This window comes from Cheilinus undulatus, linkage group 18 (genome assembly GCF_018320785.1).
Source record: "Cheilinus undulatus linkage group 18, ASM1832078v1, whole genome shotgun sequence".
NCBI classification, from domain to species: Eukaryota; Metazoa; Chordata; class Actinopteri; order Labriformes; family Labridae; genus Cheilinus; species Cheilinus undulatus.
This window is the reverse complement of record NC_054882.1, coordinates 25075096-25147184: the sequence shown is the minus strand read 5'-3', so window position 1 is coordinate 25147184 and position 72089 is coordinate 25075096. Positions and strand designations below refer to the sequence as shown.

Below are 72089 nucleotides of genomic sequence, written 5' to 3'. Positions count from 1 at the left end.
TTTTCTTCACATCAGCAGCAACATCTGGACTTTATAGAAACAGCGGTCGGAGTTATAAGCTGGAGAGCCTATTTGCAGCTTTTATCTTCTTCTTGGTAACATTCCTTCAAAGTGCTTGTAAATACACCTCACCTATCTCTTCCTCTAACAGGAGTCACTGAAATCTCTCCAGAAAACACATATTTCAAATAGTTTCATGAGAGTTTAATCCCAGAGTGGTGCAAAATACCAAGTTTCTGTGTCAATCAAAACGACACCGATCAAATCCAGAAAATGTGGCTGATAAACTCGGCATAGCTGTATGAATGTTAATGAGCAAGGAATGATAATAAGTGAAGCAGAAGGCACGTCTGACGGTAAAGCCTGAGTCATGGTGAAAGGTTACAGAGGAAGATTACCAAGTCTGGCAGTGTTAATAAGGCTATGTTTACGTTCTGAGGCTCCGTGTTTAAGCAGACCTGAGTGACCCAGGATTAAAAAGGAGTCTAGCTTGGTGGTGAGACACACACACACCCACACACAGACACGGGGAAATTAAAGAGTGGTGCCAATGAGGGTTTGAGTTCATATCAGCAGGATAACTCCTACGGTATGCATGTTCACATCAAAGAAATACCGCCTCATTAGTTCGATTCATACTGTAAACTATAGTAACTGTAGAGCTTTAAAAAATGAAGGAAACCCCTCTTAGAGATGATATGGATGGATGATTTCATTATCTGTTAGACATTAGGCCAAGAGTTTGACTCTCATTAGCTGCCTTTGTTCCCATGATCAAAGGAGAGATCAGACTCTTTTGTTTACACCTGATCCTCTCTTCTCCCAACACACAAAAGCAAGCACTTAGCCCCGACCCATCCATCATCTTGACATATTTTGGAGCCGAACAATCACCACTCTGCTCTTATGTTTCCCTGTCTCACCTCCGCTCACACTCCACTACACCTGTGTGTAAAGAGGCACAGGCCCACAGGCACCTGTGCAGCCTGCACGCCGCAGATGGAGAGATTAATCACACAGATGAATGCTGGTGATCTGTGGGAAACCGTGACAGTGTGGTCATAACAGGCAGAAATGTATATGCGGGATGGCCTGAAGACTAAATGCTACGACAGGAGACTAAACGGGCCATTATCTAGAATTCAACACCAAGCTGAAGGGGGCTCTCCTGCTTTAAAAGGAGAAGTGCCATATGCCGCCTTTGATGGTGCAGGTACAACTAATTCCCTCTCTTCTCACTTGCCTCTTCCTCCTTATTTTCCATCTTATTACTCACAACATTTACAGTACATTAACTATTAAACATTAGGTTAATAGACTGTTTTCATGTTAGTACACAGTCATGATGGATTTTGTGGTCAGAGCCTAACTGGTGGCAGAAAGTTTGTTGGCAGTTCAGCTTTAGCTTTAGCAATAAGAGGCATCTGGCTGCAGGCTGCAGCAGTGTTTATTTTGTTGAATAATACTATGAATAAAATGTTGGTCTACACAACTGTTTTCTGTGGAAAAGACTAGACTAAGACTAGCCAAAAATACATCTTTGATGACTAAAATCGACCAAAAGTAAGTTAAGTTTTCACCAAGACGCCAGACATTCAAAATCCATGATACTGCTTCGCTGTGGGTAAATCTGCCGAAATACAATGCATCTGTTTCTATTCTGCCTCTCAGCTGTAGAAAGCAGGGTCCTCAGGATTGGCAGTGTAGAGAGCACACTACCATGATTTAGGATGAGTTTTAGGCAAGAAAAAAATGCTTGGACCAAAAGTTAAGACTAACGTGTAGACTTTTTTTTGTTAATTTTTCTATAATGTTATGTTTGAGTTTTTGTTGACTAGAATGTAACTAAAACTAAAAGTCATTTGATCTCAGGACTATGACTGAGACTGAAATTAAAAATTGCTGTCAAAATTAACTCTGGACAGCAGCTCTCAGACGCCGCCTCTTGCAGACCACTACTGTGAGATGCATCCTTTGAAGAACAGAAGTGACATAATTTGTTGCACATGTTTTTTTGATAATTCAACTTTATTCATTAACAAAGTCTGGCAGTTACATTCATAAAATAGCCACATTAAAAAAATGCAGAAGTGGCAACATTGCACTAATAAAACTGAAAAAAAAAGGTTGGAGGTGAAACCTGGGATTAAACAATGTATAGACCTGTTTAAGAAGTAGTTACACAAGTTAGCTAAGTTACTTAAACTAAAGCTAACATAGCAATGCTAGCTACATAGTTAATGTTACTATGCATAATTAAAGCTAACTCAGCCAGCTACATTGGCAGCGTACCTGCGTATTTATGTGAGCCTTAGCGAATGCGGCATAAGCTAAAGAAGCCACATTAGCTACATATTCAACGTTACTACGTAAGCCAATATAGCTACATTAGCTTTAGCTTTGACAAGGTGCGCTTTAAAAAACGTAAAAAAAAAAGCTTACTATGCTGGCTACATTGACAATGTCCCTGTATAGTTATGTGAGCCTTAGCGAACTAGCATAAGCTAAAGAAGCCCAGTTAGCTACACAGTGTCACTATGTAAGGCAATTTAGCTACATTAACTTACCTGAGCTTTTGCAAAAGTAAAATACGTAAGTTAACAAAGCTACATTTGCTAAATGGTTAAGCTACTATGTAAGCCAATGTAGCTATGTTAGCTTTTGCAACATTAGCCTCAGCAAACGTAATGCATAAAACATTATTATAGCTAACTTAGCCAGCTACATTGGTGTTGTAGCTGTGTAGTTATGTGAGCATTAGCAAATGTAGCATAACATAACTTAGCTTTGTTAGCTTCAGCTATGTGAGTTACATTACCCATATAGCTTAAGTAGCTTTCTTAGCTTTGGCTTCAACTACATATTCGTTTTTGAGTGTTGTCAGCAAGGGGCAAGCTTTCACGATTTTAATCTGATTTTATTTTGAAAGTTATAGCATTTCCTTTCATTCTGAGAGAATGGAAGTACGGTAATGTTCTGTGAGGGGAGTGTCTGAGTTCTGCAGTCTTTAGTCAGACTGTCTGTGTTAGCTTTAGCTAGTGTGGTTGCCCTAGCGATACTCACTGTTGGCCCAGTGGCTCAACCAACAATATTCTAATATATTGAACTTTTGCAAGTTTTCCAAGTGTTTTGTGAACATTCCATTACTTCCCCAGTCTTTCCTTGTTCCTGTCCTAACTTAAAAGGAGCTGTTACAGTTCAATATGTACATTGTACAACAATTTGGTATATGCTCAAAGGGATTTGCAAATCACTGTATTCTGTTTTTATTCATTTTTTACATGATATAAAGATTTTTTGAGTCAGATTTCGAGATATCTGACATGGCAGTTTAAATGTATTTTAAAAATCCAGATTCAAATTAACAATATAAATGACTGTTTTTTTTAATATCATGTAAATGTACTGAATGAGAGGACAAATTCCCACACTGCCACCATGATAAATCTGTGTCCTCTCTGTCGTGACTCTGTCCACTTTCACTGCAGACATACTCAGCAGCTTTATAGCTTTGCTGGGGGAGGGGGCAGAGGGTTAAGGGGCTAGCCGTCCCAAGGGAAGCCTTCCAGCTCCCTACGGTCCTCCACATAACAGATAAACTCAGACAAATGGGATCTGGCAAGACTTTTTTTTTTTTTTACACACTCATGATATCAGCGATTACACCCCTCCTCCTTGCACTCTTCTCTCCCTGTGTCTCCCTGGGGGGCTCTTATCAATGCGAAGAAGCCACTGAAGGAAATGCCAACTTAACTGGAGGAGTCTGCACACTGCAGTGACAAGGGATTTGAGGGGGACTGGGATGTCTCGTAATCATTAGTGAAGCAGGCCTGGTGGCACACTCGGGATGTGGTGCGACAGGATCTGATGCAGGATCAGATTACAGGCCACGCACTCAGGGCACAGGAGCAGCAGTATCAGCACGCAAGTATGGGAACTGTGCCTGTGAATCTGCAGATCGTTTGTATTCTGGGCAGGAAACACGAGTTTGCAGATGTTTAACAGCTGGGAGACATCAGAAACTAGTCCATGGGAAACAAGTGCAGATGAAATATATGATAGAGTACACAAGCTGATGTGCTTTATATCACAAAGAGGGCTACTGTATGCTTTTCTACTCTAAAACAGAAGAAATGGAAATGTTAAAGGAAAGCCACTTAATTTCTGAGAGAAGGGTTTATTTTTTCTAAATCTGACAGTTAAAACATGTCTATTATCGTGTTTTTTTTTTCCTGTTGAAATGAGCTGGAAGAAAGTGGAGCAGAGGAAGAGATGAGATCAACTCTGTAATGTCAAAGATGCAGCCTCATAAGGGATAAAATACTACACTTGTTGTCTTGTCCGGAGCAGATGGTATCGGAGATGTTGTGATGTGTTCAAGCCAAGAGGCGTTCTCCAGAGAAACTAGAGAAAAAACACACAGAGCTTAATGAGAAATGGTCATTCCCATGAACAGGCTCACAGAGGGCGTGATGTTATGCAATCTGGCACTTTTAGTTGTCAGCTGTCACTTTTGCATCTGATTTAATTTTGATGATAAGTTGAAACAATTTGCTTGAGTGAGTCTGTGTTTGATGCCAGAATCAGAAACATCTGTAACTCTGTAAATGTGAAGATTTTCCTCAGGTCTTAGACTATTTTATTCAGAAGATGTTCTTGATTTCATCTTTTTAGTCGGAACAAACTCCCCACAGATGCTTCAAAGATGTTTCTTTAATTCTAACATCACAAGCAAGAAACAACTGCACGACCTCAATAGAGCAAAAGCTTTAAAGACTTCTAGTGAGAGCAGCTGCCATGGCACTTTTAGATTTGTGGAGTATTGCTTTCAACATGTTTTCCAACTTTTCATTAAAATAGGACAAACATTTTTCATTTCTGTCGACTTCATCAGGAAATTCAAAGGTAGCCAGCAGGGACAGGTGCATTTTTAGGCCCAGCAGTTTCATGTTGTGTTATTTCAGTAAAGAGAAGAAAGAAGGCTGCAAGTCTATCAAGAAAAAAAGCCTTAAAGTTCATGTGAAGATCCTTTGAGCTGGTTATGAAGCAAATTTATGATCCTTTAAGGACAAAAAAAAAAACAGTGACAGGAATTTTTGTTTCTATTTTGATATTTCTAATGCCTGTCACAGCCACAGGGTAGGTGTCAGACATGGTATTTACAGTTCCCTGTAGTTAAAGCATGTTTCACATTCTCTGGAGTAAATGAGTCTCAGTGATTGATTCATTTAAATGTTAAAAGACAGCAAGATTTTGCTAGGGCTAGGGCTGCAAGCAGCACTGAAGAGCCCTCGCACAACTAAAATTTAGAAGCAGTCGAATGTCAACACCTGTATTTCTGCAGTCATGTCTGCAGAAGGTGAATAGAGAAACCAAGCCAATCAAGAATTTATAATTGGATTAGAAAAGGGCTGTAATAGTCGGCCAGTCTGTACTCTCATGTGCACTTGAACCAATGCATCACATGAATTAACTACAAGATTTGGTACATTTTTGTCAAGGATAGTTTTAGTCTTTTATTCTGAAAGGAAAGAGTCTAAGAGCAAATGATCATTTCTGGGTAAGTTGCACAGCTCTGAAGTAATGCTGATCATTCAGAGCTGATCAGGTTGTCTAGTATGTGTTAAAGAAAAATTAAATCTCACTGTCTGACTGTAAAAGCTGAGTTGGACTAAGACTGACTCCAGGAGACCTGCCAATCTCTGCAGCATCTGAAATTACTCCTAATCTTGCTTCCCAGAAAGCTGTTGAGAAACTCAGCCTTTCTTTGCAGTTGGAGTTCACTGACTCCTTCAGCCAGTAAGCTGTGTTTTCCATGAGGGTGATTACTATTGGCATGTTTGAGAAATCAAGTGAATTCAGAAGAAGGAGTCAGAAGACTTCTGGGTCAGCCAGTTTAAGAAATGTGTGCCTGCCCTTGAAGACTGGGTCACAGAGTTGGTCTAATTTAACAGACAGCTGGGAGAAAAAAGGAATACAGACGACTTTGAGCGCTGGGATTTTACCTAAAATCTTTAATACCGTGTTTAATGCTTCATTCACTTCTTCTTTGAAGAGGTTATAAGAGTTCTCATTCCAGCTCATAAGATGAAAAATGAAAGCTTTAAATCTAAACCCCACAAGGGAGGTATAAATAGAGAAACACTTCAGTCAGACAGTTGCTCTCTCTCACATAGTGTAACTATTCTTTTAAAACAATGGACACCTTCTCCACGGGACTCATCAGTCATTTCTTATTCATCCGCCATAAAAGTTGCACTCTGTTAAATAATACTGGCTGTTACAGATGTCATAATAAAACATCTCTCATACCCACTAATTGGACTTATTAAAAGTCTGCACAGTGAGTTCTCAGCAGGATCCTGAATCTTCCTCTTTGCACACTAACATGTCTGATTTTTAGATATCAGCATAAATTAAGAGCGACAGATGGCTGCTGGTGTCCAGCCTCTCAATAAACAAACCACACACCTGGACAGGTTGCTCTCGTTTGTTAAGTGTGGTAGATTCATGTTGACAATTTTCCATTGGACATTTGGTCCCTGATTCTGGACTGTCAGGCAGCAATGTTTAGTTAAAGGGACGTTTGGCATTTCTGAAGTTGGGTTGTATAAGACAGTGGTTTTCAAACCTTTTTTACCCCAGGCACACCTAAGGTTAATTCTGTATCGCAACATAGGCACACCATATTCATATTGATACAAAACAGACTTTTAAAAATAATGTTACAGTCAAGATGGCCCATAAGGGGGGATAAAAGGGAGCGCTTTCTGGGGCCCAGCCAACTGGGGGATCATTGAGTTCGCAAAATGTGGCTGAAAGGTGGCAAAAAATAGTAAAAGTGATGAAGAAAACATGGCAAAGTTGGGCAATAAGTGGCAAAACAAAATAAAAATGAGTGACAATTGGCAAAAAGTGGGCAAAAAGTAGGTTAAAAGTGACAAAAACATGTTGAAAGTGTCAAAACAGTGGCAAAAAGTGGCCTAAAAGGATTGCATCTTGTAAAAAGGTGGTAAAAATGGGTTAATAGTGATTTAAAAAAACAGTCAAAACTGGAGAAATAAGTGGCCAAAAAAAAAGACAAAACTTGGTGAATATTGGCAAACAGGTGGCTAATGAAAGTGTCAAAAAGGTAGAAAAACAGGTTACAAGTGGCAGAAAAGTGGCAAAAATAGGTTAAAGTTGCAATAAGGTGGTTAAAAAGGTTTTAAAAGTAATTTTAAAAAGGCATAAAATGGCCAAATAATAGTAAAAATGGTCAAAAGGGTCAAAAAGGTAGCAAAATTGGGTTACATTATGGCCAAATGTTCCAAAAAAGTGGCAAAAATGGGTCAAAAGTAGTAATAAGAAGTGGGAAAAATGCTAAAAAGCAGCAGAAGGATTTAAGGTGCCAAACAAGTGGCAACAATGGGTAGAAAAAATTGTCAACTTGGCTAAAAGTTGCAGGAATTAATAATCTTAACCCTAATTTCAACTCAATAATAGCTTGCTTTGCTTTTCAGCTCTGAATGAGGTAACTGTTAGCCAGGATGCTAGCATCAGTGCTACCAATCCAACACTTACATCACTGACATCATCAATAAATCACAACTGGGGAAGACCCATTGTCAGTGCCTTGCCACACCATATGAGAACCACTGGTATAAGAAACTTGGCAATAGTATTGTTTTCATCTCCAATAATCACATACATTATTCAACATACTGCATTCTTATTGTTTTCTAAATGCTGATTGGTGAATCGTGAGTATGCTGTTACATCTGGGTGTACAGTTAAGTTCGCTGTCTGTATGTTTGCGGTTCCCATTCTTCTTTCAGAAATGTGTTATTTAAGTCAGTTTATCCCTTTTATTTGGAACAAGGCAGAGAATGTCAGCCCTGTTACTGTTGGGATCTGACGGTCTTTTCAGATTTCTGATCTCCACTAACTTACAGAAAACATACAGCAAAATACTTTGATTTCAAAACACTGGGTCTTCCTTTCTCTGTGTTTAGTCACCATGCAGCTGAGATAAACTGGCAGAGTTTTGTTTTGTTTTCATTGTCCCTCTGTTGCTCCCCGTTGAGATGATTTCTTCATCATTAAGAACATGTTTTTATCCAAAATATGTGCAAAACAGATCAAATCCTTCCAAGATATGACTCACTCTGCTTCCCCTCGTGTTTTAATAAGCCCCGTCTTCAGGATAGTTCATGTTATTTCTAGCCAGCAGGTGGCACTGTGGTCACAGCTGTAAAATGATGTCAAACGACATAATATCTTGTAATATGCAGAGGGATTGCCTATATTTAGCACCATGTTATACTCACACTGTGGAAGCAGAAGTCTATAAGAAACTGCTCTCCAGAGGAATAAATACACACCAGTCTGATCAGTGCAGGGCCTCAGACCCAAATGTTTCATGAAAGTCATAAATCTTTGTTGAAAACTATGATGCAGCTTACTGTTATCACTGATAAATGAAAAAACATTGATTATAAATAATTGAGCCCTGCTGATCTTGTAGCCAAACTGGCACAATCAAACGTTTTTTTTTTTACTTCAATGACTTAAAACACAGAAATACAAACCAAATATCTAGAAAAAGAATGAATATCTAGAAGCAATCATTTTGAGTTTTTATCATTCCTTCATAACTAGTACCCATTATAAATGCTACATTTCAACCCTTTGTACATTATGTAACTTAGAGGGAAAAAGTCACAAATTCTCTGCCCTGTTTTATGAGGCAGAAGTGTAATGATTGATCTTCAGCATGTATTAGTTTAAGGATGATGAGGACTCCTTGAGAAAAGTTCAATATTAAAAAAAATGTGTTGACTTTAAATGATGTTTTTAAAAGAGTAGCTGTGTTATTTTTGTCCAGATTGAAATATTTTGGTAATTTTTTAATCTAGAAAAAAAAAAAAAAATCAAAAATTCAAATCTAAATTTGTCTTCAAAATGTATTGAAAATATTGCATATATTTTGCTGATGTGCAAAAAAACGGTAGCATTTGTTGCACATTTTTCACACTTAAATGTTTAATTTCATCAAACAAATTTAGAAAAGGTTAAATGCAGTTATAAAATGATGATTTTATTTATTGAGGGAAAACACCGTCCAAACCTACCTGGCCCTATGTGAAAAATATTTGCCCTCTAAACCTAATAACTGGTTGAGCCACCCTTTGCGGCAACAACTACAAGGAGGCATTTGCAATATTTGGCAATGAGTCTCTCACATCACTGTGGTTGAATTTTGGCCCACTCACATATTCTTTGCAGAATTGTTTTTATTCAGCCACACTAGACAGTTTAAGGTCATGCCCCAGCATCTCTATCAGATTTCAGTCAAGACTTTGACTAGGCCACTTAAAACCTTCTTTTTGTTTTTCAAGCCACTCAGAGGTGGACTTGCTGGAGAGTTTTAGAGTTTTATTGACCTACAGCACAACCCAAGAGGTCACAAACTAATGGCTGAACTTTCTCCTTCAGGATTTTCTGGTAGCAAGCAAAATTCACGGTTCCATTAATTATGAAACAAAATCAGGAATGGGGGGCACATTATTTTTCCCAGCACTGCATATAACACCACTGGCTAGACTCCTGTATATGTTTGGTTAAAACAGTAAGAGTAAGTAACTGAAAGAACACAAAAGCCTTAAAAGAATGATCATTTAAAAAATACATTTCAAAACATTGCATAAAATCACTTACTGATTTAGCTGTAGTACATTTTTTATCATCTCATTCAATAGAGCATGAATGTAACATGAGATATTCTGCTGACACACAAGTTGTTGCATCATTTTACATTTACAAGATGATATGAATATAACATGAACTGAAGCACCAGTTCCTTAGCACTTATAAAGATGTGTTATGACACTAGAGATTCAGTAAAGCTCTTAGTGGCCTTTAATCTTAATAGGGTGAAATATGCAGCATATAAGGATTAATACAGAGGGAATCTGGGTTTTGCGGTAATCCTGTATATCAAAATCAGTAGAAATCATAGCAACATGCCTGTTAATGAGATTTGGTTGTCCATCCCTCCCAATGTATACTGCTCTTACCATTCAAGGCTGCAAGCTGGAGCCAGTCCCAGCCAATCACAGGGCTGACATGACTCATTCACATCTACAGGCAATATAGAGGTACCAAGTATGATAGTATGGTCGCAAAAAATACAAATGGTGCAAGAATGCTGCTGATATGATCAGAAGTATAAAACATGCAAGGATGTGGGTACATTTACATGAGGTAGATAAGGTCATTTAAGATAGTTGATTAGTGCCAATATGCATATGATGTAAGGCTTTTTCTGCAATGATTTCAGTTACAATTAATAGATAAAATAGTGCAAATATACACATGAGGTGAGGCACTTACCACAGTGAGGTATTTACAGTATTTGAGTTACAGTAAAACAGTGAGAGACAGTGTAGGATAATTTAGATAAAGCAGGGCTAAGGTGCTTGTTAATCAAAGTTCTATTTTGTGATACTAAGTGACTGTTGAGTGGTCATAAGAGTGACTCAGTGACTGTTGAGTGGTCATCAGAGTGACTCAGTGACTGTTGAGTGGTCATTAGAGTGACTCAGTGACTGTTGAGTGGTCATCAGAATGACTCAGTGACTGTTAAATGGTCATCAGAGTGACTCTGTGACTGTTAAATGTCATCAGAGTGACTCAGTGGCTGTTGAGTGGTCATCAGAGTGACTCTGTGACTGTTGAGTGGTCATAAGAGTGACTCAGTGACTGTTAAGTGGTCATCAGAATGACTCAGTGACTGTTAAATGGTCATCAGAGTGACTCAGTGACTGTTAAATGTCATCAAAGTGACTCAGTGACTGTTGAGTGGTCATCAGAATGACTCAGTGACTGTTAAATGTCATCAAAGTGACTCAGTGACTGTTAAGTGGTCATCACAATGACTCAGTGACTGTTAAATGGTCATCAGAGTGACTCAGTGACTGTTGAGTGGTCATCAGAGTGACTCAGTGACTGTTGAGTGGTCATCAGAATGACTCAGTGACTGTTAAATGTCATCAGAGTGACTCAGTGACTGTTAAATGGTCATCAGAATGAGTCAGTCTCTGTTGAGTGGTCATCAGAGTGAGTCAGTGACTTCTGAGTGGTCATTAGAGTGAGTCAGTGACTGTTGAGTGGTCATCAGGGTGAGTCAGTGACTGTTAAATGGTCATCAGAGTGACTCAGTGACTGTTGAGTGGTCATCATTTTGAGTCCACTGAAGTCCGCTCTCATCTCCACAGTTTTGAGCAGGTTCAGCTCCAGAGGACCAGCTGTTCCATGTCCCATCTGTATGTAGACACATCATTTTCACAGATCTGGCCGATCACCGTGGTGTTGTCTTCAAACTTCAGGAGTCTCAAAGAGGGGTCCCCTGAGGTGCAATCATTGCTGTAGAGGAGCAGTGGGCAGAGGACGCACCCCTAAGGGGCACCAGAGCTGGTTGTCTGGGTGCTGGATGAGATGCTCGCCTGACTTGCTCCCTCCTGTCAGTCAGTTTCCAATGTTTAATTGAAAGACAAAGCTTGAAAAGCATTTAAAAATAGCTCACACTGTAGATTTAACAGTGTTATGGCTCACAAAACACTGACATTTGGTGTCTGAATGTTAGGTGGGAAAGTTATGCACATCCTAATGTATATTTAGCTGATTTATTGTAAATTTAAGAATAACCTTTAGCAGTTAAATGTCAGCATTTCCTCAAAGCCAAAAGTCATGCTACAAAATTCTCTGTTAAACTGAGAAAAAAAGAAAGCTATAAATGTCAGTGAGTTTCTCTTTTCCTCTTATGAGTTTGCGGGATCCAGTAGAGGCAAGAACCCAAGCGGCAGATTACCCATGAACCCTCTGGATGAGTAGGATAGTTAAGTGTTGATCAGGCCTCACACACAGCCACAGCAATTGATCTATCAATAATACTAATCAGGTAGGAATGGTTAATGGTTGATTGCATATCAGCTGAATAGAACCATTTACTGTGTCAGCTGACTCTGTAGAGACCAAGCAATCAGCGAGCATTGATCCTAAGACAATGGCCATGAAAGCAAGAGAGAGACTTCTTCCCATAACTATCCTAATGAATGAAGTGGTTCAATTGAACCAGCACTGATAGAAAAAGGACAGTTCTGCTGGGGATCAATGGTGATCCGGGTCAAAGAGGTACAGGATCAATATTGTCTTTTGCCTGGAAACCAAGACCTCTCAATTAGATGTTTGGGAATAAGTACAATAATGTGCAACCTTAGCAGCCCTACAAAAACATGTCCATGTAAAGTTTGATTTTGTTCCCAGGACAGTTAGGGAATGCTTTATGACTTTAATTATGCTTAGGGTAATAATCAGAAGATTTGTACATATCTAGATGCTATAAGTGCTAAACAAAGCAAGCAAACATCTCCCTTTTTCTTTGTAATTAATTCCTGGCCCACAGGTAAAGATTTTTAGTCACACATTTTGAAAATGCTAGCAACCACACATATGACCACAGATAATAACAGAGAACAGTTATGTTCCTACAGTATGTGGAGAGCAACAATACGGCGAAAAACAAACACCACTTTCCATTCTCTCACAACCAGAGGCCAAAGCCCATAAACTGGAAATCTTCCAAAATCTTTCGAGCGAAATGTTACCCCGGAGTTAACAAACGTGTCGGACAGTGGGCAAGAAGAACTGGTCATAGTTTTGGACTGCTATTTACTGATAATCCACAAAGAAAATCAACGAGAACCTGTGGATAGAGTCATGAAGAAGGCATGAATGTGTCATGTTCATGTTACAGCACAAGTTGGGGTGAGTAAAAGTTGATCTGATGTGGTTTGGGGCCTTGTTTTCAGTCATCTACAGAATTTACAGAATGCATACTTGGCTGCTTTTGGAGTTCATTTCACAGAACAACAGGATATCCATCCATGATACCACTTGTCTTATTCAGGGCCACGTGGGGCTGGAGCTGATCCCAGCTGCCACTGGGCAAAAGGCAGGGGTACACCGTCATATGGTCTAACATACAGAGACAAACAACCACATTCTAGTCACCAATTAACCTTTAGCCTGGCACACACTCCAAGATAATGGTGCTGATATTTGGCCTGATTCCTCCTTTCTGATTTAACAAAGGCCCAATTATCGGATTGTTCTAAAGATTACCTTGACAGATTTTCCTGTGGTGTGGGGTGTGATCTGCTCAGTAAACCATCTGAGCTGCTTTTATATGTTCAGCACTTTCAGATATCCTGTTGTGTGGGGGGAACACCAAGGATAGCTGAGCAGGCATGAGCAGGATTGTGACGTGGAATGGAGCTATAGCCAATCAGGTAGCAAGATGACTGAAAAAGGAAGCACAACAAACACAGCCATGGTAAAGATAGTAAACATGGGGTGTAAAGTTAGATAGACATCAGAAATGGAGAGCCAACTTGTGGATATGAGGCAAAAAACTCATGTTTATACAACACATTCTGTAAAAACACCAAAACTAAAGTGAGAAGGAGAAGACCAATTGCTATCATAATGGATGTAGCAGCTTTCCACATTTAGGTTGCTTATTTGAACACATTTGATGAAAATTTTATTGTGTGGTGTGTTGTGTTGATCATGTCAATCCACAACACACACTATAAGTAAAAAGAGTTAAATCTGCAACTGCATGTCGGCATGCAATCTTTCAGTGAGTGCCAGGCTTTACAAGCATGTTTTTGATTGTGGTAGGAAGCTGGAGTAACCGGACTGCCTGTACCTGGAGAACCCGCTCAGTCCAACCAGGATTCCTACCAGCAACCCTCTTTTGTGAGACACCAGTGCTAACCACTGCACCACTCAACAAAAGGCTATATGATTGCAACCAGGACCTGAATCTCAATCAAAACATAGCAGTGTTTGAACCCCAGCTGACCTCACTGTGATTTTTTTTTCATTTTATGAGTTAACATCATCTGGGACTCTATCAGCTCTATTTCATCTGACTTGTTTTTACCTTGGAAATCCCTGTTCTGTCCCATTGGTCCCATTGAACCCTCAGCCTACAGCTTTCCACCCATGGCTTATTAAATACGATCTAACACTTGGGAAAATCAGCCAGGAGGTTAGGGTTAAACTCTAACGCAGGATATCTTGATGACACCAGTAATTCAAGGTCAAGATGGGTATCGACTTGAAGATCTTTCAAGGGATTTGGAGATTCTCCACAGAGCCTTTAGCACCAGTCGCTGTAATTTGTCCTTTAGTGAGGAAAGGTGCCGGAGGCTGCCATTGTTCTGGTAGATTTGTTTCCTGTTGCTAATGCACAGGGTGAGGCATGGAGATGTGTCCCTGAACACATGACCTTGTGGGTTGAACAAATGTTGGTCTTAATCATCCTCTTCTTACAGCATCAGCCGTTACATCATGTCTCTGGGTCTTTATGACTCTTTAAACACACAAAGCCACTGAACAAAAAATACTGTTACATTGTGCTGTTCAGAAAATACAAGACGCACTGAATCAGAGAGTAAAACCTCATGCAAGCAGAGTAAAACCGACATTAAAAGTAAAGGAAGAGTTTTTACATCTTTTCTCCATGTACATCCTGAGCACAAATAAAGGTTTTTTGGTTCGAAAGTTCACTAACCTTTTGTGGTTTCACACACTGACTGCTCTCTGTCATTAAACAGTTGGTTAAAGAGTCAAATATACTCTCATCAGCTGGAGTACAGCCATGTGTTTGATCTTTTAAAGAAAATATGATGAGAGTTTGACTCATGCTAAGCTGGTATATGCTACAAAATAATGAAGAGGGGTCAGGCTCCCACATTGCTCAAGCTGAAGCTAATGTAGCTACATTTGCTTACATTGTAATGTTAACTACATAGCTTGCAGAGTGAATAGTAGCTTACAGGAACAAACTTGTCCCCCATGAAAACACTACTGCGGCTAACATAGCTAAGGCCAAATCTAAGAAAGCTACATTAGCTATGTAAGCCATGTTAGCTAGGTAACCTATCATTATTCATGTTTAGCTATGTTGCTTATGTAGCTAACACTAACGAAGCAATCGAGGCAAGCATACCTACAATGGCTTATTTTGTAATGCTGACTACATTATGCTAACATAGCCAGATAGGCCAAAGCCAAGAAAGCTACATTAGCTATGGAAGCTACGTTAGCTACATAGGTAACCTAGCTAAAGACAGTACACCTTTTACAGTTTTGCATCTCATAACCCATAAAGTGGCTATGTAAATAGCTATTGTTATTCATATAAAATAGCTACGTAACAAAGCTAGTTTAGCTTAAAAAAAACTATGTTAGTGATTTTTGCCGATTCTACATTTTCTAAGGCTAACCTAGCTATGTTAGCTATGTAGCCACATTAGCTATGTAGCTATGTTGCCTACATTACTAATATAACAGTTATCATGGCTAAGTTTGCAAAAGTTAATGTAACTACATTGGCTTACTAAGTTATGTTAACTGTGCAGCTGGCAAAGCTACGTTAGCTTCAGCTTAAACTAATGAAGCTAAAGCAAGACACTGTTTGTGTAACTACTTCTAAAACGAGTCTATACATAATTAAATCCAGAATTAGACCACTGACTTTTTCTGTTCTACAAAATGTCGCTTATTCTGTCATGTTTGCAAAGCGGTTATTTTATGAATGGAACTGCCAGACTTTCTTTCCGAATAAAGAAAAAAAAAAAATTCTAAAACAGAATGGCAACTGTCCTCACTTCTATTCTGACAGAGGCAGCGCTTCACTATAGTAATCTGCTAGTGGGGTGGTCTTAGCTCTGCAGTCTGCACCCAGATCCTTCTCCACCCAAACTGACCCTTAACTTATCTGTCAAATCCAAAGTGCTGCAAGTAAAATAAAATATCTGTAGATGTAATCAGTTTTACAGAATCTATTGCAATAAACATCCTGATATCATTTAAATGCAGAGCAGGTGAGGGAGAGACAGACCCCCAGCTATTATCGACGAGACCATTACCAAAAATCCAGCCCAGTCAATCAGACTAAATGTCCTGTCCTTGCTGTTGCCGTTCTGCCTTGCGCTCCTCAGCCCTCTCACACTCAAGGCGCAATCCATCATCCTGACTGCAGGGAGGAGGGATGGAGCATGCAGAAAAGCTACGCCGTAGGATTTAATTTTGTTATCTCTAGAGGCCATAAATCTCCAGCCATGGCCTCCCAGATTCAGCAGGTAGGAAAAGTTAAATATCACCCAGAGGAACGCAGCTTTTGTCTAGTTTCATCAGTGGGAGCAGAAATCATGCACTAAGATAAAACACATGCAATGAAGCGTTAGAAGATATCAAAGAAAGCTTCAAGTGGCCTCAGGTTATATAACAACCTCCACTTTGATATAACAGGACCTCATGTTCAACCCTTTATTATGAATGTGAATTTTAGCTGCATCCAAACTAATCACTTCACTGGCAGCCAGTGTTTACAGGCCTAGCTAAACCCTGCTTGGTGACGGACATGGAACCAGGCCCATCTAAGATCTGAAATTAAATACACAGGTGTATTAAATTAGACAGGCAGTTGAAGTCATTTTGCAAAATTATTATTGTGATTGAGTTTTTTCTTTTTAGAAACGGAAGCAGTAGTTAGAACTGTGTCGTTTGAATGTAGAATGAAATGTTTTTTTCAATATACTGGGCCTGACTTAGCTGGATTAGCTGGATGCATGTAAACAAAAGCCCAGTTATGGGCTTTCCCAAGCTATGACTTTAGAAATAAAACTGGATTAAACTTCAGTTAAGGGTAATGGTTAGGGTAAAGGTTAGCATACCAAAAGTTTAAAGTTGAGAACCTGAGCTGCAAACCCTGATTACAAAACATTTAATAAAGCCAAGTACACAGCCTGCTTACAGGAAAAATGTTGTCCTACATGAAAACTATCTAAAGCAGCAGACATAGCTTATGTAGCTCCATTAGCTGTGTAAGCTCCGTAGATAACAAAGCTATGTAGCTAACAGTAAGCTAACAAAGCAGCTATGAATCTAAGTTATCTGCTTAGCTAAGTTAGTGTTAGCTATATTTGCTTATGGCTTACATGGCCACAGCTAGCATAGCTATCTAGCTAAAGGGCCTTGAGATAACTTCCAGTATAAGGTACCATACAAACAATGATTAATTGATTGAATGTAGCTATGCTTGCTAAAGCTCATGTTGCTAACTTAGGTATACTGGCTTATGTAGTGACAAAAATTGCATGCTAAGGTAGCTTCAGTAGCCAAAACTAATGAAGCTATCAGAGCCACCGCTAATGTAACTACTTCATACTTCACATAATTTAATCCTGGATTAGACCTCTGATTTTTTTTCTCAGTTTATGTTGCCCTGTCTGTATTGTTAGCAATGAGTTTTTTTTTTTGACGAATATAACTGTCAGATTTTTTTCATTAATTTTTTTAAAACAATCTAAAATAGCACTTCCTTTCTGAGATATAGTCAGATGAACGTCTGTGAGAGTGGCCGACAGAGATGTACGGTCTGCAGCGAGACCCCTTTCAAACCATTCCCCTTCCTACAGGTACGATGACCTCACTGTGTGGTCAGTCATCTGGATGAGTACATTGATTTTCTTTAACTATACAGTATTAGGTCAGAGGCTAATTGTCTTGGTCATGCAGTGGCCACGTTTGTGACATGATGTGATTTACTGATAAAGTAGTTCCACTGACGTGTCTCCAGCGTCCTCTGGCAGGCAAACGATAAATCGTGTTTATGTGCTTGGTGACATGTGGAGATGCTGACCTTCAGAAAAGTGGATACCCAGACTGTTGCTTATGAAAATTGCACGTGCGCATACACTTCTGTGGCTAATTGCCCGCTAGCCTTAACAGCACAGTGACAGTTTGTAACAGTTTGTAGTGTTTACTTAACATGCAGTATTTAACCATCCTCTATTTAAATCATGCTCAAACAGGCATGAAACATGGTAGGAAGTGAATTGTCATGACAGAGAGGCTAAGCTCTGTGGGTCGTCTATTTTTAAAAATGCTGCCTGGCCATTGTATGTTTTATTTATATGCGGCCTGGCATCCTGAAAAGGGAGCAAGCAGGCTTATTTGCCAATTTGCTCCTTCAGGCAAATCAACTTTTGATGCTCAAGAGAGACGAGGAAGAGGAAATCCTATAGGCTTCCTGGTGACTCTTTATCTTTGCATGGTGACAACAAAGAAAGGTTATGTGAGGATTCAAAGGACAGTATGATATTTTATCTCACACAGGCACAATGGATAAAAAGGGTAAGTAAAATCAACACATGCTGTCATGCACAATAGAGCCTACATTGTAGGCAGAGATTTGCCACTTTTATTTTGCACGATCACACATTTTTTTAAATAAAAATGTGGTTATTTACCCTGCTCCATGATTCTTTTACTCACTTTCATGTCTGTTTCCCTGATTAAAACCATACATTACCACAGAGACCTGGTGATCAAAGTTATTAAATATTTACTTCGCTTTCAAACGTGACCTTTGCAGACCAACGCTGCATGCAGCCACATTCGAGCTCACTATATTCAAATGACAAACCCGTCTTCTGCAGAAGAGCCTTCTTTCTTTCTCTCTCTCTCTCCCAGCTGCACGAGCCAGGTTATCTTTAGTGCACATTGAATATTTATACAGCAGGTGGCTGGGGAGTCGGTCACTGATCTCTAAGGTGACTTGCTGAGCCTCTGAGGGGGGTTTTGCTGCGCCAATGGGATGGACTGGGATGAAGTCACATGGGACATATTGTCTCCTCGCTGTGTCCTTTTATTGCAATTAGGCAAAGGATTATGTTTATGGTTGGATGCCCACAGTCTGATGAAGAGCAACTCTGCTCGAAACGTCACGTTGGTGCAATAAATAATCATATTTTTGGAGCCCTGCAGTGTGCGAGACGTCTTTCTGTTTGTGGTTGGACGCCCATGCCACAACATGAGCTTGCAGGAGAGGAGTCAATGAGCTATTAGAGCGAGGCCATTATGGTCAAACTATCTTTTGATTAATCTCCAAAAACTCTTAACTCTCAGCATTAAATTAAGAGGCAGAGGCTAAAAATAGATGCAACACTCAGCGAGCAAGATGCACGGAATAAACATTGCTTCAGAAGCCCATAGAGGGCCTGCATCTATTTATTTAATTTACTCTATTTTCCAGCAGTGACAAGTGAGTATAGTTTTTTTTTTTAAGACTGTAATGTATTTACCTCAATATCTTAGGATAGCAAAGCCCTAGTGCTTGTTTTCCCATGGGTACACATTGATTTCCCAAGAAAACAACTGGAATTAACTTGTTATGGGTTAACAGAGCAAGAAAAATAGTATGATTGAATCTCTGCTTTGGGTATTCTGGACTGTACAACATAAGTGAAGAGAAAAATTGAGGATCCAAAGCATTTGTTTTTACCTGGTGGGTCAGGACCCAAAGTAGTTCAAAGAGCTGTTTTTAGTGAGTTGCAAAAGTGTGCCTGGCAAAACAGAAGCTATTGCAAAAGTCTACAATGTATTGAAGCCCTTAAGGCCAGGTCAGACTACCCACAACATCAGGCCCAAAAATGAACTTGGGTTATGATAAACATTCTTGTAGAGAGACATCATCAACAATGCATCCGAGACACCCCACAACCATGATTCAACTGGACTGGCATGTCAGAACTTTTCTCGCATCTTTCGTCTAGTTTGACGCCCTGAACTGATGACAGTGAATAGGATGGCATATCTCCCTTTCATTTCATCTTCATTTACCAGAGTGACATTAAAATACTCTAGGACATCCACAGAGTTGTCCCTAAGCCATTCCTCTGTTGTCTTGACCCTGTGAACCCTTGGCCCAGTCTGTGGTCCTGAGCGCTGTGGAACAGGTTTTCATTAAGCATTTCTCTGTGCTTTACTCCATTCAGCTTCCAGACCCTGCTGCTGAAAAATGCCCCTACAGCATGATGCTGCCACCACCATGCTCTACTGGTGGGATGGTAGAGGGCAGGTGATGAGTGGTACCTGGGTTCTCCAGACGTAATATTTAAAATTAGGTCAAACAGTTCAATCTTGGTTTCATCAGACCAGAGAATCTTGTTTCTCACAGTCAGAGAGTCCTTCAGGTGCTTTTATGCAAACTCCAAGCAGGCTTTCATGAGTTTTGTACTGAGGAGAGGCTTCATCTACCTACTCTGCCATGAAACCCAGACTGGTGGAGGGCTGCAGTTGGTCACATCTCTTATTCAGGTCCTTCTGCCCCGATTGCTAAGTTTGACCAGTCGACCAGCTCTTAGAAGAGTCCTGGTCGTGCTAAACTTCTTCATGAATTATGGAGGCCCCTGCACCCTTGGTAACATCATTTTAGTTAATGTTTTTACGTAAGGCAAAGTAGCTGCACTAGCTCTTGCTTTAGCTATGTGAGCTTTAGCAAATATAGCTAAAACTAATGTAGCTACATTAGCTAGGTAGTTAAAATTTCTTCATAAGCCAGTGCAGCACTTCAGCAACTTAAGCTTTAGCAAATGTGGACAAAGCTAACATAGCTATATTAGCTACATGGTTAAAATTTCTACATAAGCCAATGTAGCCATGGAAGCCTTCAATTCAGCAAGCTGTGCTTTAGCAAAGGTGGATAAAGCTAACGTTGCTATAATAGCTAAACTGTTAAAATTTCACTTAAGCCAACGTAGCCATGTAAGATTTCACTTCAGTAACCTGCGCTTTAGCAAACATGGATAAATAAGCTACATTAGTTACGTAGGTAACATAACTATATAGCTAATGTAGCTTTGTTTGCTTTAGCCTAAGCTACATTAGCTGCTGTGCAGGCTGTTTATTCAAGTTCACTGAACATTTTATCAGTAGGTTTTGCAGGTCAGGTTTTTTAGTTTTTAACTTTAAGTATCCTTACCCCTACCTTACCCTTTACCCTAACTGGCAGTTCAATCTGTTTTGAAAGTTTAAGTGTGTTTTTTCATTCTGACAGATGCAGCCTCTAACAGTAGTGGTCTTCAAGTGGGGGCATCTGAGAGTGGCAGTCTGCAGCCATACTGTCTAGATAAAATTTCCCCAATAAGGTGCATTTACTTTTTACCTTTTAACAGCTTTTCTCCCTCATGGTGTGAAATTTATCCATGAACTAAAAATGATGGTGTAATGTTTAGTAGAGACAGATTATAGATTTCATTTTTTGTTGAACAGAATCCTCAATTAAGGAGCGTAAATGGGAAGAGCTGAAAAGCTAATCTCTCCTTAACTTGTAAATGAGAAATGAGGTCACATAATTATTAGGACTGGGAGAGATGAGGGGCAGGATCTTGGGTGACAGATTACTCCGCTAATAGCAGAGAATAATCCAAAGTAACAAGAAAAAAGTGGCGGAGATGCAGCGACAGAACGGTAGCTTCTAGTTATAGAAATGTCTAATTCAGTTATGATGGCCAATGGCCATTGTGAGAAGACACATCCAATTCAACTATAAAAATTACAAACTTCTCTTGACTGGAAACTGTTAGAGTGATATGAGGTGATGTAAGCACTCAGATAACTTGTCTGCATTTGATTAATTCAATTTTCATTGAGGACCTAAGGACTGTTTCAAGTAGTTGGGTGTAGGGTAGTGTGGTGTATGTTTGTGCGAAAATACCGTTGTAAGTCATCATGTTATTATAATAAAACTGATAAAACTGTAATGGGAAAAAGGAATAACAAGTCTAGAGGAGAGGAAGGTCGCACAGTGTTTAATATGCACAGGATTAATGCTAAGCAAAGCTTTGACTGCTAATCAGGATGTCTGAGATAAAAGTTGGCCTCTTTCAGCCCAGCAAAGGTTGACCTGACCGCAGTGGAGGTAAGTCAGAAACCTTATAAAGAAGATACAGGAGCCTTTCTTTCCTGACAGCTTTTAAGATGTCCTTCAAAGTTTTTATGAAGATCACTTGACAATAATGGCCCTTTCAGGCCTTACAGAGACTAAATGTGCATTTCAGATTTTAAAAGTCACCCCTTGTATAGTCAGAGCTCATGCACGAACAGACGTTTATAATGTCAGTTATTGCAGCAAAGATTTTAATGAGCCTTCTGCTGTCACACAGTAATTTTCCCTTGAGCTAAATTCATCTTGAATGCATTAGCAGCTGCTGGAAAATAATAAGTCAGGCGAGTACCTGAAAGAAAACAGCCAATGGAGAGTCTCCTTATGTTGCTGTGTATGTTTTGTGTTGCATGAACTATTCAGAATCGCACCGCGGCAGAAGTAGGCGACTGAAGAAAACTTTTTTGGACCGGAGCTGCACAGACTTGTAAGAAAGTGTCCAATAATAAATTAGCATTTCTCAAGAGGCGTGGAGAAACTTTTCTGGGCACTGGCATTTCATTGTTGTAGCCACAAAGCTGTCCCCGAACTGAGTGTGTGAGATAAGTGCTTTGGAGCACAAACAAACTGAAACAAAAGAACATGAGGTGGAGATTGGTTCAGTAAGTAAAAGAGGGGGAGGAAGCACTTCTGGCGTCCAAGGGCATCATAAACCCCGGCATGTGTCTGCACAACAATGCCAACAGGGGCGCAAATTCTCCACACACAGGAAATCGATTTCACACGCAGAGTGGAGGACTTGGAAAGAGGCGTATCGGAGAGACACTGAAATACTGCTTCTTGTGTTATTGGATTTGGAGCCTGGTTTTTCTGTTTGTCTTTTTTTGTTTAGTTCAATGCTTCTGCAAGCTGGGGGATCCAGTCAAGTAAGGCTTCCAAGAGGCAGACTGAGAACCTGTGGCAGAGGAAAAGAGAAGAGAGAGGAAAAGAGATTGTTCTGGGGTTTACTTTAGAATCAAATTCATAAGTGCTGGAAAATGATAACACAAAACTTCATTTGGTATGGCATAAAATAATGTGCACAAACTTTATAATCTTTAAGCCTTTATATTACACTGACAATAAATGCCAAAAATAAAAATAACACATGGTCATAATGGAAGTGTAGTGATGATTTCAGAGCTGTGAACTAGTGTGAGATGTGCCACATTTGTTTAAATAAAGAATATATTTAATTTATGTGAATACAGTGGAAACACTGGGGGTCAAGAATGAGCAGCATTTGTCCAAAAATAAAGGAGACCAATAATAAAAAGCTGTGAAAACAGCCTGGATAGAGTTATGTACAGTGCTTGAAAAACCTTTAGCCCATTGGATGTTTTACTATTTTATTGATTTTTTTTTTAAATTAGTTATGGTGAATAAAATTTGGCTTTTTTTGTCAAAAAATCCGTCTTAATGTCAAAGTGAAAACAGATTTCTCCAAAGTAATGTCTATTAAATAAAAATATGTAAGGTACAATAAATATACGCCCCCTTTTAAGTGATGAACCTAATTCAACAGAGGTCCAGAGTGCTGGTAGTCTCACAGTTAGAGAAATGGGGATCACCTGAGTGCAGTGAATGTGTACCAAGGGATTGTAGTATAAAGACACCTGTTTCTTGAAGATCCAGTCACTTGTCAATCAGTATTCCTGGCTACCATTACACCACAAAGACAACAGAGCAATTTCAGCAACTTAGGGAAGAGGTTGTTGAAAAATTTAAGTCAGGCATGAATACAGAAAATTTTCAAGCCACTGAACATCCCTTGGAGTTCAGTTAAATCCACCATCAAGAAATGGAAGGAATATGGCACATGTGTAAATCTGAGCCTGTTTAAGGTCATGCCACAGCATTTCTATAAGAGTTAAGTCCAGACTTTGACTAAGTCACCCCAGAACCTTCGTTTTCCATTTTCTAAGCCATTCTGAAAAAGACCTGCTGTGTGTGTTTCAGATCATTGTCCTGCTGCATAACCCAAGTGTGCTTTAGCTTAAGGTCACAAAATGATGGCCGGACCTTCTCCTTAAGGATTTTCTGCTAGAGATAAGAATTCACGAATTCAACCAGGTCCTGGAGCAGCAAAGCAGCCTTAGACCACCAACCTACCACCACCATGTTTGACTGCTGGTGTGCTGGTTGTTTTCTAAAATGCTGTGTTATGGGTTACACCAGATATATAAAAATTTCAACTGTTGTCTTGTCAGTCCACAGAATGTTTTCTTGGGGATCAAGATGTTTTTAGTCGATTGCGAGAAGAGCCTTTGTGTTCTTTTTTTGTAAGCAGTGGTTTTGATCTTGGAATACCCCTATGGATGCTGTTTTTCCCAGTCTCTTTCTTGTTGTTGAAACATGAACACTGACCTTAACTGAGACAAGTGAGGCCTGCAGGTCTTTAGATGTTGTTCTGGGTTCTTTTGTGACCTCCTGGATAAATCGTCCATGTGTTCTTGCAGTCATTTTTGTAGGCCAGCCACTCCTGGGAAGGTTCCTTAATGTTCCAAGTTTTCTCTATTTGTGGATAATGGCATTCACCATGGGTCGCTAGAGTCCCAAAGCCTTAGAAATGGCTTTGTAACCCTTTCCAGACTCAGTGACTTTGTTTCTAATTGGTTCTTGAATTTCTTATGATGGTGCCATTTCTGGTTGGTTTCTCATGATTTGACTTATTCATGTTGGTATGGATATAACAATGGCTTTCCTGTGATAGCTAATTTCTCAGTATTTTGGGAAAAAGACTAGAGTTGACTTGTTATTGCAGGGGAAAACAAGGTCATTTTTCTGAGATAATGAGATATAAAATATAATATCACAATACAATGATGGAAATGAACTAATTGTTGCAGAAAGCTCAACTGTATAAATGTGTGGGTCAGATCACAACAAACAATATCCTCCTACATAGGATTTTTATTACACACATTAACATGAAGTAATATGTGTTTTACACTGCAAAACAATGTTAATTTAGTTAGTTTAGTGATATTTCTCCACTGTGGGTAGATCTGTCAAAAAACAATACACCTGACGGATTTACCTGTAGTGAAGAAATACCATGGATTTTGAATGTCTGACGAAAACTAAATTAAAATTTATTCTCATTTTAGTCATCTTGACAAAAACTAAACTTACTTTTGGTCAGTTAAGTCATCAAAGATCTCATTTTTGCTAGTCTTAGTCTAGTCTTTCCCATGGCAAAATTTGTGTAGAGAAGAATTTTTAGTCACTGTTTTTAGTTGATGAAATTAACACTGGCTAGTTGAATAATTGTTAGACACCAAGCTGTCATGTGATCCATGCAGCTCTGAGCTCTTCTTGTTAAGTTTGAACAAGATGGCTTTGCCATAACAAGTCATAAATAGCACTGCTTAACAAGCTAGGAGGCTTATTATAGGAAGGCTAATATAAATTGCCTGTGCAAGTATAACTCAGCCTGTATTTTGGAGACATGTAGGAGACTCCATGGTCAAGTAGAATGGTCTGATGAGACACTGCACATCACCACAAACACACCATCCCCACTGTGAAGCACAGTGGTGGCAGCATCATGCTGTGGGGATGCTTCTCAGCAGCCAACCCTGGAATGATTGCAAAGGTAGAGGGTAAAATTAATGTGGCAAAATAGAGGCAAATCCTGGAGGACAATCTCATTCAGCCTGAGGGAGAATTACAACTTGCTGGGATTGCAGCAAAAGACACATCTACTAAATACTGACTTCAAGGGGATGAAAAATTATAGTCACTTATTTAATCTTACATATTTGACACAGACATTACTTAGTATAAATCTGTTTTCATTTTGACATGTTTTGGTCAAAGTCAATTATATTGGCCATAATTGGTTTATAAAACCAATGCCAGAGTAAAACATCCAAGGGGATGAATACTTTTCTTGTAGGAGCATGTGACTTGAAACGATAAATTTACAAAATGTCTTTTTAATGTAAAAAAAAAAATAACTGAAAGGGAGAGCTGAAATGAAATTTAGGGGTGCTTCTGCACACTTGAAAAAGGTCTGAAATCGCCTATGGATCATCAGATGCATGTCATTGTAGGGCTTCCGTACAACAGACATCATTTTGCTGCCAACGTAAAGACGCTGAGCTTATTCGAGAGCCACCTGCCTTCGTGTTTTCAGGAACTTGTTGTCACGCAGGCTGTAATGTCTGTTGGCTCCTGTGCTCCACACTGCTGATACAGCCAAGTCCTCTCCTTCATCTAATTGAATTCAAAACATGTGGTAGTAGTGACACGCCCCCTAGTGTCTGATGCCCGCCAGCCTTCTGGAGTTTGATAACCTTGCTCCGCGTCCGGTAGCATCACTGAAGGAATGTGAATGTGGATTTGGATGTCCTCCCTCTCCTCCTCCTCCCCCTCCTCTCCCTCCTCATCTTCTTCCTCATCTTGTTGCTAATTGTTGCTGCAGCCTCCGGAGGGTCTCTCGCATGTTGATCAGGGCTCACCTCCGCTCTCTAAGCATCTCTGTCCGCTCGGACCCGCAATGATTAGCACGGAGAGTGTCCAGGAGAGTGGAGAGCAGCCCTGCGTCAGGCTGGAGCCCGCGAAGAGCACGCACTTACCGGGCAAGGCGACGCCGACCGGAGGAAGCAGCGCGGTGTTCACGGGCAGCAGCCCCAAAGTGACGGCCAACGGGGTGCACGACATCGAGGACCGAATCTTGAGGATCACCGGCTACTACGGCTACAACCCGGGCTACTCCAGTCACAGAAGTGAGTAAAAGTGATTGGATTGTGCGTGCATGCGACATTTTTTAGCAGCGTGACCCTTCAGTAAAAGAGACAACAAATGTATATAAATGTAATGAAGGTGAAAAATGTCCATATGGATCACTGCATCCACCCACACCCACATAATAAGGAAACAATGCATGTATCTTCTTCCTTTGCAAATAAGTTTTTACTTTAATTAGGCTGTTGCTAAATCAGCTAATGCAAACTACACAAAATTGGTTTTTAATTCAGGCTGTTGTGATGCAGCATGATGTCAGTCAATGCTAATTGAGCTGGAGGCTGGGGGATGCTGGCCCATCCATTCATGTGTGGGACACTAGAGAGAGAGGGAGTAGCACTATTAGGCTGTGTAATTAGACAGCAAAGTGTCTCACTCAGCTGCCATATTCCAACTCCATTCCAAAGTAAACTGTTTAAACTGTCGTCTAATGTATGCTGCCCATGTTGGTGAACTCTGCAAACAATCACTTACACGGCGGCCCTCATATTGAACTCCAAATGTTTGATTACAACAATCAATTCCCCCGCAAATGGCAAACACAGCAGCTCTCCGTGTGATGCATGTGAATATTGCCTGCAATCTCCAAAAATATAGCAGCTCTTCTTCAATAGCCCCTCCATAATTTCCATTTGTCACTGTGGTTGTGATTGGTAGAGCAATATGGAGTTCTGCTGACACAGAGACAATGGCAAGGGTTGGGAGAGGAGAGCTGATAACGCACTTTGTTCCTGAGGTTGATCTTTAAAATCTGGCCCCCACAGCACGGTTTTGTAAAAGTATTGTCGGAGGGATTATAACAGCGAGAAAAGAACAACTATGCTCTGCACACAGCCAATTAGAGTGTTTTTACAAACTGCTGTATGGTAATGAAGTAAGGTGAGTGGAGCAGGATTTCAAAAGGTTTGTAGCGTAAAGGTTCTCTATTAAAGATAGGGGAGAACTTTGTTTTTCCTGCATAAATCTGTAGCGTAGTAATTCGTTATCTCCATCTGAGAGTCTCTTGTGTTTCAGATGCTGATGCACTTCAACTCAAATGAATCAGACTCATCATGTAAGCTCCCATGTATTCCCCTCTGGCTCTTACGTAAAAGCTCAGCTTCAAATTCATGACGTCTGTAGGGGAGATGCGCTTCAAGTGTTACGACGTTCCACAAAAAAATAAATAAAAAACCACTACTCAGGTCTTGTACTCTGTGACATTATGCATCACTGTGACAAACTTGTTTTATGTCTCAGAGGAAATGTGTGTTCACAGATTCACACACTCTGTTTGGATGAACTGAGAGCTCCTCAAAGGTTTTTTAGGTTGAGGCTGAGGAAAAGGAAATGAGTGTGTCTCTCATTAAGGGCCTCTTGTTTATCAGGGCTGTCAGTTGCAGGAGATTAAGCATGAATGCAATCACGCAATTTTCACTGGAGAATATATCTACATGTCAACGTTCATCTATGGAGAGAAAACCCAATTAACAAAGAAAACTTTGAACATTCAATTGAAAACACAGTGAGAAACTAATAAGATGAGGGGCTTTCAAAATAACAGTGATTCTATTTGATGGGCAGTTTTTTACACATGCACTCCTAACAATTACTGGAAATTTCCAGGCTTGATTTATGAGTTGGTTGTTCATACATGCATCTCCTAGCAGGAGAATATCCCTGTCAGATGATGCATGGGGGCAGGGTGTTAGGAGAAAGGGCATGACATTAAAAAACTGTGAAAGTGGCGAACGATGCAGCAGAATCCAATGACAATTTTGGCCTTTTGATTAATGCTGTGTGTAGTTTGACATATTATATCAACAAAAGGGGCTGAGAAGAAGTTAGTAACTACCAGCTGTGATTTTTTTAGTGATTATTACCTACTGTAACCACATGGGCTCACTAAAATCCATGGGGAATTTTAGGGGTGTTAGGAGAAATTCCTAACAATATTAGGGTGAAACAAGGAAGGTTTCCATCCAACAGTTTTTTTGCACATTTTCATTTTGCAACTAAAAACATCTGTAACAGCTGCAAGTTCTTTAAAACAAACAAAAATAGGAAAAGTTGAAATATCCACCTTATTCCTTTCAACCCATGACACTTTGCGTGAATTCTGGGTGAGACATCCAGTACCTTCTGACACAGAAGCATTTTCCAACGTAGCAAGATGTTAATGCTCAGTATTAGAGCACATTTACACCAGAGCTGTATGGTCCGCTTTAAATGAGCTTTGGTCCATTTTCCTGGATAGTCTGGTTCATTTGGAGTGGTGTGAAAGCTCATACAAACTCTAGTGCGGATCAAACAAGCAGATTCTGGTCCGCTTAAAAATGGGGTCTCTGTAACCTTGCAAAGCAGATGGATTCGTCCGTTTCTGTGTTACTTACTGGCAAATCCATCTTGCAAAGCTCCCATCTGAACCGTTTGGACCGTTTGTTAGAAAGTGACAGGACCAATCAGTGTTGAGGGGCAGTACTTTCGGGCACGGTGGAGTCATGACATATGCAAGTAGCAACAAGAGGCCGGTGCAATTATGGCAGAAGACATTAGCGTGGATGCTGCTAAAGCGTACGTTTTATCAGAACTTGATGACATTTCATTGTTAAAAGATTTTTGTCAAAAACAACAAAGGTCGTGTACTGACATATCTACAGTTGCCATAGCTTGCATTATGCGCTATCTATGGAGTTTACTCATTGGTAGCAGCACACCTTGGTTTGGGGCTACAACGTTTTGTCGCTCTGATTGGCCCGTAAAGACGTGACAGACAGAATGTTTATCCGATCACCCTCCAAGTTTTTTTTTATTTTCAAAGGCTCTGCCCTTTTCCAAACGCTGTCTATGGAAGGTTTCCCATCTGGAATGTCGGGTTAGGGTGTTGGTTCCCTTCGAAAGGACCCTGGTGCAGTTCGTTTGAGATGTGAAAGCAAAGTGGATGAACTTGTGAGCCAAAGGCAAAAGGGGGCACAAAGCATAATAATTTAGGGATTAATATATGGGATTTAATATACTCAAATACATGTCAGTACCTCGCTCGGCATCTGTGTAGCCATGGCAACACGTCGTAGTGTCTTATTCACATGTTGGCTCGCCTTTTTCTTCGGTAGTTTATAGTTTATAGGGATTCACGATATTGGATTTTTGCTGATATCTGATATGCCAATATTTACAGATACATTTAGCCAACACCGATATCGATTGAATATGTTTTACATAACTAAAAATTCAGCCCTTTGGGCACATTTTAAGGTTTGAGGATGAAAAAAGAAACAACTTTTTTTTTCTTAAAACACACTTTAAAGTTTAAAGAATGACGATGAATGAAGAAAGATCTCAACTTACATAGGTCTGTTGGTCCAGCCTAAAATTTCACTAATTTATTAGTATAATGGCCAAATTTTACAGTCCACATATACTGCTATTAACGGCTAGAATATCGGATGCAGATATCAGCAGAAATTTTGATATCTGCGGATAACAATGTTATCTGCAGATATCAATGTTATCTTAAGCTAACATCTGCCGATAATATGAGGCTGATAATATTGTGCCTCCCTTATTACCTCCGCCAAGGAAGTTATGTGATTGGATGGGTTTGTTCGTTTGTTAGTTTGTTAGCTTGTTAGCAACATAACTCAAAAAGTCATTTTCATGAAACTTTCAGGAAATGTCAGAAATGGCATAAGGAAGAACTGTTTAGATTTTGGGAGTGATCCGGATCACCGTCTGGATCAAGGAATTTTTTAAAAGGATTCTGTACTATTGGGAGATAGGGCTAATGGTAGAGGTCTGCACTGTTACCACGTTACACCAGGAGATGGCAGACATGAGTAACTTGTTCAAAGTTTTGGAGCGTATAGACTTTGTAAGACACACTCCCGGTCGAGGAGGCGAGTTGGAGCGTAACAGAGAGAAGACAGCAAAGTGTAGCGAGAATACTCACAATGCTGGGAGGAATAGAGAAATATTCACCCTCTGCCATGACTTTCAGTCGTCCGGTGAGACTATGGGTGCTTCCGCTGTGACAGTCCGCACGTAACGAAGCCAGTGCTTTGCCTCACTGTGTATCCACCCCACCGGGGAGGGAGTAATCGGCGAATTAGATTTTGGGAGTCATCCGGATCACCGTCTGAATCCAGGAATGTTTTTAAAGGATTCTTCACTATTGGGAGATAGGGCTGATGGCGGAGGTCTGCGCTCTCTGAGTGCTTTTCTAGTTGTTTATGTTAAAAAAAAGACAGGCGGAAGGAGTTTTCGTTTTCCTTTACGTCTCCTTTTCGTCTTCGCCACTTTTTGTTTGGGGCAACAGCGCCACAAACTTCTGGTTTGGTTCTTTCGACCAAGGGCAATGTGAGTGTGCACCAAACCATAGGATAGTGCAATGATGTTGCAATTTGAGTTCCGAACTGAACTGAGTCCCCAAGACTATCAGGTGTGAAAACGACCATAGAGCATTTTAGAGTTTAAGTAACCTGACATGCAAGACAGATTTTTCCTATATCCAGGTAAGTATATCGCATTTACCTAGGAAGGCGTTCACATTTGTAATTGGACAAACATTACATCAGTCACATTCCTTACAGTCCATTCAGAATGACAAGATAAAATGAGGTGTTAGGCATGCACAGCTCATCAGGCTGGCACTGCTGTGGGTGATGAAAGGTGGACTATATTGGTGGATAAAACTCAAGGGAGATCAGCAAAAACATCTTCCCCAAAGACAAGCTTTCTGTATGTCTGTTTGTTTCTGTTTAAATAAAGAAATGTGGCCCACTTCTAATTAAACTGACGCTATGCTAAAGCTACATCCTAAGAAAATGCTACACCGGCAGGGGCCATTGTATGCAGAGGCTTGCCCACAACTATCACAAACTCATGCCAAAGCAAACATCATAAAAAGCTATGGTGCAGTTCTTTGCTCTTTGTTTGATAAAAAAATATAATCCAGTTCTGATAAAACTGCTACTATACTATAGCTACATCTGAGTCACTCCAGCGGTGGTCATTGGTACCCCAAGCCCCGCCTGTAGCTTTCGCCTCGTTCTCCTGAAATTACACTGATTTGTCAGGTCTGTTGTCAGACCTGGCCAATCATTTCCTGGTTGGTTGTACACTACAGTCATGTTCCCAGCCACATACAGAGTGCATGCAGGCCCTGCCGTCAACCAGCACTTTCCCCTGTAGCAGTGGGGTTTCGGTGTTGTGATGGAACCAGTGTTTTCTGGCCTAGAGACAGTCCTTTGTTTATAGAAAAACAAAGAACTGGTGCTAGATTAGGCATTGGCTCCCAACCAGCCCAGAACTGGCTCGGTAGAAAGCGTTGTGCGAGCCATGAAACAGCAGCTTTCCATGCATAATGATAAGGGGCAAATTTTCAGATGTGTCAGGAGGTGTTGGATGTGTGATAATGGCAGCTGCACTCGTGGCCGTGACAGCAGATTATTACTGGTGTAAAGATGTTTGGGTAGATAAGATTTAACCAACTTTTTAGATAGAAAAAAAATAGGAGTTGAAAGTGCATCTCACACACAGAAATTTAAAGTATTTGGTGGAAGTTAAGTGGTAAAAATGCTATCACAGACTCAGGGAAAAAAAAACAGGTGTTGAGGAACAACAGTATTTGTTGTTTATTTAACTATATATATATATATGTATATCTATATATATATAGATATACATATATATCTATATATATATATACCTACTTTAAAGTGGCTGACCTTGTTCAACTGAGAATTGGTTCTAGTCTCAATTAATGAAATTGATATCAACTGAATGCAGTGAATGTTTATCAAGTGATTGTAGTATAAAGACACTGATTTATCAGTATTCCTGGCCACAATTACACCATGGAGACAAAAGAACACTCCAAGCAACTCAGAGTAGTGGTAATTGAAAAGTGTAAGTTAAGGGATGGATATAAAATGATTTCCAAGGCACTGAACATCATCAAGAAATCGAAGGAATATGGCACATGTTTAAATCTGCCTAGATCAGGCAGTCCTCACAAACTGAGTGACCGTGCAAGAAGGAGCCTAGTGAGAGTGGCCACCAAGACACCTATGGCTACTCAGAAGAAGTTACAAACTTCAGCAGCTGAGATGGGAGAGACTCTGCATACAACAAGTGCTGCCCAGGTTCTTCACCAGTCAAAACTTTATGGTAGAGTGGCAAAGAAAAAACACTGTTGAAGAAAACTCAGAGTAAATCTTGACTAGAGTTCCCCAAAAGGCATGTGGGAGACTCCATGGTCAAGTGGAAAATAGTTCTTTGGTCTGATGAGACCAAAATGGTGCTTCTTGGCCATCAGACAAAACACCAAATAATGAACATCACCACAAACACACCATTCCCACTGTGAAGCACAGTGGTGGCAGCATCATGCTGTGGGGATGCTCCTTAGTACCTGGCCCTGAAAGGCTTGTAAAAGTAGAGGATAAAATGAGTGTGGCAAAGCACAGGACAGTCTTATTCAGTCTGCAAGAGAGCTACAGCCTGGGAGTAGATTCATTTTCCAGTAAGACAATGATCTAAAGAATACTGTGAAAGCTACACAGAAATGGTTTAAAGACAACAAGGTGAATATTCTGGAGTGACTGAGTCAAAGCCCAGACCTCAGTGCAGGATTGAATTTGTTGCTGGATTTTGAAAGGACTGTTTAAACCCCATCCTCTTAAAACCTGACAGAGATTGAGCAGTTTTGCAAAGAAACGGGTTGATTTATAAAACCAATAAAAGGGTTAAACATCTAAGGCGGTTAAATACTTTTTAAGGCACTGTATATTTCTCATATTGTGCAGGACCAGTGTGAAAAATAGAAGCCACAAACTTCTTGTTGTTTTTCAGTCTAAGTTGGCAGAACTTTAATATCTTCTGTGTGAAGATGAAACACTTTCATGCATGTCTGTTCCAGCCATGCCGGGCTGCTTTAGTTGCTTGATTAATCCATAAATTATCATCCAAAAGAAACTATCAACTTCTTTTGATGATTGATGAATCACTTAAGTCCTTTTCCAAGCTAAAATGGCCAAAATTTCATCAGCTGGTTTGTGCAGAATCCTCTAAGACAGTCTTTTTTCATTTCTTTTCATTATAGTAAATCAAATATCTTTGTTTTTTTGCACTGTTGGTCAGATGAAACAAACTTTGAATGCAATATGAGACTGAATGGTGGAACAGTATTGTAATTTGCAGTTTTAGCTCCCAGGATGCAATCCTCTGTCTGTCCCATCTCATTGCTTTCTGTCCGGTGTAACAGCAAAATGAAAGATGGGCTGTCGTCTGTGATGTAATTTCAGGTATAAGGAGCAGGTGTGGAGTGTAATAACATCCATAGCAAACTTATATAGCAGAGAATCGGCTGCTGGAGGGTTATTTGATTCAAGAGCCATTTCCCATTTCTCTGATGAAATATGCCATTTGTAGCCTTCTGTTTCCCCCTCTATCCATCAACTGATTATTGTGCATGCCAGAGTCAACAGAAGGTATTCCTCAGGGCAGCGTACTTGTCACCATATTTCTTGCTTGCACAGCTATTAAACATGCTGTTGCTGGTGCTGTCACTGCGAGGGAGTCTCACTGTGCTGGTCATGTGCACAAGTATTCCATAGAAACAAGAATGAGATAACTGACAATTTTTTTCCATTCATTTGATGCGCATAAACTGCTTTGTTTACTATTTTGTTAACTTTGAGTGGAGAATCACGCATCCCTTAATCCACTGATTTTTCATTAAGCTAAGACAAAGCAGCACAGAAATAGAACAGGAGACTCATCATGCCAAGCCTATGGGGTAATGATATATTTAGTAAGATTTCGATGCCAGCTTATTATTGCCACTTGCCATCTGTGTTGTATTGGAAGATGCCTCAGAGGGGGGTTTTGGACTACATTTGGTGACAGGGTCTTGGCTGTGAAGCCTACTGAACGTGTATGATTTAAAGGGCCATAACAATGTATGAATACGAGTAGATTAATGTAATTCTTAAAAACAAAGGAGTGTTTTCTATTAACACACCTCTCACATTTCGGTCTGATTTGTTCAAATTCTTATTAAAAGGGAAGATATTTTGTTTTAATTGGCTGCCTTTTGTATAACTCCCATGGAAAACTCTTTACGCTTGAGTATGGTCCAATAGATTTGTATTTATACATTATATTACATTCCTAAAATTGATTGATTGGCATTAAACTTGGTCAGTGGTTAGACCTATTCAAACCAAAACCTGTATAAAACAAGGGCATAGTCTCTATGATGTCATCCATTGCTGTCTGAATTCAGCTTTGAAGCCCACAGATGATAGTTACCCCGATAGAAATGCAAACTCAAACCAACTTTTAATCAGTCTAGAAGAGGCAAAAAAGTGGGAAAAGGTGGGCCTAAAGCCTCCTCCTGTGAGTCTACTCAGCCATGTGATCACACAAAATAGTGCATAACCCTTAGCCTTCATGCAATAAAATAAATAAAACAGGATTTCATACAATAGATCAAGTAAATTTATTTTGTCTTCCTATCTTGAGTAGTTATCCTGTTTCTCATTTTTCAGATAAAGAAATTTAGGTGTTTTTTTTACCTTTACATGTTTCGAAACATGGTAAAATCATTTCCTGCCTCTGCAGTGTATACCATATACTGGGGTGGGAATCACTAGTGGCCCCACGATACGATATTATCATGATACTTGGGTCACGATTCTATATTATTGTGATTTTTAAACATTTTGTGATACCATATATTGCGATCTGTACCATTTTTCAACTGTTCAGCTGGTTTAGCATTAATCTTGCCCTCATGTTTGTCGTATTTCCGCAGTATTTTATTTTCATGTAGCACTTCTTGCAGACTTCATGTGTCATGACCATCTCATTTGTACCCTGCTTTGATTCCCACTGTCCTTCCCCTGGTGCTGCCATGTTTGTTATACAAACCTTCTCCTGCTCTATGACCACCACATCTGCTGAACTTACTGGACAAGGAATTGACCAGACACATGATTTTATTTTTCCATTATCATAAACTTCAGTTCATGCCAGCAGTTAATCTGAAAAAAAAATAGATACTTGGTGAACGAGACGATACGATATATCGTCAGACAAAATATCGCAATACTGTGCTGTATTGATTCTTTTCTCCCACCCCTACCATATACACGAACTATTGATACCAAATGGACTCTTTTGTACCAGGCTGAAAATATGTTTATTCCTGTTGTTGAAATGGCTTTTAATATGGGCATTAATGGGACTGCTGGGGCCTTTGGAGTAGGGATGCATGATTGGATTTTGCGATATCTGATATTGGTACAAAATATGTTAATCTCCACTTTAGAATAGTCGGTTAAACACTATTTAAATGCACATTCAGCTGAATAGGAAGGTAGTGGCCTGGGAACATCCTTACTTAGAACAAACTTTAAAGTTTAAGGAATGAGGAGGAATAAAAAAAAGCCTTCAGCTGATCTGTTGGTTCTGCCTAAAACTCCACAAATTTATTCATACATACAACTGATACTTACAGCCAAAATATCAATAGTGAATATAATATTAAAAAATGTTCATATCTTCAGATACTGATAATTAGCTTTAAAGCTAATATCTGCTGCATTTATATTGTATAACTCTTCTATGGAGTCAATCTTAAGTAAAACAGATAGAACTGCAGTTTTTGCATTTCCTCTATTTGCCTTATATTTCTACACAGGAAGTTGTCACTTGACTTATATCTTCTTATTTGTGACTATCAGGGTACTTGTTGCCCTCTGGTAGAGAAGTAGCATGGTTTTCAAAATAGTCATAAATGTATGAAGTAGATGAGAAAGTTTTGTGCTGCTTTTATCACTCTTAAAACAGTGTTTGTCTTTCAAAATAAAAGAGGGTCTGAATCCAAACAGGAAGTCAGCTACCTTTGGTCTAAGACAGCACAAAAATCTAAGGTTAAACAAAAAGTGTAAGAAATTTAAAATAATGGTATTTTTAAGAAAGTCTATATGGATAAAGTATTTGGCCGCCTGACCGTTACACCAACAGGGATTGTAATGACATTGTATTCAACTACATGTACTTTAATATGGAGTTGTCCTGACTTTTGCACTCTTCTTGGAAGGCCTTCCACAAGATTCTAATTTATATTGTTGGGATTTTGTGCCATTCATTCTGTACAGCGTTTATGAAGTCAGGCACTGACGTTTGACAAGAAGTCCTGGCTCACAGTCTCTGTTCCATCAAGCCGGTCAGACTGTGTTGTGTGCAGGACATTAGGTGAGACTGTGGAGAGTGAAACCAAAGGGGAAGACAAAGGAGTTGCAGTGGAACCAAAGTAGCACAGCTTTGAATGAATTGATTTTGGCTGATGATCAGTAAAATAAATACCCGTATGATAAGAAGGTCATACCAAATACCAGCAACTGTAATCGACCAGGCCGATAATCGGTCCACCTCTACAATGGACTTGGTGACGTGAGGCTTGCATGCAGCTGCTCGGCCATGGAAACCCACAAAACGGCTTTGTTCTTACATTAATGCCAGTTGAAGTTAAGAACTCTCTGGAATCAGCAGTGTTGGTGACTTGCGCACCATGCACCTTAGTAGTGGTAGACCATTTTACAACTTGTGGCTGAGCAGCTGTTGTTCTTAAACGCTTCCGCTTTCTAATAATATCACTTAGAGTTAACTGTGGAATATCCAGCAGCGATGACATTTCATGATCTGCCTTATTGCAAAGGGAGCATCCATCACAGGACCACGCTTAAAGCTCTTCAGAAGGACCCATTTTGTATCATAAATCCTTGTAACTGGAGACTGCATGGCTAGGTGCTTGATTTTATACACCTGTGGCAACAGGTCTGATTGAAACTCCTCAATTCACCAATTAATTAATTCTTTGTAGGTCAAAAAAGTGGGTTGCAGGAAAACTCTTCACCTCTGGAAATCATCAAATATGTGCACTTTTAAAGAAAAGACAGAGGTGTTAAACACAACAGTGAGTCATGAGATCTTACTGACAAAGTGACTGGGATGTAGGATGTAATTAATGGAGAATTGGGCCCTTCTTTTACTCATCTAATGGATAGAAACGGCTGATGCTTAATCTGTATTTGAATCAGGTGCATGATGTATTGCCTGCTGGATTTCTGTGGGTTGTTTTTGCTGTTGTTGATGATGATGTAGTTTCTTCTTCTTTTGATGAGACTCTTTGTTTGTGCTGTCTGGATAGAGTTGAATGTTATTGCAAGATTGTGGACTTTTTTCTCTATTTTGGGTTGTTATTGTTCATGAGGAAAAAAAGAAAACCAGAGAAATATATGAGCAGGCTGTGAAGAAATACTTTGTCATGAATACTACTGTAGTAACACTGAACCCTATGAGACCATACGGAGCTGTCCATATCTGCCTACATTTGTTATTTTGCCTTATTTTTTACAGCATATCATAAAGCATTATATCCAACCATCAGTACAAGTGAATTTACTTTTTTACTTTTCTTACAGCAAACTTCTGCTGGAACACTTAACAACAGCGAGTGCAGTAAATGCCTCCTCAGCATCTCCCAGAAAACTATCACAATAATTTGCTGTGCACCGTGTATAATTTAGGAAAGGGCAGGTCTGTAGCAGTGGCACGCTCCCCGCTGGGTAAAAAGGTACGCTGAAGGAGAAGTGACAAGTACTTGTAGTGGCAGTCCCACTTGTTTTTCACTGCTGGCATCACAGCAAGACAGCACACACGTGTACAGGCATTCAGGGGAAATTATGAAGGACCGGCGTGTAAAGGAAACATTTATCACAATGGGATTTATTTTTATGTGCACTTCAGTCTAAAGAAAAACTCTCTGGAGGGACTCACAAAGAAAATAGACGTTGCTCTGAGTCCATTCATGCTTGCAGTGATTGCTTCTTCACTTCGCATTTTTAAAACCATTCCTGTGCAGTGTTAACAGCAGGTTAAATTCACTTTTTTTCCTCTCAAACATTCTGTATGTGCATGCACTTATTTTGGACCGTCCCGTTCCCATGCCTGCACACTCGGAGCTATTTATAACCCACCTCGTGTCGAATGGGATATGAGCTTTGCCTGAATGACTACTGGAGTGCTGCGAGGCTCATATGCTCCTGGGAATGAGGAAAAAAAAACAGCCCGCAAGTAATGGGTGCAATATTTCTCCAAAGCAGGGAAAGAACTGCTGACCTGCACTCATGCCACTGTGCTATTGGTCAAATGTTAACACACTCGGTGTCAGAGGACTAAATATTTTGGCTGGCTCCAGTATTTTACTTCATGCTTGAAGTGTTTTTTCCCCTTGAAGAGTTTTCTGTTATCCTGAATGAGTATTACATCACAGAAATGCACCGTTTGTCAAAGCGTTGTAATGGCCTCTCTGTCATGTTCAGGATATCAGTGGTCATCAGAAGCATACCACTGCCCTCTTGTGGATTTGAAGCCCAACAGCAACAACAAAGTGAGCCAACTCATCCTCCAGTTTGATTGTGGTAGTCTAATTTCTACCTCAGCTCCATGTTTGAATTAGCTTGATAAGATCAGTTATGCACCACATTGTGTTTGCAGAAGCAAAATAATCCTTGTATTAAAATTTACAAGAAACAAATTTTACAAAGGCTGTGATTTAAATAAGTTATTACACAAAATCACTCAAAAATCTGTTCTTTAACTTCCCTTTAGTAGTAAACAGCCATATTTTATAAAAGGCACTCATAGAATACTTGGAAATAATATCCAAAAAATATGTTTTCTTTAGCCTTGATAACAGCTTGCATTCTTGCTGGCATTGTTTTTATATACTTTTGCTTTTGTTATTGAGTTCCAAATAGTTTCTTGCTGTTACCACAGCCTTGCTTTAGATCAGGGGTGTCCAAACTTTTTCCACTGAGGGCCACATACAGAAATATATAAGGATGTTGAAGATGAGGGCTTGCGTTAGATAAGGTGATTGACAAAATTAGCATGGTAGCACCGTCTGGTGCTGACACTATGAAGTACAGTACAGTCAAGCACAATCTTCATGTTCAAATGAAGCCGTCATTTTATTTCTAGAATTTGCTGCGGGTCAATCAAAATTGGACTGCAGGCTGTATTTGGCCACAGTTTAAACACCCCTGCTTTAGATTAAACTTTTGTGCAATCAATCTTTGAATCTACTAGATCCCAGATTTGTTTAAAAGGATTCAAACCTGGACTTTGACTTGGCCAGTCCATCAGTTCCAGTACTCCAGATTCCTTCGTTTGGTCTCACAGTCTCTGCTATGACAGATTTAAAGTATGTTTGGGGTCATTGTCTTGTTGATATTTGAACCCATGACCAATCAGATTCAGTCCAGAAGGGATTCCATGATGCACTAAGATGTAGACATTTTTGTTCATGATACGGTTGATTTTCACTAATTTGCCAAGGCCGTTTCCACGGCTGGAACCCCCTATCAAAATGGGATCTATACTGTGTTTCCCTGTGGGTGCATCTGGCATCAAAAAGGTTCTTCAGGTTTTCCTGAAACATAAACACGACAATGCTGACCCAAGAGCTGAAACTTCGGCTCATCTGTCCAGATAACTTGCAGTGATCAACAGTGTTTGTGGCAAATCTGAGGTGTTTCTGGATGTTTGCAGGCTTTAATAATGGCTTCTTAGCAGCTATTCTTCCCTTATAGCATTATTCCGTTAGTAGTCTGCTTATGATTATCCTGGCATCCTAGCTCTTGACATTTTACCATTTTGAACAGGAATAAGGAATTTCAAACTTAATCTTTTTATCACAGATTTGAGCGGACTCTCTGAAAAGTCAGAAATTCATCAGGCATAACATTCAACCACTTAAACAAATGTTTTTGTTTAGGAAAGCAAGTAAATAACTTTCAGTTGACTTTAATGGTACTAATTATATTTAAGCATGAAAAATATTATTTTGGTTAAAGAGGGTGTACATACTGATGTAACAACCATTACAGAAATATAAAAAATGATACTGGTAATTATATTATGTTGGTATATGAAAAAATGGCGTGTAAATGTCAATGAATGGGATTTGCAAATGCTTTTGTGCACTTGAGCTACATTAATCTATTGAATTAAATGATCAATTGATGGACCAATGGATGGATTGATGGATACAATTACATAACCACATTAAAGGCTCTTATTATTATTTTTGTAAGAAAATGGTATTTAGAGGTTTACAAAATGTATGCAGAAAGGCCTTTAAGTTTACAATAGTTCCACTAAGCACTTTGTGAAGTACCTTTATTTTTAAAAAGGGGAAGATTTTATGTTTTGGAACAAACAAATTGTTTTAAAAGCATTACTGCAAAAACTTTAGGTTTGTATTTTTTTATGCTACTTTATGTTTGTATGTTGACAATGGAAAGGTTACTTCGCACATCTATTTCTCAGGACAGGTGCGTCGGAGGGCAGGGTATCCAGCGAACATTTCAAAGAAAAACACCCGCACACTGTCCAACTTGCAAAGAAAAGGAGTATTCATTTGGAACGTTTCAGTACTAGACCTTCATCAGGCAAACCTGATTGCCTGATGAAGGTCTAGTACCAAAACGTTGCAAATAAATACTTCTTTTGTTTGTGTGTTTTGAGTTGAGAAATTCAAATTTTAGAAATATTGTTCTCTGCATTTTCCTTGATAGCGATGCAAGAAGATTATGATACAATTTATAGCGTGATCACAATGACAAAATTGTCCAGTATAATTGCAATGACCCATTACTACCAAATCATGCAGCACTCAGGTCACATACTCTTGAAAATACACCTTTTCAGGTTTTTCCAGCAAAAAAATGTGCCCCTGTCCACAATCCCCCGATGAATCAGAAAAATCCATTCCCTCCCCCCTCTCTCTCTACATCTTTCAGAATCTGTGTGCTTCTCAGATTTTCCCCTCATGATGTCATGTGAGGAGTTAGCCCCACCCCCAGGTTCAGTTGGCCCTTCCTATTTGGCGGAAAGTTCCGCCCTCCTCTCCTGATCCTCCTTTCAGCTGGCAGCTGAGTGGAGAATCAGGAGAGCCACATCCATTTCCTTAGAGGAGCAGAGTCAGGGGCGGAGTCAGACAGCTCATTAACATTTAAAGCCACAGACACAGAAACAGCCGGTTCTGAGCAGGGCTGAAACAGAGAGTTTCTTTTTTTTTAAACATGCAGTAACCCAATAATGGAGTGATTTTTCAGCAAAAACCTTCACAGGCATGTTTTGGGGACCTCTGAGACCAGTATAAACTTGTCTTAAAGGGTTAAAAATATGTGACCTTTAACATGGCAGTCTCTATCATCAATGTATGAATGGGAATGAATGAGTGTGAATGGATAAGACTGGCCTTTGATAACAACAAAAGTACTTTAAGAGGTCTGATGACTAGAAAAGAGCTTTAAGAGCTCAAGCCCACCTTACCATCCACCAAAATAAGTGGTTTTGAAGAGGTGACGGACACAGTATATGTGTGGGAAACACTGTAATTGATGATTTAAATCTAAGTGAGCCTGTCAGGACACAAATCCAGACAGATCACATCCTTCACAAAACCAGCTACAACAGGTCCTCATTTATTATTATAATCACTGTGTGACCTTGTCTGTTAAATGAACCCTGTATTTAAAAATATCAGATTGTTTTATGCTCACAGAAGACATATCTCTCATAAATTTGTGTGTAGTCAAACATCCACAGTCACTTGTAGAATCTGACAGTACTCCAGTAAAGGTGAACAGGCTTACCTGTGGAGATGAAGTGAAGTAGTTTAGTAAGGTAAAGTCAAATCAGCTGTGAGCTCTACTCTCTAATAAGATCTCAGAGGTGAGTAGATGCACACACCAACACCTTTAAAAGATAGTTGGAGCCAGCTGGGATATTTGATAACAAAAAAGATGAAAAAAACCCAGTAGCAGAGCTCATTCAGGTCAGCAGTGCTGTGTCTCCTATATAGAAATATTTTGCACTTATTACTTGGTAAGTGTTTTTGCCTGGAGGCCCTAACAGGCTGATCCAGCCACTTTCTCTCCAATAATATCTCTGACACTGGGGAGCAGCCACACAGCTCACTGTGGGGAGTTTTCATCAGGAATGCTCTCTAAAGAGGAAGAAGATCCCTTGGCGATGATTACAGAACTACTTTAAAAGACACAATGTTGTTGGGTTGCAGGGAAGCATCTTTTAATAATAATTATGATAAAAATGATAATAATAGAAACTTTGATCCATATATGTCAGCTGAATTACACGCGCAAACAGGTGGATGAGGGTTGGGGGGATGTGTAGCGGAGACAGTAGGAGTTTTGAAATAGTTTTAAGGTGGAATGAACATGAACTTTTTGCCCCATCTGGTGGTGTTAAACTGTATCTGCATGCATCAAGAGCTAATCATACAAATCTGTGCACAAAAACATGACTTTAGAAAGGTTTGAGGGAAAATCTTTTCAGAGTTTCCTAATTTCCCTGTCTATGGACATGCAATACAATCCATCACCACTAGGTGTCCCCATCCCCTAATACTCCAGCTACGTTAATCCAACTCAATGATTAGAAACCACATCAAACATTCTGGAGTTCATTCATGGTCCGTCCCGTCTCGCCTCTCTGACTCAGCTTCAGAAATCATGGTTTTCTATTTCTGTGATCTCTCTTCCTCCACCTTTGCTCCTCGTCCTCTCTGAGACGATGTGATGAGTAACAGCAAGGGCCCAAAGACAAAGGCGTCTGCTCCAGAAAACTGAGGAGCACAGGTTCATCTAAATGACAAAAGAGCCTGAATCAGCTGAGTGCGTCAGAGTACCACAGACCCTTTGTTGCTATGGAGGTGAGGAGACGGGCTGCTTTGATGTGGGCTGTAATAGTATTAGTGTGTTACACACACTCAGATGTCTTCTATTTGTAGAAATGGTGTTTGGTTTGTTTTTAGAAAGTTTCACACAGTGACGCTGATTCAATTAATAGTGTGTTTGATTAGATTAAACTTTATAAATGTCAAAGGAAGTTCAAGGGATAGATTGCTCCAACATAGCTTTATAATAAGAGCAACACAACAGAGCTTTAAATGTTAGTAAAATATTAAAGCTCCTGTTGGGTGTTGGTTATAAAACAGACTGAAATGAATAATGGTGCCTCTCTGTGTGAGCTACAAAAGCAAGCCCATCATTGATGATGCTGATCATCTTTACATAGTCATTACTGCCCTCCTAAGACTCTCTATGTATGTCTGAGGACATTACTTTTTGACTTTCATACAGCATAGTAATCTTTTCTGATTTTTTAATGTAATTGTCCAGAATGTCCAGTGAATTTGAGGTTATTTGCTTGAAATGTTGGGGGAATTTGATATGAAATTTTCTGGATTTCTCTTAGAAATTTCAGGAAATTTGTTTGGATATTTTTGTGTCTTTATAAATATTTTATGAATAGGATTGGGAAAATTTGGAGAGAGGTGTCATTTGAAATTGTCAATAATTTTCATGGACATTTAGGGGAATATCTTTGGATATTTTGGAAAATTTTAAGTCATTATCATGGAATTTTGGGTAATGTTTTTGTACATTTTTTGAAATGTGATTAAAAATTTGAGGATGAATTTGCTTAAAATTTTGTAGAAGTTTATCAGGAAATTACATAGGTTTTGCCGGAAAATTTATACTGGAATTTTTAGGCTTCATGACAAAGTTTTACTGAAACATTTTGGAAATATTTGAAAAAAGGATTGGATTCTTTTTATGCCATACTTTAAAAACATGTTTAAGAATTTTCATAGAAATTTAAGGAATTTTTTTTTTTATTTTAGGGAATTTGTGCAGATTCTGGAAAGGAAATTTCCAAAAGATTTGGAGCTTTGAGTGCAAACTACATTGAGCCATGGATAAGAGGAAGTAGCAGCTGTTTTTAAGTCCTGATCAAATTGCTGGCTGGAGCTACAGTAAAACCAGAGCTTGAATTAACTGCTGGAAAGTTCTTAATGAGACACTAAGTAACAAAAATGAAAGTAACAAAATGAATATTGCTTCAGATTATGAATGAAGTTATGTTTTACACCTGTTATTTGTGTTGATGTTGAATTTTGGTGTGATAAATAAATATGTGTAGATGTTTTAGTGTTGGACACAGTGCAGAGAGGCTGCTGAACTTTTACAGAGACATAAAAGAATGAATGTTTTTTGTCATGTTTTTTCCCCATTATAATACCCTCAGGACCCAAATGGAAAAAAAGTGCCATCAAAAATGAATATAAGTTTTAATTAATGTCATTAGCACCTAAATTACAAGTTTCACTGACAGATTAACCAGTGCTTTAGGGGAAGGAATCCTACATTTTTGTTCACACATTAAAAAAGAAAAAAAAAGCGTTTGGTGAAAGTGTTGACATTATTCTAAGGGAAAATCTAATTTTGAAAACCTTAGCTCATTCAGAGCCTCCCCTTGTGTTCAGACAGTATTACCTTTGTGTGAAAACAATATAAAGTCATACAGAAAAGGATCAATGTCTTTTAATTCCTGGAACAATATTTGAAATTTAACTGTGCCCTCCTGTAGCGCCTTCCCTCCAGCTTTCTCCTCTTAATCTGCTAGCGATTAGCATCCTGCGCTCTGCTGACAGGACTGTTTCTCTCTCCTCTCTGTCTCACTGTTGGCTCCACTCATCAGCAGAGCTATTTTTAAGTTTAACCCTCCTCGCCCCAGGGGGATCCATACCCCCTGGCTCATCCTCTACTTACACCTGACCACACATTTGTGTGCATCACACACTTAATGCACAAACATTTTAATCAAGCCCCCGTCTCCCGACGTCACTAAATGCGTATGCATTAGTGTTGCACTTATTCTGTCCCACTGAGGGATCATGGGAAATAAGTGTGCTGTGCTTAGACAGCATCACCGTCCCAGAAAAAAAATCATAACACTGTTTCTTTTTCAAAGCGCCTCCTGAATATTGAATTCAAACAAACACATTATACCGCGGTGTTACTGGAACGTGGCCCTCCAATTTTTAGTTGCGACAAACAGCCGAACAATCAGCGTGCTGACTCTCAGCCTGAAGAATGCACAGAGAAGAGCTCTGATCTGCTATGCCGTCTGTAGGCGTGCCAGAAGCTTGGCTGATGAGCACTGGAGAGTAGAGACAGACAGTGAGGGAGGGGCTCTGAGTGAGACTGATGTAATGACAGAGATCCTGGATGAAAAACAGCACAAATTAAGACTCATTTACAACAACACTGCAAAGATTTAAAGCTGATCTGTACATTTACTTTGTGTTTCTCTTTCTTGCGTCATTGTGCTCATTGTGTTCTTTGCTTGGCCTCATATTGATTTTAACAGTGAGTGGGAAAGCATAGCAAAGCACAGGTTATATTAAGATTATATTACAGACTGCAGAGCCTCGTGTGGCTCACTGCATACTCTCAACACTGATCTGTTGTTGATGCAAACGCCTAAGCAATATTTTATTCCATTAATTCCTCTCATAGATAAACCACAGCTGGGGATAGCATGGCCGGAGATGGAAACTCCAGACTCACATATCCCAGGCTGACCCTCCTCATGTCCACACTGGACGCTGATGAAAGGGTTTCCCTCCACTGTGCATGCGTGAGGGAAAAAGTAATGAAACCTCTATTAAAGTAGGATCATCACGGTTTAAATATTTAATGTAAAAACACTCTGTTTACTGTAAACACCATGCCCAGAGATTTTTTTATGTTAATAAAAGCAAAGCAGCGCTGATAGAAAGAACTGCTTACAGTTAGTGTGAGGGGTTAAAATGATGAAGTATAGCTTCTTTTCAGACAGAGCAGCACTCTGTCTGCATTAGTGGATTAACATCTGCTTTTTTATTCACGTTTACAGCAGTGTGTCCATCAGCTAAGTAGCAGCATCTAATCATGTTCATGTAGGTGAAAGATGCGGCTATAAAATGCAGCTATCCTCACTGAAACCTCACTGATACACTCAGACATTCACTGTTTTTGTTGCAGCATGCAATACAACAAACTTAAGTACTACTTTTAGGCAGTTTAGACTGAATAAAATTGTATGTGAGCGCTTTTATATACTTTCATGCTAGTGTTAACTGAGGATGGATGCATTATGTTTTCAACTTTGCAGAAATGTCTGATCTGACTCAAAGACAAACTGGTTTTAGAAGTCAAAGGTTAAGGTCATTAGATAGAAAGGCTTTTATCAGGGGTGTCAAACTCGAGGCCTGTGGCCCAAATCCTACCAGTGGTACATTTACACCCAGCCGAACCAGATCATATCATATTTTTATTATTACTGGCCCACTGGTTTGAGGTCTGCAGATTTCCTCCAGTTTAAACATGTAAACTTAACTTAACCATGATGATTTAAAATATCCTTGTTAAGTCATAAAAAAATAGAAAAAGATAAAATAGTTAGATTAAAAAGTCAGGAATGTGATAAAATATATTTATGTTATCATTTCATATTCTTAATTTTGCATCTCACAGTTATGACATAAAGTTATGGTCTTAACTTTTTATTTCATATATTGACATTTTCAATTCACAATTTTGACTTTTTATCTTACTTTTTGACCATTTAGATCCTCAATTTTAAGATTTTAAGTAATATTTTGACCTTTTAAACTCATAATTATGATTTTTTTTCTCATATATTTGCCCTTTTTATTTTAGCTTATTACTTTGACTTTTATCTCATAATTTTACCTTTTAGAACCTCATTTTAAATTGAAGATCTAAATAATTAATATTAGGTAATGTTTTGACCTTTAAAACTCAAAATTTAAATGTTTTTCTCATGCTTCAACGTTTTGAACTGATGATTTTGAATTTATCTCATATTTTGACTGTTAAGAATCATGATTTCAACTTTCTATCTCATATATTTGCCCTTTGAAAGTATTATTCTGACTTTAAATGACATTTTTGAGCCTTTTGAGTTAATAAGTTTGCATTTTTATCTTAGATTTTGAACCTTTAAACTTATCATTTTGACCTTTTCAATCTCAAAACCCTTTTGAAAAAAGACAGGCTTTGAAAAAAACTTGGAGTATGATTGGGTGAACGTTCTGGCTGTCATATCTCTATGGGCCAATCAGAGCAACAAAACACATGACGTAGCCGCTATCAAGCTGCGCGTGTGCAGCTACTCAGGAATAACACGAAACAAAGCGACTATAGACATGTAAGTACTCGACTTTTGGTGTTTTTGAAAAGAAAACAACTCACTGCTGTTCTTTGTTCTTCTTTTAAGAAGAAATGTCCCCAAGTTCTGATAAAACTGGCACTTTAGCAGCATCCACGCTAAGCTCTTCCTCCATAACTGCACCAGCTCTTGCTTACATCACGACTCTGCTGCGCCTGAAAGTACTGCCCCTTGTCGCTGATTGGTCCTGTCACTTTCTAACCGGGCCCAAACGGTTCAGAAGGGAGCTTTGCAAGATGGATTTGCCAGTGGAAAACAAGGAAATGGGTGTATCCATCTGCTTTGCAAGGTTAGAGGTTGACAGTTTATGGTTGAATGTGAACCCTTCTTGGCCCTAAAGGTGGACCCAAATTCAGAATTCAGCCCCTGCTGTGATAAAGTTTGACATCCCTGGCTAATATGGAGAAATGGGAAAATTCTCAGTGGGTCAGGCTGGTCTTAAATAAAGATGGAAATCAAACCACCGTTGCTCCATTTGTCCTTGATACCTCTCAGAAAACTTCTGTGTTTATTTCGGTGAAACTGGTGCCATAAAAAAATCATGAATACCAAATACAGATTTTCAATAAAATCTAAAAATCGTTCACCTTTTGCTTCAGTTTGCCCCCCCCCCCGCACAAACCTGTCTGTGCTCTGAATCAGCCACAGATTTCTTGACAGAACGATGGTCATGCTTAAGTTTTTATGAAATATCTAATGTTTTCATTCCTTGTCCAAGGCATTACACTATTTGACACTTTTCAGCAGCAGAGAGATCCTTTTTCTTTCCCATATTGCTTGAAACCTGTGGCCTGCTTAATAATGTGGAACAGTGCATTTTGAGGTTTTTATTTAAAAAAAAATAATGGTTATCATTATGAAGTTTGTTCAAAAACATTTGAATTATGCTCTTACAGCTGATGACTTGAAAAATATTCTGTCATTTGCATTAATATTTAGGAAAATAAGAGAAAAATGTCATTTGCATAATAATGTGGAACGCAGTGTAAATACACTGCCTGTTATTCTGATGGATTGTGAGAATCTGTATGTGATGAAGGTGGGATTGGACAGACCTGTTGTGGGTGGCAGCAGGAGTGTGCTACATGTTCTACGGGAGAGGAGCACTGCACAACACACTACGATGTGATAATACAATATGATAGATACAATAAAATACAATGCCATACATAACTTCACAATACAATGGCACATATACCTTCTCATTTTATAGCCCCGTCACCTGTGGCCAATTAGCATCAGTTCATCTTAGTCTTCCTCATGTCATAAGTGGCCCCAGGAGGAGTCATGAAGTAGTGACGCATTGGGTCAGATTGGCAGAGACATTCATTCAGAGGTAATTTTAAATGTTAGACACTGACAAGAGTAGGGCTGTAGTCAACCAAAGTAAAACTTGGTCGACCAAAATCGCACCAGATCATCAATTAATCGACCAATCGACTTGAGGCTGTCAGCCCTAGACAAGAGGATATCTGTATCACAAAAGTCAAACCAGCAAGATATTGGTGTTTTAATGGTGTTTAGCATCAAGCAGCTAGGGCTTTTGTGAAAACTGTCTTTTACATTCATTACTATTTATTATTATTCATTACTGTTGACAACCTCATTGTACTGTACATTAGTTTATTTGACTTGACGGTGTACTGTACTGTGCTGTGTTCAAACTGCTCTGGTTCAGTGTCGTAGGAGTATTTTTGTTCTCACCTGAGCCATGGATTTTAGGTATTTTTATTTCTGATGTTGTCCTTTATGTAACTCTCGTCTCTTGATGCTTGCTGGAGATCATAGTTCCTTCTGGATAGTCATAACTTTTGGGTTCAAGCTACTGTTTTCTCCTTTTAGGCCTCAAAATCAAAGCTTGATGAAGCTTTAACCTCTGCTTTATTCTTACTCCAATGCATGAGATGGATCTGGAGAGTTAGAGGCCCAGTTACTGCCCTGTTGTAGAGTAAACACAAGGATCATACTAATGTCATTAAATTGATTAAAACATTTTCAGCTGTATAATACATGTACCAGTGTGTCTGATAGAACATCAATATGTAATCAGACTGGCATCAACAGCAAATTTTGTTCCTTTTTTTTGTACTGAATGAAGATTATCCATCCATTTTCTTCTGGAGCTGGGTCATGTTGACAGCAGACTAAGAAAGACAGCCCACACATCCCTCTCCCCAGCAACATTTTGCAGCTCTTCCTGGGGGATTTCAAGGCCAAGTGGGTTATATAATGAATTCTGAAAAGTGCACCCTAAGTTCCAGGCTCGCTAGAAATGCTTCCATAAGGGCTATGAAAGGCACTGATAGCGTCAATGGAATGGAGCAACCTCTAGCTTCAGGCGAGCTGGAGGTTGAGTCAGACCTGGGGGGTGGGTGGCCAGGCTTCTCTCCATGGGGCCTGGTTGGCTACAGCCTGAAGGTACAAGATGGAGGCCCTGTGGGACCATTGCCTGCAGGGTTTAGCATAGGAGCAGGCCTGTCCACAGATTTTGCTGGGCCCCTGAAAAACTCAGAGACTGGGTCCTCCCAAGCTGTGATTTATTGACATCACTGCATGTTTGCTGGATCACTAGCATTGGTGTTAGCATGCGTCCTGGCTAACAGTTTTTTATATTCATAACAGTTTACTGGTGCCATTTCTAAACCACTTTTCATGTCCATTTTTGCAACAATTATTTGACACTTTTCTTCAGTTTGCAAAGATTTTGTCCATTGTTCCTACATAACACCAATTTTGCCTAAATTGAACCCCCTTTCTTAACTTTTGTTGCCCTTTTTGCCATTATTAACCCACTATTGCCAATCATTTCTGCATAATTTGTATCAATTTCTGTCACTTTACAACAACTTCTGCCCATTTTAACGCCCTTTCAGCACTTTTTGGCTCTTATTTGCAACCATTTGGCAACTAATAACTCATTTTTGTTATTTAAGACCAATTTCTGCCCATTTTTGCCACTTAACACCATTTTTTTTGCCTATTTTAACCCCCTTTCATTACTTTTAGGGCTTTTTTGCCACTTTTACACCCTTTTTGCTACTGTGCTCATATTTTTGCCTCTTTTTTTATTTTTGCCTACTTTTAACCTCTTTATTTATCACCAATTTTGGTCCATTTTCCGCTTCTAATTCATTTTTATCACTTTTAACAAATTTTTAATATTTTCGGAATCACAATTCATAGCATTTTCTGCCAATTCCTGCCACTATTAAGACTTACAGTCATGGACGAAAGTATTGGCACTTTTTCCAGGAAATACACCATTACTCCAGAAATTGTTGCAATTACAAATGTTTTTGGTTTACACATGTTTATTACATTTATGTGCATTGGAGCAACACAAAAAATCCAAAGAAAAAGGACAAAATTTACATGATTTTACACAAAACTAAAAAAAAAAAGACAAAATTGTTGGCACCCTTTTAAAACTGTGGGTAAATCATTTTATTTCAAGCATGTGATGCTCATTTAAACTCACCTGTGGCAGTAACAGGTGCTGGCAATCTAGAAATCACACCTGAAGCCAGTTAGAATGTATAAAAGTTGACTCAACCTTTGTGTTGTGTGCCTGTGGGTGTCACACCAAGCATGGAGGAGAGAAGAAGAGCCCAGAATTGTCTGAGGACTTAAGAAGCAAAATTGTGGAAAAATATGATGTTACAAGACCATCTCCAGAGATCTAGAAATTCCTTTGTCCACTGTGCGTATATAATCAAGAAGTTTATAACCCATGGCATTGTGGCTAATCTCTCTGGACGTGGACAGAAGAGAAAAATTGGCAAAAGAATGCAACGCAGGATAGTTGAAGTGGTGGATAGACATCCTCAGTCAACTTCCACACAAATTCAGGCTGTCCTGCAGAGTCAGGGTGCAAGAGTGTCAGCTCGGACCATACGTCATCATCTGAATGAGATGAAGCTCTATGGCAGGAGACAGAGGAGAACCCCACTGCTGACAAAGAGATTTAAAAAAGCCAGACTGGAGTTTGCAAAAATGTACCTGAGTAAGCCTCAATCCTTCTGGGTGAACATTTTGTGGACAGATGAGACTAAGGTAGAGCTTTTTGGAAAAGCATGTCATTCTATTACAGAAAACAGAATGAGGCCTACAAAGAAAAGAATACAGTACCTACAGTCAAGCATGGTGGAGGTTCAAAGATATTTTGGGGTTGTTTTGCTGCCTCTGGTGCTGGGTGCCTTGTCTGTGTGCAAGGAATCATGAAATCTGAGACAATGAAAAGATTTTGGGCTGCAATGTAGGGCCCAGTGTCAGACAGCTGGGTCTGCATCAGAGGTCATGGGTGTCCCAGCAGGACAATGACCTGAAACATACCTGAAAAAGCACCAAGAAATGGTTGGGGACAAAGCTCTGGAGAGTTCTGAAGTGGCCAGCAATGAGTCTGGATCTAAATCCCATTGAACACCTATGGAGAGATCTCAAAACTGCTGTTGCAGGCACCCTTCAAATCTGAGAGACCTGGAGCAGTTTGCAAAAGAAGAGTGGTCCAAAATTCCAGTTGAGAGGTGTAAGAAGCTTGTTGATGGTTAAAGGAAGAGATTGGTTTCAATTATTTTTTCCCAAGGTGTGCAACCAGATATTAAGTTAAGGGTGCCAATAATTTTGTCTGGCCCATTTTTTGTTTTGTGTAAAATTATGTAAATTTTGTCTTTTTTCTTCAGATTTTTTTTGTGTTGCTCCAATGCACATAAATGAAATAAACATGTGTATACCAAAAACATTTGTAATTGCAACAATTTCTGGGAGAAATGGTGTATTCTCTGGACGAATTCCAGGGGTGCCAATACTTTCATCCATGACTGTATAGACCCTTTGGACCAATTTTGCTGCCCATTTTTACCACTTTTAATCAATTTTTGCCACTTTTACTAATATTTACTGCGTATCACAAATCTTTACCACCTTCGCTGCCTGTTTTTGCCACTTTTAATCCGTTTTTGCTACTTTTTGCTTATTGTTGCCTCTGTTTACCAACTATTAGCCCCATTTCACCACATTTAATGCCCATTTCTGCCAATTTCCACTGTGTTTTCATTATTGAAACGTTGATAGGTCCATTTTGCCCCCTTTCCCCACTTTTTTGCAACATTCCCCCCATCTTTTTGCCTCTGTTGAGCCATTTTTGCAATTTTAACCCATTCTGCTACTATTAAAGTCCCATTTCACCAGCCTTTCCACCCATTTTTGCCATTCTTAACCATTATAACTCTGTTTTTAAGAAAAGGGGTTTACATTTTTAAGAAGGCTACAGTGGAAACGAATAACAAGTATTTGTTGCTTTAATAAGAGTGCTATTCTTCAGATGAAATATGGTTATTAGAGCTTTACTTAACAATGCATCATGATTTTGCTGACCTCCATGGGCCCTAACTTTGACTAAGCCCCTGCAAGCTCTCCCCTTTATCCCCCCCTATGAATGGCCTTGCAAAGGAGTGCATTGGGTTGCAGGTGAAGGTGGGGGACCTGGCCATTCTGACCCTCAGCAAAGCAAGTCAATATTGAACAGATCGGAAGTTCTAATCTATGGATTCAGTCTTGATTTAAAGCTACTGTGAGAAGTTTATAGAAGATTATTCTGAATCACACTGATGTGGTGCCTCTTTATTATACTACTGAAGCAAACAATATCATAGTTGTCAAGATTTCTTATGTATATGTTTAATGCCTAAAATCACTGTGGGGGGTTTGTGTCAAACAGATTTATTAAAAGCTGAACTACATTTCTATTTAAATAAAGCAATGGGAGGATTGTGCTGTAAAACACTGCTTACACATATATAAAAGACAAATTAAACCCCTCCCTGTTGTTTATTTACAGCATTAAAGTTCCTGTTAATAGTACAGGAACGCTTCTTTAAAAGCATTCGTATAGTGTCTGTTAGGCTGCTTTGTAATCCTGTCCCCTTGTCCTCAATCTTTTGAAGATGGAAACCTTTTGTATCGCTGCTATAGTTGTGTCTCTAGCTCAATTGATAAATGTTGCAGCAGTGAAAGCTACAAAGAGAGCTCTACAAATAATCCGACCCTCAAGGAGCAGTGAAGAGCAGGAGATGTGCCAAGAAGAGAGAGACAGGGAGAGTCATTGGAAGTCAGAGGACGAGTGTAGATGAAGAGACAGAGGGATGGATGGAGTGAGAGGAGCCCGTTCAGGTAGACAGGAGAGAGAGGAGAGGAGCAAACGCAGCATAATTAGCACGAGCTGCTTGGTTACCTTCCAAACAAAGCTGCTGATTTGTGGAGCAAAAAGAAGAGGAGGGGAGAGAGACTGAGAGAAGAGAGGAGGACGGGGAGGGGGAGGATAGAGAGGGAGAAGAGATGAGGGGAGTGATTGCACCATGCCACACACACTTGAAGCTCAGTCTCCCTTGGAGACAGTGGCAGCTCCGGATCACGGCATGACGGTGCAACAGTAGAGACTCCACTTGAGCGCACTTTTGCTGAGATATCTCCGCTGAGCTGTGTCACCATCCAGACAGACAGAGGCAGAACCAGCGCGGGGCAGGAGAAGAACGGAGCGTCAGGACGAGGAAGAGGAGGAGGAGTGCTGGGACGAGGACTGAAGAGTTGACAGGGGAGGAGGAGGAGGAGAAGAGGGGGGGCAATCAAGAGCGTGAAGAAGGAGCGGAGGAGTCAGGAGTGTGAGGATGGATGGAGTGAGCAGGAGGAGCTGCTGAGCGTGTACTCTTACACACATATACACTCACTTCCCAGGGAAGGACAGTGTGTTGTAGCTCCCAGTGGAGGATGAAGAAGCATTCAGCCCGAGTAGCTCCTCTCAGCTCCTACAGCACTCAGGTCCTGACCTGCCCCATCTCTGAAGGTAAATCAGAGATGCTAGAGGCGCCATTAATACCAAATTGTGTTTTTGATGTGCATGTGTTAGCATGAGCTCAGTTATTGGCAGCATTAGCTCAGATTGGCTGCTTACAATCAGGTGGTACTTTTATCTATTTATGGGACAGCTTTCAGAGGGGTTCACATACTATTTCCCATGATCCCACGCAAGTTTCAAAAGGATTCGAATCAAGTGTGCCTCAGAGAAATCATCACAGAGGAGCTATTTAATTTAGCAACAGGACTTTTTCACTGTTTTTTCCTGAAAAAGATTTCAGGACTTCTTATGCTAATCATGCTTTAGTTGTAAAAACAGCATATTTGTGCTTTAATATGTGGTCCAAAAAGGATATAAAACGGCAGATAATTCCATTTACCTGGCCTTTATTTTGCATCATAACCCCTTGAACTTCATCTTAATCCTTCTACTTTGTGTTTGCCTGACTGCAGCATCAACAGAACTGTCTCATTTCTACATTTTCATAGAGATTTAGAGCTGTTTGACCTACAAGAAGATTTCCTGACAATGCAGACATGACTGTGAGCTGCACATTTGCTCCATCCATCCGTCAATGTCACACGCATGCAATGTCAGAGCCGGGGATAAAACGCAGAATCGAGGGGCTAGTGCGTCACGGAGACCGGATAAGCCAATGAATGGTTCTATGTAATGAATTGGCATGATGGTAACAATTGTAATACTGATGAAGCCTTGTAAAGCCAAGGTGAAAAGGAGCTTGTCTCAACTTTAATTTAAGCAGGTGTTGTAAATTTAATCCAGGTGTTTCTGTGTTATTGAGGAGAACAAAGTCAGAGTGATTGAAAAGTTGGCCTCTTTGAGCCGTGATCCAACAAGTCATTAACTGAAATGAACCTGAAATAGCATCCTTTGACTTTTTTCACCGTATCACTGTCCTGACAGCCCATGTTTTTCTGGGATTATTATTTCCTTTGCAACTTTTTAGCAGCAATATTAGTCAGCAATAATACTGTCTGTTATGAGAATACAATCCTGGCCACGGGAGCTGCTTTTATGAGACAGGGGAATAGTAGAGTTATAATATTACTGCACTTTGGCACTGGACCAGCCTGTAGTGGCTTTTACCAGCCCATATCTGACACCAAAAGCTTCAGGTTTTTGTCAGTGCTATGAAACACGAACCATCACACTCTGAGGATGAGGAGAGGTGGCTTCTCTCCTGCAGAAATCTCAGTTTTCCACTCAGAAACAACCGTGCTCAGCTCATTAGGTTGATTAGGAAGCCTTGCTGCGACAGAACATAATTATACCAAATCCCTCGATGATTCTGTGGAAAAGAAAGTGTATCGATGTTGAACTATTTGCTTTCCTAACTGCAGTTCTGCTCCCAGCTGGGATGTTCTGTAAGCTGAAACATTTTTATTTGAAGGTTTTTTTAGAGAGAGTCTTGAAGTGGAAGTTACAGTCTAAGCTTTAAAAAGGAACTGAGTTTTTAAGGAAATAGCTTCAGTTTTTATCCAGCTTGGCTGCTGAAGGTTTACACTTAAAGCTGATTTTTAATTTCTGTTTTTCTGTCGGAAAGAAACTGTTGTTTTTTGGTGTGGACAGAGTAACTGATTGCATTTACTGTAGTGCTGCACTGATGTGCTGTTTTTGACATGATTGAGTGTTTCTGTTCTTTGCTTCTTTAGCAGGGGTGTCCAAACTACGGCCCATGGGCCATCTCCAGCTGGTAGTTCATTTTAAATCGGACTGTAGCAAAATTGTAAGAATAAGATGAAAATGGCCTGCAGTAAGCCATGACACTAATGCTTCATTGTATTGTACATCTTAGTTTCAGCACTAGGCGGTGCTGCTGTAAACAAACATTTTGACGTTAAGAATTTGTTGGCGTGCTTTTGTTGCTTTTGCGTTTGTCGACCAATTCAGATGACAATTCACATGATTAACATCAGTGGCATCCCAGTGCTGCGCTCATGCTGACCAGTGGGCAAATCCTTAAATCTGATTTGCTACCCCAAAATGCTTAACAATGATTGGTTATTTGTCTTGTCAGTCATTAATAGAAAGCTGTGATGTAGGTTGTATTTTTCTTTAAGTAAATCGTCTTAAGAAGCATACCCTTAACGTACAATAAGATAAGAAAATTATCCCCCAAAAAACCTCATACCTCAATTTTTCTTTTTTTTCATCAATCAGTGCTATTGGTCACCTTTTACATCTGTCAGTGGTCCTTTCATATTTTAAACCAACAAAAGGGGTAAAAAATCATTACTATCACCATTCAGAGTGAAAAATTATTGAAAAATACAATTTTTTTTTTTCATTCCCTGAAAAGTGATGATTTTGGAGATAGGAGGTTTGGGCAAGACAACATTGGAAAAAAATCACTTCAAATTAAGGTGGCTTGATTTGCTAATTATTTGGGCCAAATTCACTCAGACTACAGACTTTTTATCATAAACACAACTGTAGCATGATAGGCTGTAAAATGGTAGACATGCTACTTCATTGACTTGAGCTTATAAAAGCACTTTTAAAGCCCTTTTAGATCGCACACTTACCCATTCACACTCTGATGACGAGGGCTGCCATGAGGTCAGGACAGGTACGGGAGCTTATGCTGGCTCGGCACTTCACCATGTCAAGCTCGGCCCTTTACTGTTCTGACCTCCTGATGGCCATTGTCCAGGTATGTGCCAATCCCATGCCCCATCTCTCCAGGTATCCTCCCAACTGATGCTCCATGGAACCCCTGACATCTGGTCCAGCCAACAGGGTCCTGGGCACCCAGTATTTGGTGAGCTGGATCCAGCTGGGCCTGTGCTTAAAAGATCAATATGTCAGTATATTGTCACTTGCACCTTGCTGATACAAGTATCAATACAGATTTTACAGAATCGATATGGCTGTAAATGCTGCGATGGAAGTTTTATAACCAACAGATGGCAGCAGTCATAGAACTGAATGATGCAGCCACAGTGCATGTCTCACTCTTCAGGCTAAAACAAGTAGGTACTCAGACCAGTAACATGGAGAGTGTATATCTACAGCCAGCAGGCTTAAATCAAAGATGCTGGATTATTTTGTGTTTCATCAAGCAGCAGAAAGGCAGGTGTTTGAGTCCAGGAGTAGGTCATGAGTCATGCAAGGTTTAAGAAGGTAAAGCACCTCAGTAACATCAGGATCTTTCTTTGGGCCCTAAGATGTGCATTCCCAACATTTTGGCCTCCTCTCTCAGCAAGTTAAGAGCCCCCAAGGCCATCTACAGTCTCTGCATGGATCATAGCATTATCAGCATAGCCCTGATTGGTGGCTTCACCAAATAATACTCCACAGTTTGCTGCTTCTGTTACCTGCCCCATTATCCAGTCCGTACAGGTGCTGAAGAGCATAGGAGCCAAACGCCAATTTCCACATACAGTGACTGCGTGTGATCTGTTGGCGAATCATACTATGGAGCAAATTGCACCCTTTTCTAGTGAATCAGCAGTTCCAGTCCAGCACTTGGGTGTCCCTGAAGTGCCACTCTGCTGCAGATACGCTGCAGGTCTATTTTCAGCAATGGCCTCGGCCAAACTTTGGCAGTTCCCATCAGGTCAGAAAGATCCAAACAGGAAGTCAAAAGCATAGCGTATCCAGTACTTTCAAAATACAACACAATGCATGAACTCCAGATCATAAATCATCGCTGTGTTTGTGTTGTATGTGGAAAAAGTGGGTAAGACGCACCCCTGCTGCCATCGGTATGAACTAATCCAATCAATACACCCTGAAACGTCACTGATTCAGTGGGAGCAGGCAGGGGTTAAACGTCTTACCCAAGGGCACATCGCCATGTAGCTTCAGAAGCTGGGGATCTAACCCTGGTCGTCGCGGTTGAGAGATGGTAGACTCTACCACTGAACCACAGCTGGGCCCTAGATATGCTATGACATTGAAAATGCATCTCTAACTTAAATTCAATCTTTTTTACTTGATATAGTTAAGTTAAAAAAGTGTTGCAATGCTAATTCTGTTAGTCTGTTGATGGTGATTTTTCATTATGTGATGGCATCAGTTCAACGTAAGATGCACTGTACATCCAAGTCCATTTGACTCCCCATCATAGCCATCTAATAATTACATCTGTGATAATATTACTGTTAGAGGGCACAGTTTTCTGCAGATACTTTTAATACATTGTACGTCTTTACATTTTCTTAATTAAGATGAGAATGTGGGTGTCTACTGCAGTATATTCACCCTTATTTGTCCTGCAGACGTCACTTAGCTACACTTACAAGGTGCCAGTGGTGATCTAATGCATTCATTAGACTTATAATGTAAGTTTGGCAAGACTGCAGAGATCTTTTCTTGATGAAATAAGTGGCCCTCCTGGAGAAAGGCACGCATTAACTTACTTTGTCTGAAAAGTTTGGTGGCAGAGATACAGCCATCTTTAGATATTATACAGTGACATTTCAGCACTCTAAATGATTAACCAAGCCCCCAATATCCTTAGTAAAAAATGGGTTATTCCATTAAAGAGTCTGTGCTGCACAAAGTTTGGAACAGTTTCTTTTGGAAGAGAGGAAGTATTTTTTGGTAAATCCTTTACTTAACTCTCTTTTCTAACTTCCTGCTGATATCTGATCCTAGACAAACAAAAGACTATCACATCAGATGCAATAATGAGAACCCCAGAGATACCGTGCTACTGCAGAAGGGAGATACTACGGGTTCAAGTGCTTTGAAGGCTCAAGTGTCTGTAGCCATGGTGGAAACGGCAGAGGTTCACGTGCTGAGCTTGCAAACATCCAGCTCGTCATCTTTTATTCCTGCCCTGGTGTAAATTGATCACACTGTTGCAAGTAAAAGAACGGATCTGAGCTCTCTCCGGAAATGCTCGCCCACACAGCACTTCACATATTACACAGTGCAGTCCAAGTCCAGGAGCCTTTTACTACTGCAGTCCATTAAGGCAATGGGCCAGATGAACAATGCACCACTGTCATAAGACTAAAAACACATCTATCAATCAATAAATCAATCAATCAATCAATCAATCAATCAATCAATCAATCTATCTATCTATCTATCTATCTATCTATCTATCTATCTATCTTTAAAGTGCTTCTTTTCATGCTCTCATGCATCACAGGGGCCACATTTTCAAAGCAGTAACAGTACCAACAGTGAAAACAGTTGCAGCCAAGGTTGTCATGACTTTCTTGTGGAATGTCATGTGGTTAGGTTTACTCTTGCTTTCAGGGAGTCGGGTTTCTGTGCACACCTGACTACAATGGGTGTTATGCTGCATCATGAGGCGACAAAGCTATTTATGACACGCACAGCCACAATGCTAACCAAACACATTTTGGACAAAGCCTTTCCTTGTGCATTATTTCCCTTACAGCAGAGAATGCTAACTGTGAGCTGATACCAAGGGCAACTACTCAGGGAAAGCTGCTCCAAACTGGCAGGGAAATAAAAGCTACATGCTAATGTGTTGTATGTGTTGTTGTGCTTTGTAATAGTGGAAAGATGCAGCTTGACTGTTACTGTGTAAGTAGACTAAATGCTGATACAGTGCCATGGTCAATATAACTTGGCTTTTTTGACAAAAAAAAAATACTAAAAAAATAATTTCAAAGTGTAAACAGTGTTCTACAATCAAATTAAAATATGTAAAGTAGCTTTTCTGTATGCTTTGGGTCATTGTCTTGCTGGAAAATCAAGCTTCTCTGAAGCCATACGTAGTCCTCTGCAGACTGAATAAGATTGTCCTATATTTTGCTACTTTTATTATATAATCTGCCTTAAGCCTTCCAGGGCCAGCTGCCTAGAAGCATCCCACAGCATGATGCCATCACCACCGTACTTCACAGTGGAGATGGTATGTTTGTGGTGATGTGCAGTGTTTGGTGTCTGCCAAATAGCATCTTTGCTCATGGAGTTGCTCACATCCCTTCTGGTGAACTCTAGTTGAAATTTATTGTGAGTTTTCTTCACTAGTGGTTTTCTCTTTGCCATTCTCCCATAGAGCTTTGACTGGTGGAGAACCCAGGCAATAGTTGTTGTGTGCAGAGTCTCTTCCATCTCAGCTGCTGAAGCTTGTAACTCCTTCAGAGAAGTCATAGCCTCTCTCACTCGTCTCCTTCTTTCACAGTCGCTCAGTTTGTGAGGACGGCCTGATCTAGGCAGATTTACACACATTTACAACAGTGACTGGACCTTCCAGACATAGGTGTCTTTATATGACAATCATTGAGACACATTCACTGCTCTCAGTTGATCCTCATTTCACTAATTGTGAGGCTAATAGCAGCAATTGGCTGGACCTCTGTTGGATTAGGTTAGTCCCTTTAAAAGGGGTGGATATTTATGCAGTCTCTGATTTTATCTTACACAGATTTGACCACTGAACATGGTATGACCATGCTCACAAATGACGAGGGCAACGATGGCTATCTAGACATGCTAATCAAATAAAACTTACCATGCCCACCGATTTTATTTCAGCATGCTTACAAGATAAGAATGTATGGATATCACAAAACACACAGTCAATGTACAGAGGCAAGGGTGGCATATGAAAATTTTGACTTTTTGGGGGCAGCAGATGAAATACATTATATGGGCACAAGTATTTTGCCTGTTAATTATTTAATTCAGGTGTTTCAGTCAAACCCAATGCCACTTTTTCAATAAGATGGTTCATGAAATTTCATCCCTGCTGGATTGTCAACTCCAAGTGATATTATTAGGGAGTGGAAGCATTAAGGAACAACAGCAAATCAGATACAATGTGGAAGTCCGCATAAAATCACAGAGTGGGGTCAACGACTGCGAACGTGCATGGTGCATAAAAGTTGATTCCATAGCTGAAAAGTTGCAAAAATCCACTGGCGTCAATGTAAGCACAAAAACTGTGAGATGGGAGCTTCGTGGAATGACCAAGCAGCAGCATGCTAGCCTAACATCACCAAATCCACTGCCAAGCGTCGGCCAACACTCGACTGTAGAGCAGTGGAAACATATTCTAAGGGGTGATCAATCGTGCATCTCTGTTTGGAAGTCAGATGAGCGAGTCTGGGTTTGGCTGATGTTGGTAGAATGTTACCTGCCTGACTTCATTGTGCCAACTAGTCTTTGGATGAAGGTATGGGGCTGTTTTTTAGGGTTTGAGATAGACCCCTTATCTCCAGTAAAGGACAGTCTTAATGCTTCAGCATACCAAGACATTTTGGACGATGCTATGTTTCCAACTTTGTGGCAACAGTTTGGGGAAGGCCTTTTTCTATTTTTTCTATCCCAGTGCACAAAGTAAGGACTATAAAAACATGGTTTGATGAGTTTGTCATGGAAGAACTTGACTGGTTCACTCAGAGCCCTGACCTCTATCCCTCCTAGCCCCTTTAGGATGAACTGGAATGGAGATTGTGAGCCAGGCTGTCTGGTCCAACGTCAGCGGCTAACCTCATAAATGCTCTACAAAATGAATGGGCACAGTTTCCTACAGAAACTCTCCCCAAATCTTGTGGAAAGCCTTCCAAGTCAGTACAGTCCCTGATGGTGTAATGTTCAGGCAGCCTAATACTTTGGTCCATATAGTGTGTCAGTGTCAATATCAACATTAGTAGAGTTAGTAGAGTTCATGAGATGCAGGTGATAGCATTGTTTGGCTTTTTCCAGACAGCAGTGTGGGTGTTAATTAGCAGACCAGACAGATTCGCAAATATGAAGTCTTGATCTGCACATTTTAGCAGAGTTCTAACAGGGATTACCTGAACTACGTCTACACACAAAATATAACAAAGAAACAACTGTGTAGTTTTTGATTGAGTAGCCAAAACTTCACATTTTTTCCATTTATGAAATTGCTTGGGGCTTGAAGTTCGCTTGATCAGAAACAGCCAGATTAAAATCCGTCTGAATCTACTTGTATGTCTTGTGAGAGGAGGCCAGAAAGACTGTGTGAGCTTGCAGATTTGATTATCCAGACATTTAACTGTCCCAAACTTGTGGCAATCCATCCAGTGGTTGTCAAGAAGCCAAACTTTTACAGGTCAAAAAAAGTTTGAGGCAAAATGTGTTTTATATAAGACTTTCTCATTGGCTGTCGAGCAGGATGCAGCACTGACATGTAGCTGTCCTGCTATGCATTATTGATGTTTTTTCTCCTGCTGTTTCCCATCAGGAGAGGACGGCTCTGACTCTCATGCAGAGACACCAGCCAGCGAGACCAGCGAAGAGAGTCGACCCTTTCAAACATGTACCAACACAGCTCTGAAGGTGCTGGGTGGCCTGCTGGTGGTTCTGTGCATCTCCTCCTCCTGGGTGGGCACCACGCAGGTGGTGAAGCTGACCTTCCAGTCATTCTCCTGTCCTTTCTTCATTTCCTGGTTCAGCAGCAACTGGAACATGCTTTTCTTCCCCATCTACTACTCCGGACATGCGGTTATCACACGGGAGAAGCAGACCCCCATACAGAAATTCAGGTACACTGCAAAGTTATTGGTGTTCAAATAAAGAACATTTAATCAATGTAGATAAGAGAATCACAATATCTTTCCTCTAGCAGTTTGCGTTTGCATTATGAGTACTTGCATGCAGAAGTCTATGTAGAAATGATCAAATAGAAACATTTTGTTGTATCATTACTGTAAGTGGAATTGAAGTTTTGACAAAATGCATTTCAATTAAAGTGGACATGTTTTTTAGTCTGGCCCCAAAAGACTGGAAATTCGTCTATAATTTTGTTTTTTGTTTTGCAAAAGCTAGCTCTTTCTGCAGTAAGCTAAGTGGTTAATTGCATAAACAGCTGTAATAAACTATTCTCAGCTGTAATAGGTTTAAATCACTTAACTGTTGTTGAAGAACCAGGCAACAAAGTAGCCATCATTTCCATTTTCCTCTTCATACCAAGGCTAAGTGCTTTTTCAGCACAGACTCTTTTGCAACATGTTATTACCTTCAAACTTCTGTTGTTTTTTCTACTAACAGGGAGTGCAGTAAGCTTTTTGGTGAGGATGGGATGACTCTCAAGCTTTTTGTAAAGAGAACAGCCCCTTTCTCAATCCTGTGGACACTGACCAACTACCTGTACCTCCTGGCCTTGAAGAAGCTGACCGCCACTGATGTCTCTGCCCTCTACTGTTGCCACAAGGCCTTTGTCTTTCTCTTGTCCTGGATCGTTCTTAAGGACCGGTTCATGGGTGTTCGGGTCAGTGTGAAAACTTTCAAGGAGTGCTACCTTTACTTATTTTTGGGCTATTAACCCTACTGATGTCTCTGTGTCTCTTTCCTCAGATTGTGGCCGCCATTATGGCCATCACAGGTATTGTAATGATGGCGTATGCTGATGGTTTCCATGGGGATTCCTTTGTGGGTGTGGCATTAGCTGTGGGGTCGGCCTCCACATCAGCACTCTACAAGGTAATCTAAATATACAGTCCTCTAGGTGGATCATTTAACCCTTGTTTGCTATTACTTTTATCTCACTGGTGGGGTCTAAAATTGTTCCTTAATTTCCAGGTGCTGTTTAAGATGTTCCTGGGCAGTGCCAACCTTGGAGAAGTGGCTCACTTCCTCTCAACTATGGGCTTCTTTAACCTCATCTTCATCTCCTGTGTGCCCCTTATCCTCTACTTTACTAAAGTAGAGCACTGGGGCTCACTGTCATCACTGCCCTGGGGATACCTGTGTGGACTGGCAGGACTGTGGCTTGGTAAGAACAGCATTCAGACCCCCTTTACTTTTTTCAGTTTTGTTATGTTGCAGCCTGATGCTACAATCGTTTGGATTAATTTATCCTCTCATTAATCTACACTCAGATCCCCATCATGACGAGGTGAAAACATAATTTAGATATGTATTAAATAGGAAAACTGAAATACCACATTGACATAAGTATTCAGACCCTTTGTTTAGTATTTAGTTGAAGCATCTTTGGCAGCAGTTACAGCCTTGAGTCTTTATGAATATGGCACAACAAGCTTTGCACACCTGGATAGGGGAATTTTCTGCCATTCTTCTTTACAAATCCTCTCAAGCTCAGTCAGGTTGCATGGAGACCGTCGATGGACAGCCATTAACAGTTCTCTCCAGGGATGTTCAATAAGGGTTCAAGTCAGGGCTCCTGCTGGTTTGTCCCTAAGCCACTCCTGTGTTGTCTTGGCTATGTGCTTCAGGACATTGTGATTTTGGAAGATGAACCTTTGGTGCAGTCTGAGATGTCCTGGCCATTGTGGAACAGGTTTTCATTGAGGATATTTCTGTACTTTGCTCCATTCAGCTTTCCCTCAACCCTGACCTTCTAGTCCCAAACACCCCCACAGCATGATGCTGCCACTACCATGCCATCACTGTTGGGATGGTTTTGGACAGGTAATTAGTGGTGCCTGGTTTCCTCCAGACATTACTTTTAAAATTGAGGCCAAACAGTTCAATTTTGTTTTCATCAGACCAGAGAATCTTGTTCCTTACAGTCTGAGAGTCCTGCCGGTGTATTTTTGGAAACTACAAATGGGCTTTCATGTGTTTTGGCAGCCAAGGTCAAGCTCGACAGCATCTCTTTTGTTTGGGCCTTTCTTTTGATATGCCCAGAAATATGCCTGCCCAGAGACAGTCAGCAGTTTCTGGCCCCTGGGACATTGACAGCCTCACCAGGGGCTTGTTGCAAACCTACTACCCGCCTGGACGGTACCTTAGGCCATGCCTACTTGCCATGTCCGCCCTCAGGTGTCCTTAGGTAGGCTCACTCGCCACACCTACACCTTACTTCAAGGTTCAAGGTTCAAGGTTCACTTTATTATCCCTGTGAAGGGCAATTTGTTTCACAGCCAGCAGTCAAGATATACATTCAGATCAATCATAAAAAAACAGCACTGACAACACAATAAATAGAATCACGAGAGACTGTGTGCAATACAATGATAAAACACAATAAAAACAAACAAACAAACAAAAAAAAAACTCAAGCCTCAACTTTTGGCTCAAACATGCCTAAAAATTCTTTACAGAACTATTTAAGGAAGGGTCATTTTCTAAGATTAGAATAGTTCCTAAATAGTCCATGATTCATTAGTATTACTTTGTTATTAAAGAAGTTCAAACAACTCTTTGGCTTTGGCAGATTGTCTCAACCAACAGTTGTGAGGGAGCTGCAATACTTGATGTTAAATGCAGCAAATCAAAGCATGTTCACTTATGGTCTTTAATAGGTCTTTCATTTCCCAGCCACGTGCTAAGATTATTTGAATGGTTTGTCATCATGGAAAGAATGCAAATGAAATTTCAAAGAAGTACATCTTTACACTCGACCGGAAAAATATCCAGCTCTGAATTCGTGCAGCAGGAGAGTTGTTGAAGGAAGACAGTGATGGTCAGAGTGTGAGGTAGCAGCTTGTTATGGTGGACTTATAAGAGCTCAGTGTGGCTGTGAGACACTAGGAGCTATGGTAGACAATTGCAGGGTAAAATATGATATGACATGACATAATTTGACATGATATGATACTATTCCATACAATATTATATGATACAACACCTCACAACTTGGTTTCATAGGAGAGGATAACAGGATAGGATAGGATAGGATATGGTACAGTACAGTTCGGTACAATATGCAATACTTGAAACAGGAAACAGGAATTTCATGACGATTTGTATCTGGCAAAACAATCATACAATGGCAACAGCTGTCAGTGTTAACACACTATTTGCAGTTAAATTAAGATCCAAAATATACTTCTTAGGTTTTTTTTGTCCCATTAATCTCTTCAGTTTGTCCTTTTAGGTGCAACCTAGTTAAGCTACTCTAGGGGCAAAAGTTAGATGGTACTCACCATAGCTTTGTCCTGCTCCCACAGTGATGGAAACAACTGACATCACTGCTGCTTTGATATCTCATCTACTTTAAAATGTACAAGTCAAAAATAATCTATACCTTCTGCTCCTTTTTGTGATGCACTCTTTGATCTGTAGCAGATTTTTTATGTAGTTAAGCTAAATTTTTTTCCAACTAGAAGTTCCTAATTTTCCTTCAAAATAAAATATTTCTTTTCCCTTAAAGCAAGAAATAAAGTTCTTTTAGTGTAATACTAAAATAATCACATCTTGAGAAAATCTATTAGCTTTTTAACTGTTAACCTTAAGTGGGTTACTTACAATGGGAAGCAGCAAAAGTGGGGTAAATGCTGTAGCATTAAACAGGGATGACTGGACTTCTGACATTTTGTCAACCTGTTTTATTGTTTGTTGTATTTCAGCAGTATTTTATTTTCATGTAGCATTTCTTGCAAACCTCATGTGTCATGTCCATCTCATTTGTGACCTGCTTGCATTCCTTATGTCCTTACCCTGGTGCTGCCAGTTTTAATCCTGCTCTACACTCTAAGAAATGAAATAGTGATGTTGTTCATATTATGTAACTTTGTTGTGTTAAAATTACTTTAACTTTTAAGTTTTTACAGAAAAATAACGAGGTTTCATTGGAATAATGTAATAGTAAGAGATTTCAAGGCTACAAAACACAGTTGATTAAAACGAACATAACCATCTCACTTAAATCAAACACGCACGCCAAGATACTCTACTATGACGCATTCTCATGGCACCATGAGTGAAGTTGCTGTCTCAATTAAAGAGGTCCCGCCTATAGGAGGCAATGTTATTTTAGTTATTGTCAATCAATGGTGGATAGCACATTGACATTAGTGAAACTTCTCCAACTGATTTAGTGGATGACTAACAGTCATTGCTACATATGATTGCACAAGTTAGTCCACCTTAGGTGAAATAGTAACATAAAAACATTTGTGGAATCTGAGCAAATTTCTTTTGTGCAACTGCTAAAGTTAGTAAAATTAAGTAGGATCAACTAAACATTTTTTTCAGTGCACTGTGCAGCCCTGCAACTTAAATGGTATTAATTTAACTTTGTAATTTAACCAGTACAACTAAGTTGTTGCATTGACACAAACCTACCACATTAATAATGTTCATTTGTGTTAAGTTAGTTGAACTCAATCATATTAAGTTGACTTAATGTAGTGTCAGTAAATCCAACATAATGTTGTTGTGGTTATGCAATGTAGTAATATCATGTAGCTTTAAAGTAAGATAATTAAGTTAGATTTTCTTAATATGTGTTGTTCACATTAATAGTGTTTTGCTTTTCCATTTTAAACAACACAGTTGTATGGAACCGGTTGACATAACTTAGTTAAGTAAAATCAACATTTCATTTCTTAGAGTGTATGACTGTCACCTCTGCTGATCTGCCGACAAACAATTGTCCAAACAATTGATTTTTTTTTTCCATTATCATAGACTTCAGTTCATATTAGCCATTAATATGGATGGCATCCATCATAGCTCCATGATTAAAGTCACTGAGGTCTTCAAGACGACTCTTTTGGATTACAAATGTTTGCTAATGGAGACTGCATGGCTAGGTGCTTGATTTTATACACCTGTGGCAACAGGTCTGATTATAACACCTGACTTCAATAATTAATAGGTGTGGCCAAATACTCTTGTTTATATATGTACATAACATGGTGGGATCAGTAATTATCCTACTCCTTTTCCAAGACCTTTACAGAGTTAAAAACAAGCAGCACCTATGGGGCATGCACTTTGATCAGGCAGGAGCAACTTGAAAAAGTTTTGTAACTGAGTAATTTAGGAATTTATTTTAAAAGAAAGGAATAACTAAAACAGTGTATTGACCAACTCACTGACCAGCATTGCGATCTCTATAACCATGCTGCTTGCATTTACCAGAACATTGTACTTATTAAGAATCTAGCTAACACTTAGCAGTTTACATTAACTAAGATTTTTTTTGTCTACTGATATTTAAAATGTAGCAGTCCATGACTGTTCCATTTCTAGTTGTCAAATTGTTTTTCTTCTTCTTCTTTTGTCTTTTACAGTGTTCAACATCTTGGTCCATGTTGGTGTGGTGCTGACTTACCCCATCCTCATTTCTATAGGGACTCTGCTCAGTGTGCCAGGAAATGCTGGTAGGATTTTTAATTCATTTCAAGTTTTTCCTCTGATTGACGGAACTATATTCCTTTGTTAGACATAAATGTATTGTGGAAATAAAAAGAAGCAACACATACAGCAGGTTTTGTATTGAGAGGTCAGCACTTCAGGCCACTGTAACAAACAGATTACACAGCAAGTCTGCCTCTCTCTTCCTGGAAACCCAATCACTGATGTGCCTAAACTATTCTCTCGCTGAGGGAGGATCAGGTTGCCAAGGCGACACTAAATGCCTGCAGACGAGTACTTTTCTTTAACCACGATGGACTGTATGAAGGTCAGTGGGTTACCGCAACTTGTCCCTGGAGTGGAGACCGCAAAGACACAGGGGATAAAGTGGATCACCCGTACTGATTATAAAGCCGTATTTGCTTTACTCATCCCCTTCAGCCGCAGCATCCTGTGGTTTACTTTATGTAATTAATCTCACTTTGTTTTTTTTCTCCTATCTACCTTCTTTGTCCTGCTCTCTGGCTCCCTCTTGTGCCCCTGTCATTCTCTCACCTGCTGTAGCCGTAGATGTTTTGAAACATGAGGTGATCTTCAGCGTGGTTCGCCTGGCAGCTACCTGCATCATCTGCCTTGGTTTCCTGCTCCTGCTGCTGCCAGAGGAGTGGGACTCGGTCACGCTGCGGTTCCTGGCTACCATCGCAGACAAGAAGTCGGAGGACCACGGCGAGGAGCTGACGGAGTCCAGCGTCCACACTCGAAGCCGCAGTCGAGCCAATGGCACGGTCTCCATCCCCTTGGCATGACACTGCTAGAAGACCTCTCTGCTCATGTTCCTCTGTCCGCTTGGACTCTGTCAGGAAGGCAGGAAGTGTTGTCTTGAACTTGACTCTTCAGTCTGGAGATGCGTCTCTGTCTCTGCCACTTCACTGCAGGAGGGGAAAACAAGAACTTTTATGGATGTTACAAGCTGAAAGGGTGGAAAGTGTTATTTACTTTCTTGAAATACTTGCCACGCGCAGTCCTGTTCCTCGCACGCACCTGAACCAAGAGCTGACTGACCTCCCCCGACCTGCTCTGCAGACTGTATTCTGTGAATATAAACATTGGCAGAGCCACTTTGGCTCAATCTTATAGGTATTTATGATATTTATTTAGAGCTGTATCAATAAGAGTATCAATTTTAAGTTTTATGGAATAGTATTATATACAAGAATGGCAATTATACTATGTGTAATGTACAGGCCCTTTTGATTTTATAATAAAGACTCAAAAACCACATCTGTAGTGATGTTTAATGGTTAATCAGAAGTATCTGGTCTATTTTGGGAATGTTTTTAAATCTGTTTTTGCAGTTTCAAGAAAAGCATCACAATAAGAAATTTATCACAGCTATAAAAGGGGGAAAAGGGACAAAAAAAATTATTTAGAAATCAACAAAAAGTGATCTACACTTAAGCTGGCCACAAAGTTGGAACAGAAGTGCATGCGACTGTAAAGCAGCATGAAACAGAAGAAAATCTTACATTTGAGTAGACTAAAAAGAGTTAAAACCTTTTACTATCTTTATTATATTTATTAAGTGAAAATGATTTCATAATGAGTACAAACAAACAAATATATAACTTATCTGTTATTTATGTGTGTGAGCCTACCTTAAAGGGATATTTTGATGTTTATTTTTGAAGTTGGGTCATATGAGGTACTTGGCAATACTATTGGCACTAGGCTCCAGTGATTTCAGTGATTTCAAAGAGTATTGCCCCTCCAAATAAGGGCTGGAGAAAGTTAGGCTATACGGCGTAGCAGATGGGTACAGTTGTTCTTTGTAATTTAGCAAATTTAAGGTAAAAATGTGCCAGAACAACAATGTTGGCTAAGTTGTATGCTATATTGAAAGTTTTTGAAGCATTTTATTTTTCACCCATAAAGCTTCTGTGTTTGGAACTTTTTTGCTTCAGCTACCATCTCCATCACTTACCATCCACTTGCACCCAGAGGGCCACATCAGGCCCCACTACAATTTCCTACCCAGCCCCCAGAAGATTATTCAAGTCAGAATATATGACTATGTAACCCCCAATTAAATTGAGAGTTTCATCATGTTTACCTTTGATGCTTGGTGAATTTTCAAAAATCTACCTGTTATCCATTATTGAAGAACTTTCAATCAGGAGTATGACCGCTCACAAAACATGATGTCTTGGCTGCACTGGATGTGCTTTAGATAGTTGTAGCTGAGAATCAGTGGAGGAGTGACGATGAAATGAGTCCCCCCTTTTGTGCCTGAAATTTTGCATGTGCCTTACTCTGTCTAACATTATTTTTGGACAAAATAATGGTTGATGTACAAAAAGATGAACAACACAACAAGCCAGAAATATGTAGCCAAAATATTTCAATCGCCCTCTTGTGGCTGGCTGAAGTATAGATGACAGGGACTGTTCTCACTCTTAAAGGGAACATATTATGCAAAAATCCCTTTTTCAGGCTTTTCAAGGAAAACTATGTGCCCCTGTCCTGTCCACAATCCCCTCAAGTGCCAGACCCCCCCCCCCACCACCTTTCAGGAAATATGTGCTGAAACAAGCCGTTCTCAGATTTCCCCCTAATGATGTCATGTAGGGAGTTAGCACCACCCCCAGGTTTTGTTGGCCCTCCCCACTTGGAAGAAAGTTCCGCCCTCCTCTCCTAATCCTCATCTCAGCTGGCAGCTGAGTGGAGGATCAGGAGAGCCACAAACATTTCCTGAGAGGGGCATGGTCAGGGGTGGAGTCAGACAGCTCAGTAACATTTAAAGCTACAGGCACAGAAACAGCCATTTCTGAGCAGGGCTGAAACAGAAGTTATTTAGACATGCAAAAATCCAATACTGGAGTGGTTTATCAGTAACAAACATCACAGGCATGTTTTGGGGACCTCTGAGACTGATATAAACTTGCCTTAAAAGGGTAAAATATGTCCCTTTAAAGGTTAAAGGTTATGTACATTTTGGGATGAGACAAAAACTAATAAACAAAATAAGACCAAAATATTTATTTTATTTTGGTTTATTTGAAAATTCATACCCTTAAGCATCTGCTAAGAAAAGCTTTTAGAATTAGATTTTCTCATATCATCTAAAATCATGATTAATTAAAAAAAACAAACAAAAAAACCCTGTAAATATTAGTTTGTACAACTGTCTTTTGGTAAGAACACGTGTGTAGGTTTATTTTGTTTGGATTTAAACCATTACAATTGCAATAAATTTCTGACATCCTTCACTTTAGTCTCAATTTAGCTTAGCTTGTTGTTGATGTCTCTGCAGAAGCACACAGACCTTAATAGATGACTAGATACGCTGAGGTGGAGGAACCCATTGCAAAATTGGGCAAAACACAGAGGCTTTCTAGGTGAAAAAGTAAAACGCTTAAAAAATTTCAAGCCAGCATTGGGTTTTTTTTTTTTTTTTTTTGGGCCAATTTTTATCTCAAAGTACTTAAACTACACAAAGATAGTGTACCCATCTGGGATGCTTTATAGCCTAGC

General features: G+C 39.8%; 1 protein-coding gene across 2 annotated transcripts; it reads left to right on the top strand.

Annotated features, from left to right (window-relative positions):
• The first annotated feature begins 26272 nt into the window (after positions 1-26272).
• slc35f4 (solute carrier family 35 member F4) lies at positions 26273-69796 on the top strand. Of its 2 annotated transcripts, none has more exons than XM_041813154.1 (7): positions 26273-26556; positions 62752-63052; positions 63558-63777; positions 63864-63989; positions 64089-64281; positions 68495-68584; positions 69123-69796. In XM_041813154.1, the coding sequence occupies exons 1-7, from the start codon at positions 26328-26330 to the stop codon at positions 69362-69364; spliced, it is 1401 nt and encodes a 466-aa protein (XP_041669088.1). In that variant the 5' UTR covers positions 26273-26327; the 3' UTR covers positions 69365-69796. The 2 variants fall into 2 exon arrangements, with proteins under 2 accessions (XP_041669088.1, XP_041669089.1); XM_041813155.1 differs by lacking the exon at positions 26273-26556 and adding an exon at positions 54449-54575.
• Positions 69797-72089: the final 2293 nt, after the last annotated feature.

What these genes read in the sequence shown, in the direction of transcription:
- slc35f4 (XM_041813154.1), top strand. Translation starts at nt 26,328, where the DNA reads ATGATTAGCACGGAGAGTGTCCAGGAGAGTGGAGAGCAGCCCTGCGTC. An exon ending in GGGCTACTCCAGTCACAGAA is followed by an intron (nt 26,557 to 62,751) that starts GTGAGTAAAAGT and finishes GTTTCCCATCAG; the next exon opens with GAGAGGACGGCTCTGACTCT. An exon ending in ACTGGCAGGACTGTGGCTTG is followed by an intron (nt 64,282 to 68,494) that starts GTAAGAACAGCA and finishes TGTCTTTTACAG; the next exon opens with TGTTCAACATCTTGGTCCAT.